The sequence below is a fragment of the Arachis hypogaea genome, chromosome 16, assembly GCF_003086295.3.
Source record: "Arachis hypogaea cultivar Tifrunner chromosome 16, arahy.Tifrunner.gnm2.J5K5, whole genome shotgun sequence".
NCBI classification, from domain to species: Eukaryota; Viridiplantae; Streptophyta; class Magnoliopsida; order Fabales; family Fabaceae; genus Arachis; species Arachis hypogaea.
The window spans coordinates 13432707-13502921 of NC_092051.1; the positions used below are offsets into that span (position 1 = coordinate 13432707).

Consider the following 70215-nt stretch of genomic DNA (forward strand, 5'->3'; position numbering starts at 1 on the left):
TTTATAAATTTTTTGTTTTTGTTTTACATACACATCTGTATAATAATTAGGTACACACTCTCATTCAGATTGTAATTGTATAGAAAATACAGAATAAACGTAAAAGTAAAATCAAACATGTGGATCTATCCTATTATTTTTTTAAATAAAAAATAATTTCACTACCAAATATCTCAATACTATATACCCTATGTACGTATTTATGTATTCTGTATGTGAGTGGTACTCTAATAATTTTGCAAAAATGCATAAAATAATTAAATGTGGCTAATTGAATGTAAAATAATTATAAGTAATTTAAAAAGTGGTTAAATGAAATTATTTTTAACCATTTTTTAAATTATTTATAATTTAAAATTCTTCATATTTTAAAATACGTAATCAATTTTATTTTTATTCAATAAATTTGTCTTAATCATGATTTATTTAAATTATATATTTAAAATTCATTTCAAACACTAAACTACTAATAATTAAATATGTATAGACAAATATAAACATAATATTTTTTAAACTGAAAATTTAGTTATCACTTGAGAGAAGTTTTTTTCGATCCACCTAAATTATATATACCACTAAGTACTTATCTTCAGTTATTGGGTGTTCACACATTATTTACACAGACTATTACATTTTAAGACTCAAAATTAATAAAAAATATATATATATTTTTAAGAGATATTTTAATTCGCCAAAAATATCTCATCCTTCTAATATTATAGCCCAAACAGCCAATCTATAAGCCCAACAATTAGTCTAGGTTAATTATTTAAACCTAAACAAAATTAATAAATTCTTACCTAAACCCATCACGTGACAATCACCGAAGAAGAGTATTGTGCAGTGCCAAAAACTGTCTCTTACTAAGACACTTATTTCACAAGAACAGAATCTAACACATTTTTACTTGTATAGAACTATCTCCCATTCTATACTAAAGAATTTACCTTTATTTAATTGAACTTCAAACATAGTAATTTAGTTCATAATTCACCTCAGATCTCAATTTGTACAATTGATTCTAAGCGTGACATATATTATTAGATTTTCTTTTCTTTTCTTTGGTCAGTGTGCCGTCAGAATTTCAAACAATTTAATTTATTTTAAATAATATTTTTTATTCTTAAACAATACAGTCAGTCACACATTCTCACCCACTACTATATTCCACTTTCTGAGTTTAACCCAGAATTCGATTCCCATGCAATTTTTTATAGCTCTATTTAGAACAGACATAGAGTGGATACATGAAAATTGAAAGATAGAGATTAAAAAATAAATTTTAAATTAAAATTTTATATTATATTGGGTATAAAATATTTAAATCTTAGTACTATATTTAATTTAAGATAAATATAAAAATTAAAAAATTAAATAAATATATTTAAAAAATATTATTAAAATTTTAATTTTTATATCTAAAAATTTTAATATCTATATTTTTTTTTAAAAAATACAAAAAAATTTAAAAATTTAGTATCAATTTCTACTCATCAAATACAATATTCAGTATTATCTTTTAATCTTAATTACAAAAATCAAATGCACCCTATGAGACCTCTAATCCTACCACCTGATTCAAGCTTATGCTGCAAATTAAATAATGCTTTTTAATCCAGAAATGGCTGCTTTTTTTTTTTTCCCCTTTCTGTCAACAACCAGAAGTTACTTTAAGATTCATACTGGCCTCATAAAAATATTTGTATCGTACCTAATTAAATTAAGGCTAATTTTATATATAATGCTTATAAGTTATTGTCTAAATTTTGTCTAATTTATTTTTTATAATAAATTTTAATTTTATAAAAAATATTTATTTTTATATATTTTAAATTATTATTAATTTTAACCTTTTTAAGTAAATAAACACTACTTTTTAAATACTATCATTCACTTTAAATTAAAAAGGGGTAATTCACCTAAAAAAAATAAAATAAAAGGGGGTAAAAAGAGTGAAGAATTGAGAATAGAGAAAGATTGTTGGAATGACCTTAAAAAAAACAGAAATTAATTAATTAATGGAAGTAAAAATGTTGTTGTTCAATTATATTGTTGCATGGCGTGTAATTCACAAATGTGAATCTACAAAAGTTAGTAACCTGCAAAATGTAAGTTACATTTTGATTGCAATAGAATACGTAAAAACTACATGCAAGCTGAAAAACGCAGCTTGCGTTTGGCATTGGAGGAGCTTCAAGTCTCGAAATGTGTTCGTACCCTCTGCATACAGACAAGAATTGCTGTATTGACCGCCTGGGAACTCCCAAAACAGAAGTTGCATTTGGCTGTCAAAGGCAAAACGCAGGTTGTGTTTGGCAGGCTCGTTGGTTGCATGAACGCCATGTGTTGGAGGAGAGTGGTGATTGGGTCTTTAAAACGCAAAACAAACGTAAAACGCAGGAAGGAAGAGTTGAAATTAAAGGGTTGTAAAGAGAGAGTTTACGCCACGTGTTGGCTTCGAACTCCTCTTCACTGTCGTTGTTATCTTCTTTCCAATTTATATCTCCGAACTCATCAACATTGACCTCCTTGCCAACCGCGTTCAGCCCCGAATGCTGTTCAAACTCAACGAACAGCGCTCTATTATCAGCATGTGAAATTGGGTTTGTTGATAAATACGGAACATCTGTTGTATACTGGCGTCGTCAGTCATGGGCGTTATTTGAAATTGCATCTACCCACCAAATACTTGTTGTCCACAAATATGGATCTGCGTTGCTCAGTCACCTAAGAGCGTCACTGGCATTTACTGGGTTTCAACACGTTTCGCGAGTAGGCGAAATGAGAGGCCATTCTGCACTGCTGAGTGCATTGGTGGAATGGTAGAGGTCGGAAACTCACATGGCCAACAGCAACAGCAGTGGCCGGCATATGAGCAGCAGGCACCATACATACCGGAACCACAGCCACATCAGGCACCTGAGCCCTACATACCACAGCTAGTAATTCCAGCCGATGGTCAATTTAATCCGTTGGGTGGATTTGACACTCTCAACTTGTCTCAAATCCTGAGAGATACAGATTATTTATTTCCGACGCCACCGCAGGAAGGGCCTGCTCCTTCTCAGCAGTCTGGTGGTTGTCGCGCCACATCAGGTCATGCAGTTGACTTCAACTTTGATCGATTGATGGGTCATGTAGATCCTTCCGGTCCTTCCGCACTACCGCGTATCCAGTTGTTTGATTTGAATGAATACCCGCAGTAGAAAGAAGGAGATTTGGGACATGACTTGCAGCACTGGTATGATCTTGGTGGAGAGAGTGCTCCGGAAATGAGTGGTTCCGGTTTGTATGACACTGGTGGTGCGAGCATGCCAGATTTCGGTGGTTTTGACGTCGGTAGTGGTCTGGAAGCCGGTGTGTCTCAGGGTCATCCGTATAACTTACGGACACAGACTGCACCACCGGATAAATACACCCCATCCTTGTATTCGAAGAAGGCGCCGAGGAAGTAGTCTGTTGCAGTTGATCTTGTACTGCTTGAGTTTATTTGTTTTCAGTGTTGTATTCAGTGTTGTATCTTATATTTAGGTGATTATGTTTAGTATTATTGTTATTATATATTTATCTTTGTTCTCGTATAACTCTGTTTGAGATTATCATATTGCACTTTTGTAACGAAATATTTATCTATTATTCAGTGTTTACCGCATACATACATAAACTGCGCAATAACATAAAAAGTTACATAACGAGGTTAAAAACTTTATTTATTAAAAAGTGTTAACTTGTTTAAAATAGATGACGAGGTTACATAAAAAGTTACATATAATTGTGAAGTAGATCATAACAAAGTTACATTAAAAAGCTTAACCACTAATGACCTCCAGCGGAGCTTGGACATGCGCGCTGAGGACATCGGCTGCGGCTATGTCCCTCGCGTCCACATACAGTACACCGGCGAGGACCACGCATATCTCGCGAATCCATCTTATTCAAGTAGTGGGTTGACTTCGGTCTTTCTTTTGTCACGCGCCTTAATGTCCAGTTGGCGATCACCTTCGCTCCTTTATATCTATCTCACGTAGATGGGTCACCCATCGGAATAAACTCGCCTCTGTATACCTTGCAAATTTTAGACATCTTGTACACGTCGTGCACATATACTTGCCAATCAAGACGCTGGTTAGCGCAACATGCAAGAACGTTGCGATATGGGAGTCGCTCGACCTGGAAATGGCCACAGTCGCAGTGTCATTGCGCAAGGTTAACAGTGTAAATGGAAACATCTTGCATTTCGCGAACTTCAAACATCTCATTGCGCCTGTCGAACCGGTTGACCACACTGTTTCATGCATGTCGAAAGTTTTCTTCAACTCTCTTCGGTGCAAATTTTGAATACGTGAATTCGTTGCGGACACGCTCATGAGCCTCGGCGCTCTTCCGAGTAAACAATTTATTCATCCGATAGAAAGTAGACCTAACAATGGCAGTAACAGAAGGTTACTTGCACCCTTTAGGACAGAATTTATGCACTCTACCAAGTTTATCGTCATATGTCCCCAACGATGACCCCATCGAATGCCAACACCCACATCTGAACACCGATGTCATCGCACCATTGAGTATATGCCACACCCTTCTCTTTAAGTCTTTGGTAGTTTTTGTTGTACTCCTGTTCCGTCCTAGAATAGCCTGTTGAACAAACCATTTAATCATAATAAGCAGATGCCATAAAATTACTATGAATAGAACCATAACAGCGAAATGAAATACCTGTGTTCACCATGGGTTTATGCAAATACGAAGCCTTGAACCTCTTTAAGAAGTTGGACCCGATGTGCCTGATGCAGTACATGTGCCACGCTCTTGGTGGTGACTATGCACCGTTACTGCGAGCTATTGCAGCATCGATGGAGGTATGGCGGTCAGAAATAATACCCACACCATCAACGGTAACAACATATCTACGCAAATTGGTTAGGAAAAATTCCCATGCGTCTGCCGTCTCGCCCTCGACTATCGCAAATGCAATATGCACAATGTTTTGGTTCCCATGTTGTGCAACCGCAACCAAAAGTGCACCTTTATATTTTTCATACAGGTGCGTGCCACCGACCTGCACCAGTGGCTTGCAGTGTCTGAATGCTACAATACACGGATAGAAGTTCCAAAAAATGCGGTGCATTACTCTTATACCTTTAACTTCCTCACTCTCACGATAAACGGGGAGCGTTTTATTTGAACACGGGACATTGGTATCTTCGCAGTCATTGCTTTCAACCATACTGGCAGAGTCTGGTAAGAAACTTTCCAATCACCAAAAACTTTTGCAACAGATTTCTGCTTTGCCAGCCAAGTATTGCGGTAACTTACATTGTAGTTGAACCTAGATTGAACGTCTGCAATAATAGACTTCATCTTTATCGACGAGTTTGCTTCTGCAAACAAGTGCAGTAAAAAAGAAGTCAACTGTTTGGGTGTAGCATTATCCGATGTATAAATATTATAATATTATAGATACATACATGTATATCATTAATTGTTGGATCTATAATTAGTCACTAAATCAATTAATATTTTTGTATAAATATTATAATAATTAATAAAAAGAAAGAGTATAGATACCAGTGAGGAACAACCACTAGCGTAAAGACGGAGAGATACACATATAAGTAATAATCAAGACATAGTGGGAATCTCAATCTTCCCCATTCTATATAGAATAAAAGAGAAAGATTAACACAACATAGTTTTTGAAAAGTAAAAAAAAAAAAAAAATCTAAATTATTTACACCATAAATTTATTATTTTTAAATAATTTTAATGTTAAAATTATTATATATACTATATTATATATAGTATATATAATATACTTAAAGTTATTGTCATTTTAGATAAAAAAATAATATATTTATGGTGTAAATAATTAATTTTTTTTTTACTTTTCAAAAATAATATATATCCGATGATGAAATATTATTGCATTTAAGTAATTAAAATTATGCATACAAATAAAAAATTTTAAACAATAATATGTGATCTCTTTCATTAATTTTTATGTTGCCATACGGAACTCTTATCGTGTATATTTTTCTCTTTTTTTTTAATATTCCCTCTCTCCTTGTGTATGAAAAAGGGAGAAAAGCAAAAATTTATAGGATACATCAATAATATAATTTATATGCCATGCCAATAGACTGCTTGTTCCTTTAGTATAATATGTGCTAATTATTATATATTAGCACATATTAATTTTAACATTAAACCTTTATATTATATTATTATAAGATAATAAATAAAAGAAATATAGCATTTGACTTTTATAGTCCACAAAATTAGCATCAACGACTTAATAGCTTCTGCAATTGTGTTTGAGTTTAACTTGGCATAATCTTGTGAAATCGTACCGATGGTGCATGTGTGTTTGTCATTGTATCTTCTGATTTTCCAACAACCCTTCTTTCGAATTAAACTCGTTCGGATAAGCCGATCACACCTTGCACCATAACCCTTGTATTTCGCATAGAATATTTGTGGCTCAGACTCATACACAGTGTAATCAACTCCTCTAGAGATAGTGTAAATTTTGACTGCAGATATCACCGACTCTGGAACTAAATTCTATTCCGATACTCAACTCGCCATCTTCCGCCGGAACATTGCCTCCACCTGCGACGAACGAACCATTGTTAGTACAATGTAAATAAATTTAATGGTAGTGGTAACTTTAATTAATAACCATAAAAATAACATACCGATATTCGCATACTCATAAAATTCTGGGGCATGCATGGCTTTGAGATTCAGAGTCCGCATAAAAGACAGAATGCTAAAGGGGTGCTAACTTGCAATCACATCTGCCTCATTTTGTACTGCTGGATTGTCTGCCAAGTCTCCGTCATCATTTTCGTCATCGACTTCATAGTTGGCTTCAAACTCTTCTTCACTGTCGTTGTTATCTTCTTCCCAATCTATATCCCTAAGTTCATCAACATTGACCTCCTCGCCAACCGTGCCCAACCCTGAATGCTGTTTGAACTCAACATACAACTCTATCATCGGCACGTGAAATCGAGTTTGTTGATAAATACATAACATCTGCTGCATACTGGCATCGTCAATGATGGGCATTATTTGAAACTGTATCAGCCCACCAAATACTTGTATAAGATTTCTGTATAAAATGTTGCTCACCCTTTTTGAAATGTGGCTTTGTATGTTATTACAAAGCCCATTTTGTAACTCTATAAAACTCATGGTACATGAAATAGCAAATGATAACGGACATTCACAAACAAAAGTTACTCCTTCATGTGTGTTTGGTATAATCTCACCGTTATAATACACTCACAAATTTATAATACTTTCCATAACTTCAACCTCACCTAAGCCGACTTTTTTGACACAACTAACTGCCAAAAAAATTTAGAACTATCACATATGTGTAAGAAAGAAGAATAGGAAGAGTAGAAGTGGAGTGAGCCATTTTGAAGAGTGTTGCTTCGTATTTATAGGCAAGACTCTCGAATAAAATATTTTTTTAACAAAATGCAACCTACGTTTTATGTTTTTCAAAAAAAATATTCTGACATTTGGAAAACAGAACCTGTATTTTGGGTCTTCCCAAAAAAAGGCTGACACAACCACAAAAACGCACCCTGCATTTTGTTATTTCAAAAAAGAATAAAAATATTGTCCATCACTAAACGCAGGCTGCATTTGGGCTTATACGAAATTAAAAAAAATTTAAAACCTTCCAAAAGACAAAACGCAGGCTGCGTTTGTCTAGTATGTTGAACAAATAAAAAAAAAAGTAAAACGCAGGTTGTATTTTGGGTTGATACCATAGCACTAAAAATTTTTTCCACGTATCTATTTCATTGCACTACACCAATGTGCTTTTCATAACCAAAAAAATAAACTCTTTTTGGAATTTCAAAAAAAAAAAAACTGACACAAAAAAGAAAAGACAAGCTACGTTTTGTTGTTTTAAAAAAATTTAAAGGAAAAACTACCATTTGTACCCATGAAGTTTACGAACGTTGATAAAAGTACCCATAGAAGACGGAAAGTAACTTTGTACCCATGAAAGGCTGGGTCTGTCTGTCGATAATACCCGGACGTTAATAACTCGTTTACTTCATTAACTTAAAGGCCAACATGGCACGTTAAGTGCTTACATGGCTTTTGATTTTTAATTTTTATTTTTTTGAGAACGTTCAAGGTGGATATAGGAAAGGGAGAGAGAGAAGTCAGAGGTTACTTTGCGGCATTCCATCTTCTTCCTCACCACTTTTCTGCATGCCCTAGCAAAGAGAGAGACGTGAATCATCTACTGGGCTCCAACAAAACTGATCTAAAGGTTGAAGGCGGCCACTCCAAAATCTACAATCGTGATCCTGGGGTGATCTTTTCGTGGTGTGGGTGTGTCAAGACGATTGGAAGACCGTCGTCACTCCCACAGTGAGGGGTAAGCCATCTTCCTATAGTTCTAGTGCCCAATTTCTCATTTTAGTTACCAATTTTTTCTTTCACTGAACTCGTACACCATAAAATTATTAACTAAAGTTAGGGTTTTTTCGTTTCACTGGTCGCATAGAGTTTGTCACTGTGGGGGTTGTGTTTCAGTTTAAAAAATTTGGAAAAATAATAGGTGTATTGTTATGGTTTATTCTTTTTTTTTTTATGTTTTATTCATGTCTTCTTAATTTTGAAAAAAATTGGGTGTTGGATAATGTTATACACTGATTATGTTTATTGATGGTTTATTCACTTTTTGATAATTTATTCATTTTGGTGTTGGGTAATATTAGAAGATATGATTATGTATTTTTTCTTTTGTTATTCACAGAAATGGCTACCATCACACATATCATGATAGTGATACACCATAGAGGTAGACTTCAAAGGGAGTTAGATGGCAAGTTGTGTTATAAACAAGGTGAAATTACTGAGGTGGAGAGAATTAACGTAGATACCCTAAATGGCTTCTTCATTAGTGACCTACTGAAAGATATTGGTTATCCAATTATCTCCGATTTCTACTGGCGACAGCCTGGAATGGAAATTGATGGTGGTTTGAAGCTTCTGCGACTTGACATAGATATTGTTAAGATGTATGAAGCTGCTGTGGAGAATGGGCATCGGATTGAATTATACACAGAGCACCCCATTAGCCAAGCAGATGTTATAGATACGAATGACAAAGGCGGTGTAGAAGTACCTGGTGAGGTTAATGTTACTCCATCAAGGAAGAGGAAGAAAATTTGTGTTAGGAGAACCCCAACTCCAAAGAAGGCAAAAGGTCCTGGAAGAACTCTTCAATTGGAAGGAGTACAAACTGAGGCCCAAAGTGCAGAGGAAACCCATGTTACAGATAAGGCCCAATCAGATGCTAGCTCAAATCCCTCAGCCTTAGCTACCATACCTGAACCTAACAAGCAGATTTTTGAGGACCTTATGAACAAACAACCACCACCAAATATCACCTCTCAACCGCTAGAAACACCTTTTCAACTCGCTGAACCAAATGTGCAACCCTCTACACAACTGGCTTACTATGGGAGCATACAACTTAGCATATCAGTGGACTGTTCAACCTGTTCCAAGCCAGAAATACTAGGAGAAGGGAAATCACTATCCATTGTTGCCTCCTGTGTATAGAAAATCTATTGGAAGACCTATTAAAAAGAGAGATACTCGTAGAGATGGTCCTAGAGAGAATCCTGATCCCCATAGAGCAAAGAGGAGATATGGCCCCATTAAATGTAAATATTGTCTGAAGGTATAACCTAACATTCCATGTCTCATTTTGTTTACTTTGTGCATATTGATTATCTGTTTAAAAAATTAAAATTGTAAAAATTGCTTATGTGTTCTCAGACTGGTCATAACAGCAGAAGATGTGACAAGAAGAAAGAAGCTATGGCTAACGGAGGAGCTGCAGCAGGTAGTGGTAGTCAGCATTAGGGTGCAGCAGCAACAACTGAAGGTATGGCTGTTGATGATCTCGATGACGATGCTGCTAGGGAGCAAGAGATGTATTGGGAAGAGACTTTGGAGGCTGCAGATGCTGAAGCATCAGCTTCAGATTCACCTAATGTCAGTTTTTTGTATTCACTCTCTTCTTCCACTTTTTAGCAATAAAATAAATTTATCTTGCACTAAACATTTGACTTAATGCAATTATTCTACATAGGTGAATGTCGATGTGTTGAACTCTGTGAATCCTTCTGAAGAACCTATGGCAGTAAGACCTCCACCTTCCAAGTCCTCTACTATATATGTGCCACTTAGACCTATCATGAAGCCAACCATATCCAACAGACCAATTAGGAGGAGAAACGTTAAGAGGCCACCACCATTACAACCTTCTCCCCTCAGACCTGTCCCACCACAACCTACTTCCATAACGCCTACCACACCACAACCTTCTGATGTTAGGCCTACACCACCTACTAACCAACCTCCTCCAAGAGTTACCAGACAAACAATACATTGTGCAAGTCGAGGAACCACTACAAGATTTATGCAATTCATGCCAACCCCACCATCCACAATTCAAACAGCAAGCAGATGGCCAGTACCTGGGTTTCGCCCACCAACAGGAGCATCTTCAAGTGGCAACCATAATGGGGTTCTAGTGGCAGCAGCAACTCCACACCCAACAAATAGAATTTTCTAGTGTGACTTTGTTTTTTGATCAAGGACTTACTGTAATGAGAGTTTTAAAACTCTGATACTATGATTTTTTTTTGTAAGTTATGCCTAGTGTTTATATTGCACTACTTGATGCTTTCATGTTCATGGTTTGTATTGATACTTTTAGGTAATTTGGATTTGCTATTTTCACATCAAACTCATAGACTTGTTTTGAGGCTTTTGTTGATAAATGCTTATGTTAAAATTATTTCAAGGTTTATTATAGCATATGGAATGAAAGTCTTTTATTTAGTTCTATTTCCAGGTTATATTTTCGTTATTTAGTATACCATACCAGGTTTCCGGCTAGATTTGTCAATTCACGACATTTATATGTCTTGTTTTGTCAAATTTGTGTTACATCCAATATCATAGATATCAAATACAGTAACAATCATGGGTGTTAATGTCATAACACAACTTGACTTTTTCATAACAAGTGAAGATATTAACAGAGTTTTTAAGTTCACCATCATTGAAACCAAATAGCTACAAAAAAAACCCCAAGACAACATACACTATACGCACAATTACATATTGGTTAATTGGAGTAGATTCAAGCCTACACAAATCAACAAACTAAAGAAAATTGTTATAATCCATGACCTAATGGTTCTAATTTCACCCTGGAGTTTTTCCATCTTTAACAAGATCTTCACACTATTCTCTTGAATCTCTCTTCTTTGCCCAATAACATTGACCTCATGGGTAGCACAACAGCTATCTTGATTTTTTCTAACAAGGGCTCTTGCCAATCCCTCCCAGCCTCCGTTAATCTCATCCACCCATAGAAAATACTTGCAATTCATCGTCTGTAGCATGAAAGGGAGGAATAAGGAATCTTTCACAATAAGTTAACCTAAACAGAAGCACAAAAACAAAAAGACTTACTTTCCATAGAGGACACCTAACGAACCATCTCTCAGGATTTGTTAAGGTTCCAGATTGTAGCAACACCACATCCTGTCCGCAAAAGCATCTCCCAGACAAAGTCTTCTCTTCACTCCTCTTGGAAGACGAAGTCCCTTCTCCGCTGATGCTTTCATTCGAAGAAAAATGGTTCCCTCTATTTCTCCTAGACATTCTAGGATTTTCAATTTTAAATTTGGGAAACAATTGAGGACAAACTAAGGAAATGAGTGATGTTATAACGGTAATAACATGCTTAGACACATGAGATTGCTGTCTCATAGCCATGTAAGCACTTAACATGCCATGTTGGCTTTAAGTTAACGGAACAAACGAGTTATTAACGTCCGGGTACTATCGACAAACGGACCCAGCCTTTCATGGGTACAAAGTCACTTTCCGTCATCTATGGGTACTTTTGTACAAAGTCACTTTCCGTCATCTATGGGTACTTTTGTCAGCATTCGTAAACTTTATGGATACAAATGGTAATTTTTTTAAATTTAAAATATTGCCCCCTCAATAAATGTAGGCTGCATTTGGCCTAAAACAAAGTAAAAAAAAATTTAAAACCTGCAAAAGAAACTAAAAAACGCAAATTGCGTTTATTTAATTTGATGGAAAAAAATAAAAAACAAACGAAAAAGGTAAAAATGCAAGTTGCATTTTGAACCGATATCATAACAGTAGTATAGAAAAATATTATTTGTACACTAAAATTAGCTACTAAAATCAACCACCAATGTATTTGTATATAAATACATGTGGTTTATTTTATTTTTAATGTGTATTTATATTTCAACATGTATTTTATATTGATGACTGACTTTAGTGGCTAATTTTAATATACACATAGCATAACCCTTTTTTATATACGCATCCATTTCATTGTACTACACTAACATTTTTTCGATAAGAAAAAAAAATAGCCAAAAAAAGGGGTTGGACCATAGATATCAAACCTGGACTGGACTGAACGATTCGACCGAAAAACTGATGAACCGAACCCTTAACCGGTCCGGATTAAATGTCTAACCGTTTCCGCAATTAACCCGTAAAAAACTGGTCTACCTGCACTGAACCAGACAAACCCGAGCATAACTGGTCAAGTTAGCCCGGTCGGGTCAATGTAACCCGCGCACCTCCACGTACACCATCAGTTCACGGGTTCACAGTAAAAAATAGCTTTTTGTAGTATTATTTCAAAAAGCACACTCTTGGATCCTTTCAATGTAATGCACCTGAGTCATCCACTAGGCTAGTGATTCTTTGGCAACTAAATATGCTAATAATTATATATATAATAAACCAATACCTTTTGTTTACCACACATTTATCAACTTAAAAAAATTAATAATTATATCATATTAAAATAATAAAATTTAAATAATATAAAATATTATTTTTATTCTTCAATAATAATATTATATTTATTTTTTTATAATTTAATTTTGATATATTGACATTATAAAATATTTTACACAGTTATCTTATTATATCCATTATTTTAAATAACTATTCATACAATTAAATATATAAGATAATTATTTTTACTGACGTAGCGTTATTAATATACTTGTAAAGAGTAAAGACATACATTTTAAATTTTAATTTTTAACTCTAATTTATTTTTATAATTTTATATTTTTATTTAATTATGACCAGGTCAACCGAATGAATCAGTGATCTATCGGTTGAACCAGTGACCCGGTGATCCAGTCGTATGACCGAATCAATTATCGGTTCGAGTATGATAACTATGGGTTGGACATTGGACTATTGGAGTCGGAAGGCACGTCTTCTTCCTCCGCTGAACATTATTAACCCAAGGTCTATGGAAGTTATTTTTGGCGGGAATTAGGGTTTTAATGGGTACAGAGAGAAACAGGATAGCGTGCTTGTTCGACGTGGTTGACGACGGCACCGCTAAGATGTCGGAATCCGGCGGTGGAGCCACCAACAACAACCACCTCATCAATCGGTGGACCGGGAGGCCTTTTTCGCAGAGGTACTTTGAGATTCTGGAGAAGAGGAAGAGTCTTCCCGTTTGGCACCAGAAACACCAGTTCTTGCGAACTCTCGCCCATAACCAGATTCTCATTCTCGTCGGTGAAACTGGCAGTGGCAAAACCACGCAGGTTTTTTTTTATAATGCTTAAATATCTTAAGCTTATTGTTCATCTTACTTCTTCGAGTTGTATGCTTTATTGTTTTCTAGGTTATAGTTTCGGAAACTATTTGCTAGTTGGTTGTGTGATTGATTTTATATGGTGTCGTTTCATTTGATCGATAGTCATTTTATCTAGTTGCTTTCACTTCTGTTGTTGAAGGAATAGTAAATTGGGAAAATAGCAAAATACAGAATGCATTTGAGGATTGTTGAACTGTGAGTCTGTGACAACTAAATTTGTTAGTTAATCACTTGCCTGCTTGTGTTGGACTCATTGGTGGTGTGCCCTGGCAATAGTTTCTCATCATAATGTTATAGCGTGATTTTTATTTATATATTTGTAATTAAATGGAACACTTTTTCTTCTGGTGTCATGTTTATAAACATAGAATTATTCTAGCGCTACATCTTGGTTCTGTGAGTCTGTGTCTTGAATTTGACAGTTGTTTAATTATTTGCTGTGTGGCAGATTCCTCAATTTGTTTTGAATGCTGTTGATTTAGAAACACCAGATAAATGCAGGAAGATGATGATTGCGTGCACTCAGCCTCGGAGAGTGGCTGCAATGTCTGTTTCCCGGCGTGTGGCTGAAGAGATGGATGTAACGATTGGAGAAGAGGTTGGTTATAGTATCAGATTTGAAGACTGCAGCAGTTCAAGGACAGTTTTGAAGTATGTCTAATTTTACCATAGAATTACTTTCTATAATTAAGGCAGAGCTGATGTCCTATGTAATATATATTGTTTTCTTTCAGCTCATTTCCCCTCTCTTGCATCTAGTCTCAAGTGGGATGTTTTGTCTGTAGGTATCTCACAGATGGTATGCTTTTAAGAGAAGCAATGACAGATCCACTCTTGGAACAATATAAAGTAATTATTCTCGATGAGGCACATGAAAGGACTTTGGCTACAGATGTGCTATTTGGCCTTATGAAGGAAGTTCTTAAAAATAGACATGACTTAAAGTTAGTCGTAATGAGTGCGACTCTAGAAGCTGAAAAGTTCCAGGGCTACTTTAGTGGTGCCCCTCTTATGAATGTTCCAGGAAGGCTGCATCCTGTTGAAATTTTTTATACTCAGGAACCTGAAAGAGATTACCTGGAGGCTGCTATTAGGACGGTGATGCAGATACACATGGGCGAACCTTCTGGGGATATACTTGTTTTTCTAACGGGAGAGGAAGAGATAGAAGATGCATGCCGCAAAATATCTAAAGAAATTTCAAATTTGGGAGATCAGGTGGGCCCTGTGAAAGTGGTATCCCTCTATTCCACTCTTCCCCCAGCTATGCAGCAGAAAATTTTTGAACCACCTCCACCTCCACTAAAGGAGGGTGGACCTCCTGGAAGGAAAATTATTGTGTCAACAAACATAGCTGAAACCTCCTTAACAATTGATGGCATTGTCTATGTTATTGACCCTGGTTTCTCTAAGCAGAAGGTTTATAACCCACGAGTTCGTGTTGAGTCTTTATTAGTGTCACCAATATCAAAAGCAAGTGCGCATCAGAGATCAGGACGTGCTGGAAGAACTCAACCAGGGAAATGTTTTAGACTTTATACTGAGAAAAGTTTCAATAACGATCTACAGCCTCAGACCTATCCCGAAATTTTGAGATCAAATCTTGCCAACTCTGTTCTTACCTTGAAGAAACTGGGTATAGATGATTTAGTGCATTTTGATTTCATGGACCCTCCTGCCCCTGAGACCTTGATGCGTGCATTGGAAGTGTTGAATTACTTGGGAGCACTGGACGATGATGGTACCTTAACAAAGTTGGGAGAGATTATGAGTGAATTTCCCTTGGATCCACAGATGTCAAAGATGCTTATTGTGAGTCCCGAATTCAACTGTTCAAATGAGATTCTGTCAATGTGTGCCATGCTTTCAGGTATTATTCCTTTTATTTTCTCGATTTTGTGTGATTGTGTCAGTTTGTTGTCAACTGTTATAATAAGGTAATGTTCTTCTGCTGGAATCCATTTATAAATGGATTCATTGCAATTGTGCATGTATCTGCACAGAGATAATTTTGTGTATATCTCAGGGGACATTTGACTGTTTATATGTGTACTTTGTTGCACAAGTGTGACCAGTGGAATGTCCTGTTAGGTTGCCATCAGCAACTATTCTCCTCTGGGTTCCATGCCACCGCCCACCGGCCTCCAGGTAGCATGAACCTCGGGGTTTATGACTAAGTGCTGATGTAGATAGTTTCTTCTCTCATGAAGCAAATGCTCTGGTCTCGCCTCTATGCATCTGCTGACCTACCGTGGCCTCCTCTGTGATAATCAATTTCTTTCTTTAGCCCCCAATTGCTTTGTCCGGCCTAGGGAAGCACAAAAAGCTGCTGATGAAGCTAAAGCTAGGTTTGGGCACATTGATGGGGATCATCTCACACTCTTGAATGTCTACCATGCATACAAGCAAAATAGTAAGTACTTTGCTTTGGTTTCTTCAAAAAGAAAAATTATTCTCAAATATTTGCTATTAACATGTTTTCAAATATCCAGTTTATTGATTATTTTCGAAATTGCTTTTCAGATGAGGATCCCTCTTGGTGCTACGATAACTTTGTTAATCAAAGGGCACTGAAATCAGCTGATAATGTTAGACAACAGTTAGTGCGTATCATGGCCCGGTTTAGCCTCAAGTTATGCAGCACCGACTTCAATAGTCGTGACTACTACATCAACATAAGGAAAGCTATGTTAGCTGGATATTTCATGCAGGTAGCTCATCTGGAGCGAACAGGACATTACTTGACAGTGAAAGACAATCAGGTTTGTTAAGACGAGCTTCTTCTCTTCATCTTCTTTATTTGTATCACCAAAATATGTAGTGTGTCAGAATGTTAGGCATGTAGTATTATATTTATTTGGTTTCTAATGATGATCCTCTTTTGTAGGTGGTGCATTTGCATCCATCAACTTGTCTTGACCACAAACCTGAATGGGTTATCTATAATGAATATGTTCTTACTAGTCGAAATTTTATTCGCACTGTGACGGACATTCGTGGGGGGTGGTAAGATTTTTTCCTCTTTGCATGTGGATTTTGATGTTTTATTCCATCTTGCTGGTAAAGTTGTACGTGTTTTTCATGTATAACGTGTTAATACTTAATATCAACCCGAATTTCATGATGATATCATTGATACCTGACTCAGGTTGGTTGATATAGCACCACACTACTATGATTTGTCAAATTTTCCTCATTGCGAGGCCAAGGGTGTTCTTGAGAGACTCTACAAGAAGAAAAAGAAGGGAAAGGAGGAAGCCAGGAAGCACAAATGACATCCTTGCCATCAACATTTTTAGGTCTTTGGATTTGCATTGGCTGTTTCGTTTTCTTGCAGCTGAAGATATGATCCCTCCTGCAAGCCAGAGTTACCAAAGCTGAATTCTCAGTAATTTAAATAAACAATGGCGAAGTTCCTTGTAGCAATTTCTGGTGTATTTTATATCTAATCGTTCTCCATGTAACTTCGCATCTTGGTGTTTTCCCAAATATGAAGCTTAGTCACCACTTAGATTTTGATTTAATAACATAATATTTTTCGTTCAGTTAAAATTCTTCTCGGTAAACTGGTAGAGTGATCATTTAAGACAACTTTGCATAACTCTCCCCCTCTCCAGTTACACACAATGTCACAAAATATTGATGGTATGGAAGAAGACTTAACAATTACCCGGACATCACAATTTTTTTTTGAGTAATTTGGGCATTTTTATTTTAAAAATACAAGATTAACTACTTAGCAGTCATTTAGTTCTTCAAAAATATAACCGACACATGTTTACTCCCCTTAGTACTCATTTAACATTATATAATATAATGTGTATAATGAATTCAAGTGAAATTACCTTTAAGTCATTTCTTTTTTATATTATTTACAAGAGTATCCCTTTTTCATATTATTAGAAAAGAAGATTAATCTCTTTTAAATTTTGTCCAATTTAATCTCTAAACTCACATCATCTTATTTCTTACTGGTGAAGTCATTAAAATTTTTTGAAAGTATTCATTTGATTTTAAGTCATTTAAACTACTTATTTAATATAAAAAGTTAAAAACAATACTAACGTAGTAATGTTTATTATACAGTTTATATTAGCGGTGTCAAAAGTGAAAACTTAAACTTCATCTCATTCATATTGCGTTCTTACTTCTTGTTTTAATATATACACTGAAAATTCGGTTCCTTGTTCTCCACACATGCTTAGATATATTTATAGTACAACGTTAACAGGACTTTTCGATCGGGAACAATTGAACCTCGGCATGGATCCTCAAATTTTATGCTTTGCCTCCATTCAAATTTCTGTATACTTGGTCAATTGCCGCCTGTTAGAATTTCAACATTTTAAGATGGTTTGTGATATATTACAGCATTAACAAAACTTCAGAATGAGAAAGGAAGATGAGAAAGTGACATACGTACTAGGATTACCTGATAATACTTGAGCATATTGTTTCTTCTCTTTTTCATTGTTGCTGTCACCAAGTCTCTTTCCATATCAAATGGATGAGGCTCTAATATCACCCCTTTTACATTTTCAAAGCCCTTCAACTTGTTCATCGAGGAAAAAAAAAAAAAAAGAAAAATAGAAAGAAATTGAAATACTTAATAGTAGTCTGTTATATCCATATTCAATAAGAAGTTGAAATATTCTTACATACCCACAAGTTTAATATTTTATCTTTAGACACACTCTCAATATAATATAAGTTGACGTCGATTTTCTTATTCAAAATATCATTTATTTATTTATAAATTCTACCAACATTTATGTAAGTATATTTAAGAATTTACTAATTGAGTTATTTTATATCTCGAGGGTACATTTTAAAAATATAATAATGAAATTTTTTAAAGATTTTATCATGTAAAAGAATTTATTTTTTCAATGACTTTTAATAAAATATTTTTTTTATGGTATTCGTAGAGTATGCTTTTATGGTATTCTTAAGATCCTATATAAGAATTGATACCTTGTTTCTCTCGGCAGTGAGCTTGAGCTCTGATAGGACATGATTCATCAATTGGGGAAGGGAACATAGTTGAGAGAAAGGAGCCATGTGGCCATTTGAATAGGCCCATTTTTCAGTAATTTGTTGATTTGGAACTACCACAGCAACCAGTACTGACTTGAAGCTATTCCCATAAACCCACACCTTTACAAGATAAACAAGGCACCAGCAACATATAGTTAAGAATCCAAGAACTGAATACAAGTGTGCATAGTAATTATAAGATGCATACTTACATCTTCTATTATTGGAGTAACAGCATAGATATTTTCCAAATGCTCCAGTGCTATATACTCTCCTTGAGAGAGTTTGATGAGATTCTTCTTCCTATCAATGACCTTAAGAACACCATTAGGTAGCAATTCTCCTATGTCTCCAGTGTGAAACCATCCATCTTTTATGGCTTCTCTTGTTAACTCAGGGTTCTTGTAGTAGCTGGTGAAGACGGTTTTCCCTCTCAAACATATCTCACCACATGGAGGATTTCCAAGAGGGTTGTAACCCATCTCTGGAACCTCCTCAAGCTTCACTTCATTGTACACAGAAACAGGACCAACAGTTCCAACCATGCATATCTCGTCAGGAAAGGCCAGAGTAGTTGAACCACAAGTTTCAGTTAAACCTGGGTACAATCTTGTCATTATGAGTTATATTGTATGGGATACAAAAAAAGCAACATGAATTGTTATATCTCTAATACTGTCCCTCAAGCAAGAGCTTTTTTTTAGGTTTGTTTGATTTTTGCTTAGGTTTTATTTCTTCTTTTATTTGCTTTATGCTACTTCTCCACTTTTGGAGTTCATCAAGAATCGAACTCTAGACCTTTTGGACATAGAACTCTGATACCATGTCATGAAACAATTCATTCCAAAAGCTTAAGTTAATAGGAGGAGGCAACATGAATGGTTGTATCTCTAACAAACACCATCTTGGCTCGCATTTCAATTAGTCCAAATTCTATTCTGGATGACACCAAATATGTAGAGAGTTCCTTACCATAACCTTGACATACAAAGGAACAAGTAGTAACACGCAAGAACTCTTCAACCTCAGGGCTCAAGGGTGCACCACCAGATACTATTAGTCGAATACGCCCACCTAGCCGAGCTTTGACCTGACTCACAAAAGCACCAAGAAGGAGAAGGGTGAAGTTTCTAGAGAGAGTTTTCATCATTGCATGTAAAGAGGTGAAGGTTATGAATTAAGAAATTTGCAATATGCATACAATGAAGAACAATATTAGCATTGAATATAAAACCTTTCTAAAGGCTAATAGATCTGCTAGAGGTGATGCCTTTCTTTGTTTATATCCTTTGTTCATCCAACCGAGTTTGCTGTAAACGTGAGTTGACAAAGTTACATTAACTGAAAATCAATAACCAAAATTTATGCAATCAAGAAATGTAATCATATAATGCTAGCTTACTATTTGTAGAGGGTTTCAAAAACTTTTCTCCTCAGTGGACTGAGTTCTTCTACTGCTTTCTTAATGCCTGAAATAGATGATCTAATCTAATATGATTTACATTGACTGTGAACTTCAAATAAAAAGAATTAATGTCCTGCTGGTGCAAGACCTTGCCTTCATGGATCTTTTCGAAAACTCGAGGGACCCCAACAAACAATGTTGGCTTCAACTCCATTAAATCATCACTCAATGCTTTTACATCCTTCATTTAGTAATTAGGAGAATCAGTTAAGAGGATCAATAATTTCTCATAACAATGATCATTCATGTATGAACATACCCCATGGTAGTAACCAACAGAAGCACCCTTATGGAAAACGAACTCCTCAACCGTGCGATCAAGGCTATGAGCCAAAGGGAGGAAGGATAGATACACATCTTCCGCAGTCATCTAAAAAGAAATGTATCAGCAGAAATCATATCATTCTAAGCAATTGAATCATGTAAAAAATTCTATAAATATTACCTTTTCTTCAAATTGTTCCATGAAAAGATCTAGTCCTTTAACCAAAGCTGATATGTTTTCATGGGTTAAAACAACACCCTTAGGATCTCCACTGGTTCCACTTGTATACATTATTGTGCAGATTGTCTGAGCCTGAGGTGGCTCAATACTTGATGGTTTTTCTTTGCCCTGAAAGATCATAACTAATGAAACATTGATATACAGAGATATGATTAATATGCAGAGTTTAGTTTTATACACCAACCATGTTCAAGAACTCTTCCCATGAATATGGCTTGATTCCCATGCTGGTTGCCTTATGTTTCTCTTCCTCAGTTAATGAAGTGAAGCACACTATTGCTGTAACAACAACCAAACTCGGTTGAAAATTCCTTCAGTTAATTGCAGCATAGCAATGCTGAATTTCCAGTTACCTTTCAGCCGTTGAGCCGATTTACATTCAGGATTCAAAAGCTTCAACACAGCATGTGCAACTAATCAGAACCTATCTCTAAATTCTTGGATATGTGATCTATCTTAATATGTAACTCAATGATTCTTACTTCTTTAACCTTCTTGTCTTGGACAAAGGCAAAATCTACTTCTCCATGATCTATGATAAAATTTACAGCACCAGGCCCTGACACAAATTCGAACCACTCATGACGGTTCATTATAAAGTGACCAACAGAATAAAAGAGGCATAGCATATGCAAAATAAATTCATGGAAAAATTACCAAGTGTGTCATAGAAAGGCACACAAACCAAGCTGTGCGCACAACAAGCCTACATGAACATAAACATAAAGACAAACATGATCAAGAACTATGATAGTGAAAAAGTTTTAAGTTGAAGAAAACACAAACACAATGGACAGCAAACTGCAGAAGTAGTCCAAAACCTCCATTGCCACAATCCATTGAGGGCAATTAGATCCATAAACTCCAATTTTGGACCCCTATGTATGACAGGAACAGGATTACCACAATAGACATTGATATGATTTCATTCAAAAGTGAAATGATTAAACAAACCTACAGGTTCAGCACCATATGCTCTTAAAGCAGAACCAATATGCAGAACTTGATCATAAACTTCCTTGTATGTGTTCCAAACATATGGTCCTACCTATTACCATAACAAATTCATATCAATTAAAGATCTTTCTGACATGTAAATGAGTTGCCATAAAATAAAAATTACCTTTCCATCAACAAATTTTCGCCACCCCAGCATTCGATTCTGAGGGTACTTTCTGACAGACATGCTGCAATCATCATAGAAAAATTGAACTTCTGGTTGCTTTCAAAAACATTAAAGATATGATTGAACTTAAATTACCTGAAAATATCCCAAGCTGTGCACAAATCAGGATCAATTGGAGGGAATCCATTTTTGGAGAGGAGGCTGCGGTATACCGGACCAACACACGGCTTTCCGTTTATGCCTTCTCTTCCTTCCTCAACCTCAGCTGCAAAAATCTTCATTCTACAAAAAGTTCAGTTAATAACTTAATATCTGTGAAGTTGGAATCAATCAACTAATGATGATTAAGAAACAGTGCCTATGCCTTCTCTAATTGATATTCAGCAGAAAAGAAGTGACGAGGAATAAAGCATGACGTGAAAGATAGATAGATAGATGTGGCATTGCATATACGTGTTAAAAAACATGCTAAGTACTAGAGAGTAGAAAGTGGAAACCGGGTTCCTAGCACCCAGTAACATGCATTAAGGATAATATATAATTCAATGTTATGCTACGTTGGTTTAGCCAACTAATGATATAAATAAATAAAATGTCAGATACCATTCACAGGAGTTGATTCTCATTCTATCAAAGCTTAAATCCAACTTGAAGCCGCATTGAAAATCATAAAATTAAAGCCCATAGAAATCAAATGTTCTAAATTTTTTTTATTGGATATTTATTTTTCCAAATAAAGGAAACTAATTTATCTCATATTATGTTTGATCATTAAGATAGATAAACAAAACCATCCCTCTCGTGTGCATACGATAATGTCGAGTATCTTCAACAGTGATAAATGTGTATATGTCAACTTTGGAGGTTAAGACATGCAATATGAATGAAGGTTAAGACCTTGGCCAACCGTTTCTTTTATTTTTTTTTTGGAAATACGGCCAACCGTTTTAGTAACAAAAAAAAATACTAAAAAATCAAAAAAATTTATTATTTTTGTTGAGCATTGACTAATAACTAAAAATAATAATAAAAAATAATAAATCCTACTAACTCTCTAGCATTTCTTTTTTAATAAATAGGTCATTGAGTCATGACTATTATAATAAAGACTATAACACAATACTAGTATATCTTATAATTAATCTACTTTGTTATATTTATGTATAGTTTGCCTTTAAAAAGATCAATATATATTTATTAGAAAAAATTAATTTACTTTTTTTTAAAGTTAAAAATGAGACTCAAACAAAAATTTCTATGTAAAAATAGAGAAACTATGCCATTTAAACTATAATTCATTAGCGAAAAAAATTAATTTACTTAGTATATACATAAATTAAGTAGTTTATCTTTTTTATATTAATATTTAACTTGGTTAAAAAAAATAATATATAAAATTTAGAGTAGCTAATATCCTTTAATATTTTAGTTAATATTAATTCGTATCTTTTTATTAAATTATATTTTCAATTAGTAATTTTTAGAATACATTTTAACAAAATCTGCAAAAAAATAATACATAAATAAATTTATTGTTATATAAAAATAAAATCAACTACCGAAATTAATTTTCTTTATACATTATTTAGTGAACAGGGCTAAGCATGTAAACAAAGGTCCAAAGCCCAAAAATAGTGATAGTTGGGCTTACTGCAGGAACCACCACACGCGCCGCACGCTGTCTGTGTGGTGCGTATTGCATTGGTTCTCTCTCTCTCTCTCTCTCTCTGATTATGGCGGCAGTAACAGTTACAGGCACGGCGCTGCCGAAGACACCATCGGCGTCTTCAATCAGGAGTTTCAGTGGTGAAAGGTTTTCGGTTCTGATATTTTGGAAGAACAAGAGAAGAATCTCACTGACCTGTTCTGCATCCAACAACACAAGCTCTTCTTCATCTTCATCTTCTGGATTGTACTCTGCTCAGAAATATGAACTGACGGCAGCAAACGTGGACATGGTTCTAGAGGACGTTCGGCCTTACCTGATTTCTGACGGCGGCAACGTGGAAGTGGTTTCTGTGGAAGACGGCGTCATATCTCTCAGACTCCAAGGAGCATGCGAGTCTTGTCCCAGCTCAACCACCACCATGAAGATGGGAATCGAACGCGTCCTCAAAGAAAAATTCGGAGACTCCGTCAAAGAAATTCAGCAACTATACGATGCTGAACCCAAGGAAACCACCATTGAGGTCCTTCTTCTCTTCTCTTCTCTTCTCTTCTCTTCTCTTTTTGATTTGCTGATTTTGACTTTTTTTTTTTTTTTTTTTTTTGCAATTTAATTTTCAGGCGGTGAATAATCATCTTGAGATATTGAGACCTGCCATTAAGAACTACGGAGGAAGCGTGGAAGTGGTTTCCATTGAAGGCGGTGAGTGCGTTGTGAAGTATATTGGACCTGACTCCATTGCTTCTGGCATCAAAGCTGCCATCAAGGAGAGGTTCCCTGACATTCTCAATGTCACCTTCCAAGCCTGGGATTCCCATCAGTAAGGAATGAGGATTTATCCATTCACTTCACTGTGCCAATCATCATACTACATATACGTTGTATCATTATATTCTTGGTTTATGTGCTACATGTAGTCATGTACTGCTTGAATTTTTTTTATATATGTCTTTTTTTTTTTCTTTATTGTTCTATTAGTGACACTAAAAATGTTCATTCCTCTTGCATTAAGTTTGGTATCTATAGCATTGTAAACTTCCCTTAATTAGACTTGTTTTAATAATAGCATTCACAGTATGTTAGAACTCCATATATAGAGATTAGAGAGACCTGAAATAGTATAACCTGAGAGACTTTATGTCTTTATCAATAATTTCGCAACAAGGGAAGGCTTTTGCAGAAAGTAGTTACAATATATCTGGCACAAAGTTTCAGTTTAATACCAGAGTGAATGAATGCGAAACGAGCATTGATAATGGAAGTCAACATTATTACAATAACAATATCAATCTGGTAGAGACATACAGCTGTAAAATAAGAAAGCATGCCTCTGGAAAACTGGCAGTAATTGGTTACAGGCTTACAGCACTTGATTAATGAAGAGTACATTTAGTGTACAACCTTCTTCATATTGTGGGTTGTTTGCTTCAACCAGTGGCAAGGAAGAAATACTGGGTTCACAGTGGAAAGTAAAAGAAAGGAATGTACCCTACAACTATCCGGGTGCTTTGGAGGTATGGTATCATTTCAAGGAAAAAGAGGGGTTGGGGCGGGGGGATTAATTCAAGGCTTTGGCTTAGACATATGACAAGGCATTGAATTCTCCTATTACCAGAATTGGGAAGTAAGGCAAAAGTTACTTTCTGAGATATTAAAGAATTATTATTTGCTTGTATCCAAGTACTAAGCCACTAAGAATGTGTTAATAGTAATATTCTCTGCCTTCTTTATAAATATGCAAGGCAAGGGATGCTCTTTCCCATTTTATCTAGTTCCAGGTGCATCTAATATTTTATGCCTAAAGTTGGATATCAAGTAGAGAAGATGGATGGAAGTCCAATACCTGATGATGATAACGGACGACTTGTTACCATACTTAGCATTGATGGAGGAGGGGTACGTGGTGTTATCCCAGGGTATATTCTAGCCTTCCTTGAGGCCGAACTTCAGGTAGGATACTTAGCTTACTTTCTTGCCATCCTTCAAGGAAAGTAGGCACCAAAATGGTGTGAGGAATAAGTCGAATTTAATTTTGATATGTTGACATTATCATCTAATGAAAAATACATTCTTTTCTATAAATATTCAAGTGAAGTAAAGAATTACTATCCAAATGAATTAACATGAATAAGTTTTCTGTGCACGGTTGGATTTTAGCAAAGATCCAACCGAACATAATAGATGGATGAAAGCAATTAATTCAAGTTAAAGAGCACCTTCGTTAGAATATTGGGCAATCTAACAACATTAATATTAGTGCACAACTCCTAATTGAATGAATATGTGGGAGTCATCACTGTCACTACTTTCAGTATGGACTGGGTAACCTTGTTGTTCCCATTTTTCTCTGCAGAAACTTGATGGTGCAGATGCGCGGATAGTGGACTACTTTGATTATATTGCAGGGGCAAGCACTGGGGGGATCGTGACAGCAATGCTTACAAAGCCATCCACACAAGATGGCCAACCCTGTGCTGCAAAAGAAATCAATACATTTTATCGTGAAAAAGGCCCAAAAATATTTTCTGAAGAAGCAGAGAATTTGAATATCTCCAAACAATATGTCGAAAGGTATAATTATACTAATTTAGGCTCAGTGTGGCTAATTAAATCGTGAGGAGATAGTGTGGCTTAGCTTTGATTCTATGTTACCAAGTGCCATGCCTTCTCAGCATTAATGGCTGGTTTCCAATGGATTTTATTTATGACTTGCAGTTATGTCTCTCGTCTAGAAGAATCTGAATCAACGTGGTTTCGCAAGAAGATAAAGGGCTGTATATCACGGGCTATGAAAGTTGGGGCGTGGCTTGGGGCAAAGTCATTGGCTTCTCTATATAGCAGCGAGCCTCTTGAAGAAGCAATCACTGAGATTCTTGGAGATTTTCGCTTGGCTGATACTTTGACAAATGTTGTTATTCCTGCTTATGACGTGGCTCGCCTCCAGCCTGTCATATTCTCTACACAGCAGGTGGGTATGGTTATGGTCTTCCTAAGCTTGTATATATTGTTGAGTTCCATCCGTTGCTACATTGCCAAATGCCAAATCCATGCATGCAGGCTAAGAGGAAGAAATCTGCTGTAAAGTTGGCTGATGTGATCATGAGCACAACTGCTGCTCCTTATTATTTCCGTCCACATAAGTTCTCTGTTGGTGGTGAAAATTATACTCTAATTGATGGCGGAATAGCAGCCAACAATCCTGTAATACACTATAACCTATCCTCCTCTTTTTCATTCTACAATTCACCAATTAATGTGTGTGGGTTCGCACTCTTTTGTCTAAGTGTGATTCATCAAATATGATGTTATGGATCATTCAGACAATCTTTGCCATGAATGAAGTGTCAAGGATGAATGCACACAAGACAAGTACTGCAATTGAAGATCCAGATTACAGTAAATTCTTGGTTCTGTCTCTCGGGACGGGCAGTGGAAAGCTAGATGGTCATGAAGTTCTAGATGGAGGTTTACTAGGTTGGTTTAACCCGCTAACAGGATCGCCACCATTGGTTGACGTTCTCTTCAGAGCTTCTGATGCCATGGTAGACAGGTGCACGTCACTTATACTAGGGCGACACAACTGTCTGCACAATTTCCTCCGAGTTCAGGTATGTCGACCCCATAAAGTAAACTTAGCATTTCACATTTTCAATTATTGATATTGCAACTGCTTAATGAGGCAATGATGCATGGTTCCGCACCAGGATTCCACTTTGCCCGGCAACCAAACCAAGTTACATGATGCAAGCAAAGACAACATTGATGCCTTGGAGAGCATTGCCAAAGAGCTTCTGAATCAGTCCATTAAAGTGGTTAACCCAGCATCAGGATTGCACGAAACGCCTAATGGAAGCTTGTTTGTAAATGGAAGGGTGCCCACCAATCGCGAGGCAATTACTTGGTATAAACTTTTAGTTACCATTCGTACAATTTCATTCTTGTTGATCGTAGTTCAATTTTACCTCTGCTGACTCTCTCTCTCTCTCTCTCTCTCTCTCTCTCTCTCTCTCTCTCTCTCTCTCTCTAAACTCTAAACCCTATATATATATATATATGTGTGTGTGCTGTGTCCATACTTTGGCAGCTTTGCAAGAAGGTTGTCGGCAGAAAGAAGGCGCCGTGCGGAACAGTGATTTAAGTTGGAACTTTGAGCATTGCTTCATATATGGGAAGGACTAGGGAGTTAGCTCATCAATGATCAATCGTTTATTCCCGCCATTTATTTGGTTGCATGATTGTATCGCCTGCTTTTTCATTATTACACGTCTATAACAAATTTAAAATAAATATATATCATTCATTCCTTCAATTTGGAAAGATCATGTATTAATCAAGAACATTTGATGTTGCTTTGTTTTAAAAAATAAAAAAATAAAAAATAAGTGATATATTCCGTTTATTAGAGTAATAAATAATTAAATATTAGTTGAGAAGTATTTCGGTAGTAGTTAGATATTTTAATTAGTAGTTGTAATAGTGGTATTATAATATTTCTGTAAATAGCTAGGTGTATTTCTTGTATAATACACACTTGAGTACATATTATCATTTTTTTTAGTTTCTTCTCGAGTTCTATACAGTATCAGAGTCATAGTATCTTTTTTGAAAATGATAGGCATTTTTCGGTTCGATAAAATTACTATGTTTCCTTTCCACACAAATACTTCTACTTCTTGCTTTTTCCTTCTCTTTTGTCATTGTTTTAATGTTTTTCACTTTAACGATTAATCGATCCTTTCCATCCTATCTTTCCGAGTTTAACGAGCCAAAAATCATTGTCATTTACTGCCAAACACGCCTCCACACGATACTGAAAGTTCATTATCCACCTCTGTTATCGTACTTCTTTCAGTCACATTTTGAGCCAGTTTCAAATGTTTTTGTCTATCAACAACCATACCATTGTGTCTGTCGTGTCGTTCCAAGTTGAACGCACCCAATTCCGTTGCCATCCGCCTCTCCATCCATGCGCTGACTAAAGATGTCGCCATTAACCGCTAACTTCATCACCATTGGCGGCGTTTTTTACCCTTTTTGGTAATCTTTCTGATGTTTTTCTGCACAAATGACCACACCATCGTACTCGTCTCGACGTTACAAGTCTAATGGACCCAACCTCATCGCCAATAGACGTTGGAAGCATTGCCATGCTCCGGCCAAAGTTTCGCTGCCTCCATCATCTCCATCAGTTTTTCAGATTTGTTCTCAACTGTCAGAGCTTATTAGAAGATCAACGGTTCTGATTTCATGGCATCTAAGCCATCCGATCAGATGACTAAAGCAACGGTTTTGATTTTGTTGACTAGCGTTTACCCGCACTCTCAAGCGAATGGTTATTCAATATCTTCGCACTGCCAATTTCTTCCAAGGATCTTGTCTCTAACTTTCAGCTGCTATTAGTCTGCTATTTTTTATTTTTCATAATTTTTTCTATGATCTTTTAGACTTGATTTGCGACCCGATTCACCAACTTGGATATGACCTGAATTTTACCCCACTAGCTATACATCATCCTAGGGATGCATCAGCACAATGACGTGTCTTCTTCCTCCATCACGATGATGCCATGTGTCATAGCATGTTGATGTGGTAGTGTACTAGTGTTACATGGTTGATGATGTGGCACCTGTGTAAGATCCATTTTTAAGGTTTTTTGGTGTCCTCTTTTTGATTATTTCTTCCATTTTCACAATTTTCATCCCGATCTTGTTGTTTTTCATCTTTATGTGGGATATTTATCTATCCTCATGGAGAAACCAATTGCTTTTCAACCATATGTTTTTACCATCGTTTTGACAGTTCGCCATCTCTTCGGCAGTTTTTCAGCGGTTTGTCATCTCTTCGACAGTTTGCTTCCTATTTGGCAGTTTTCTGGTAATTCGCCATTTTTCTGACAATTCGTCATCTTTTCAGCAGTTCGACACTCTTTCGGCAATTTTATCTGTGCTTTCTTCTGGTAGTTCTGTCTGCGTTCCATTTTGGCAGTTTCATTTGCACTCCTTTGATAGTTTCATCTATGCTCCTTTAGCAATTCTGTCTATACTTTTTCGACAGTTTCATCTGCATTTCTGTACCAACAATTTCGTATGCGCTTTATTCCATTAATTTATGCTATTTTAAATAAGTTTTGAACTCAAGTTATCATTTGAATTTGAGAAGAGATATTAGAGTAGTTGAGAAGTAGTTTAGTAATAGTTAAATGTTTATGTTAGTAGTTATAATAAGGTGAATTCTACCCAATCCTCCTTAAAATAACATGTAAATTACCTCCTATGATGTGTCACATCTTAATTGGATATTTGCTTTTAATTTGAGTTATTATATTAACCATAGTTAGATTATATTGTAATTAAATTTTTAAAAGGGGAAAATGTATAATTTATTAAAAGATTAGAAACTGATTTTTTTAATTTTCTAAATCACGTTAACGGTGGCCCGAATCCAAAATTCTTCTTCCTCGTTCTCTCTCAATGCCACTCAGCAACTCTTCCTCACCAGTCAGCCTCCCCTGAAGTCTCGAACGGCCAAACTCCAGAGTCCAGAAGTCACGATCGCCAGCTTCTCTGATTCGTCTTGCTAGCTCCGGTGCGTTTCTAATACTGTGCCGTCGCGTTTGTGGCTCCCCTACTCTACGTCGTCGCGTCTCCTTGCTCCGGTGCGTCTCTCGTCGTCGCGTCCTCGTCCGTCGCTACTGTCACCCCTGGCCAGGGTCTACTTCGTCGTGTTTAGACAGGTTGGTTTTCTCTCTTCTCTGCATTCTTGAAACTCCCTATCAGTTCTTTTTAGTTATCCAGTTGGCTTATAATTTGATTACAATCAACGAGACGGTGCTGCTTGGGAGGTGCGACGAGGATGAAGGAATAAAGGAAGAGCGAAAGGCCGAAAGCCATTACAGAGGGTTAGGATACATCTTCTAGAAATGATTTGGGAAACAAGTCATGTTTCAATTTTTAATACTTTAAAAAATTACATAATTACCTATTTTAAAAACTAATTTAATTATAAAGAATTTGGATTCTCTAAATTTTGTATTTCTACTTTAAAGAGTAAAGTATGATCTTTCATCATTGAATAGTTTCTCTCTCATATATTTTCTTGGTCCCACCTATAAAATAAATGGTGAAAGATCATACTTTATCCTCTAAAGTGAAACTTAAAATTTAGAGGATCAAAATCCAATTATAAAATAGTCTAACCATGGTTAACCTAATAACCAATTAAAAAGTGACACACCACATAGGTAAGTTATATGTTACTTTACAAAAGGTATGGTAAAATTCACCTTATAATAATAATAATATAATATTTCTATAAATAAATACCTTTATTTCTTGAATGATACACACTTAAATACATATTATTTTTTTAAGGAATAAAGTCTCAACTAACCCACTTCCTGTCCATTTTCTTGAAGGGAATAGCGATCTTTGTCTAAAAAAATGGTACTTCCGGTCCTTGCCCTTGCTTGCCGTAAGACATGGCGGTTCTTCCGTCATCTCCAGCGTCAGAACCTAACGAAATTTGCGTATGTGGCAGTTAACATTGATGATGTGTCAAGGATTTGTTTGTTTAGTGCCATGATGACAAGTAAAATTTGGGCAGGAATCGATTTGTCCTTATTTTTTTACTGAAACGTTGTCGTTTTATAGATGGAGAAAACAGCTTGTTGAGTGTGCATATTGGCTTTCTATATAATTCCTAATCCCTCACCCCTAATTACAGAAAACTCTAGAATCTTTTCCTCTTCTCCCTCCAAAAGTCGACTCTAGGATGGTGCACGTGGTGATGTTCCTGAGTGGACTTTTGACTGTGCTGCTGACAAGATGCGAGGAAAGGGATCTGACGACGTCAATGACGGACTCGTTGACGACGTCGACAGAAGTTGAAGGTGGAAGCTGTAGAGGTAAACAATAGGGTTAGGGTATTAAAAAATTTGGTGAATTTGAACTGTTGTGCTTGTTTTTCCGATGTTACAAACATGGAAGTTGTCTAATTTTTTTTTTTCATTTAGGAAAGCTGCATTTTGTATCTGTTCATTTTGTTTTTAGTTAATGCAAAGAGTTTTGCATAAGATTAGGGTGAACTGAAGGGTTGGCAGGAATTTTTTTTTATTGTTCTCTATTGTTGCATCATTAAACTAAGCTGAACTCTGCATGACTGAATGGAACTCTTAATAATTGTGCTGTTTTGACTAAAATGGTTGTGATAATTAGGTTTTTTCACATATCTTTTTTTGTTATAATTAATCTTAATGTAGATGGATGATGATATGGTAGTTCCTATATTTAATTATGGAGGTTCTTTTAAAAGGAACGCAGAGAGGGTACTAAATTATGTTAATAAAAAGGTGCATAGATATCCACCCATGGATTTAGATTTCATTAACTTCGTTGATTTGGATACTTTATTTAAGGAGTTGAGATATAGAGAGTATAAAAGCTGTATTGACTTGACATGACTGCACATGACATGAAAATTGGGTTGCATCTTCTCAAAGGTGATGCTGAGATAAATCAAATGAGGGATAACATCAACAAATAGATTATGGTGTCAACCCAACCAAGAACTGACCAAGTTTCACTGCTAACTTATTATAGGGTTCGATAAGTATTAAACAAAATGTTTAGGGGTTTAACTGTTCTAGCTCATTATGGTCAAGGGTTTATATGTCTATTTTAAAAATTGTTAAGAATAGATTTATTTATATTCAAACTTATTAACGTTGCTAACTTAATATTTAATTGAGTTGTGATGATTAGCAGGCACCCCAAGACACAGATAACAGTTCAAATGCTCCTCAGGGTAAAATTCGGGTAGATGCTATGCTGAGTATAACATATTTTGTGGCATGGATCCAATATATAACTATATAATGGTGATGCTAGCCTGGCTAACATGTAAATTTGTGTCGAGTGATACAGCCTAAGGCCAAGAAGAACAAGAAAAAACTCCCCAAAACCACATCGAAAGAAGGGCAAGTTGGCACATACCAAAGTGAGGAAATTCCTCTATCACAATCTACACCCAATGTGGAGGAGGTAAACTATTCATCCGTAAATACATTTACATGTTAACCCAAATCCGCTAATACATTCACTATAATTTTTTATAATGTTAAATTTTGTTACTTTTTGGACCAGCCTGTGATAGATAACACGCAGATGAATCCAATGCCATCTGTGTGAGAAAAACAACAGATTTTTAGACCCACATATATGTCCACACCAACACAGGGACCACCACCGTTCACATCCATGGCTCCAACACTTCCAACCCAAGGGTTTAGACTCCCTTGTCCCAAGAATACCACTGCCAACAATACTGTTTTCGCAGAGACAATTTCGCAGCAAATTTGGGGACTGCCTCAAGGATCTTGAAGTTCATCCCCATTCCAGGAATGAGGCCACCTAAGGAGAATTGAAATAATGACTTTGAAATAGTTGTTTGTGTTTTGTTGACTTAGCTAGGAACTTTATAAATTTGTTTTGTTTTTAGTTTACTTGGATATGCATATTTTGGAAGTTACTATTGTGGCTTTTTGGAGCTTTGAAGAAACTTGACTTCATCTTTAGTATTTTGTTGGGATCATTTTCCATGCCTGCTATTGTTATAGTTGTTCTCTTTGGCAAAATTGTGGCCTTTTGGAACTATCAATATCGACTTTGTATCATTATATTAGGTTGCAACAACAGGAATGATACATCATCTCTTATAAATATGTGCCAAGAACGGACTACTTTAATATATATATATATATATATATATATATATTTCTCTTGTTGTTTCATATTTTGAATTTCTCTTGTTGCTTCATATTACCATTTTATAGTTTGGTCATTGTCTATACTAATTATACCAAGTCTAGCAACTGCATATTTAAATATTTAAACACAGCCATGTTTTAAACTATAAATTTTCATCAACCATGATCACATTTCTACAAAATAAAATAACCAAAATTCTACTCCTTCCTAACCAAAAGTTCTCAGGAACTTTGCAATTACAACTCCTGCAACAAATGCCATAACAATAATCCAACATCATTGCATTACTTTGAATCAAATCCACTTTAGATTTGTATAACTCAATTTCTAATCCAGCCAATCTTTCATTAAACTCCTTCACTTTGTCATGAATAACATGATTATGGCCTTCAAAATGAGCTTCATTTTGCATCAGCCCACCAAAACAAAAATTCTTGCTAGCATCCTCATTAAACGACGAAACATACTCGTCAAGCCATGCAAAATACTTGCAATGAGGTGCTGAAGTCTGCAACATGGGAAGAAGATTGTTACCCTAGGGAGATATTGTAACCCTTCGATCGAAATCTAAATAAATGGAAAAAAAAAAAATAAACTACCTTGAAGTATGGGCAGCCAAAGAATAGCCTGCTCGAGTTTAATTCCGTTCCAGACATGAAGAGAATGGCATGAGTCCCGCAGTTACATTCTGGGGCAACCCACTTCCTCTTCTTCTTTTCTCCCAAAGTCGCGCCAGAATTTCGACTCTAACTTTCGGAGTCAGATGCATCTCTTCCAGTTCACCGATTTGAGAGTGACAAATGCTCACCGCTCTCCAACATTATTTTTTAGGGTTCATAGAAGGGATGTACGGAGAAGAGAGTGAGAGAGTTTAGGTGATGAGAATCATTTCATACAACCCTATATGTTTAGCAAAACGGCAACGATTTGGCCACCTAAAAAAAAGACAAATTGATTCCTGTCTAACCTCCAATTAGCCAGCACAGCATCTAACGACCACATCATCAACGTTAATTGCCACATACGCAAATTTCGTTAGGTTTTGATGCTGGAAATAACGGAAAGACCGTTATGTCTCACAGCAAATAAGGACAAGGACCGAAAAATACCATTTTTTGACAAAAATCGCTATGTCCTTCAAAAAAATAGATAGAGACCGGATTAAAACTTTACTCTTTTTTTTTAGTCTTTTCTCTTGAGTTCTAACATCATTAAAGATGTTGAACATATCTTTAATAGTTCTATGCCTGTTTATTTATATTAAATCACCTATGTTCAGATTTTATTATGGATTTACGCCTTCTCGAAAGAACTCAACTTACTCCATCGAACCCCACTGATAGCATTTGATCATTCGTGACGGGTAAAAATATTCAAGGGAAGAATTTTTATTTCTATCTTTTATTGTGAAAAAAAACATAATAAAATAAATTATAACTTGTTCATACTCTGGCCCACTTTTAGAAGGAAAATCTCAACAACCCTAAGATAAAGGGACGGTTATCCACTATTAGAAGTAGAATTACTCCAACGGTGGTTATTGATATATCACCTATAAATACACTGACACCTCTCAGGTATCTTTAAGTTCCAATATACTTAAAACTGCTTAACCCCTTGCTGACTTAGGTATCGAAGTGTCTTGTAGGTACCATCCCCACCCTTTCAAACACACAACTCAGAACGTAGGACAAGTCAGAGGCCACTCCATTGAACGTTTGGGCCTCATAAGCAAGCCCAATCCACATCCAGTTTTAGGAAACTCCCAGAACATAACTCATGAGGGGTTTAAATGAATTCTTATTCAAAAATATTTATTCATTTTGGTTCTGGGATTGTACGAGCCTAAATTTAGTGATAAAAATATATAATATTTTTTAGGTAATGACCAAATCAGTACCCGAAAGATTCAAACGCTGACATTTTGGTACCTGACTATTGTTATTGACAAAATGGTACCTGAATGTTTTAAAAATTTGCCAAGCGTGTCCTCGTGCTTGCCGGACCATGGCTCCGGTGAGTAAGATGCTTACGTGTTCACCGGTTTTTGCTGACAAGAGAAGTTTATTTTGAGTTGGAATTTGTAATTAAAAATAGTATTCCAAACCCTAATCCCTCCCCCTCCCCCATCGTAGCCCCCTTTCCCTTTCCCTCCCCATCACAGCCCCCTTCCCTCTCCCTCCCTCTCATATCATCTCATCTCATCTCATCTCATTTCTGCAATAAAAAAGAACAACAATCTAATATCTCAAAATTTCATCATTTCAAAGTAACTACAAACCAAAACTTTTGATTCTCTCTCTCAAATAAGAGAAGAACAGAACGAGAATCTGAGAAGAAGAAGAAGAAGAAGGAATAATGGATCTAGCACTAGAGGAGCTACAATTCCTGAACATCTCAGAAATCTGTTACCTTTTCTTCCTCTTCGCCTTCTCTCTCCTCTCCACCGCCATCTTTACCGTCGCGTTCTCTACACCAACAAAGTTGTCTCCTTTTCCTCCACCATCTCTGCAATCCCCAAAATCTTCAAGCGTTTGTTCATCACTTACCTCTGGGTCACGCTTGTGGGTGTGTTGGTCATTGTGAATTTGGTGGGATTGTTGGTGTAGAATATTTTTTACTATTTGCAAGAGTTACCATCACCAAGGGATTGATAATAGTGCTGCACATGATCATCTTGGTAAGAAATTTGGAGGTTTTGTAGGTGGATTTTTTCTTTTTCTTCTTTTTTTTTTTAATGTAATTGATGGAATAGTGTAATACATTTGGAAAGAAACACAAATGGTATTAGTAGATTGTAATTTAAATTGTGATATTGTGTTCTGTTGTGCATGCTTCTATCTGTGCCTTTATATGATCTACGATGGGAGGGAGAGGGAAGGGGGCAACGATGGAAAGGAAAAGGGAAAGGGAAAGGGAAGGGGGCTGCGATGGGGAGAGAAAGGGAAGGGGGAGTGTGTTGGGGGCTGCCATGGGATGGAGGGGGAGGGGAGGGGGGCTGCGTTGGGTAGGGGAGGGCTGCGATGGGAAGGGAGATGGAGGGGGAATCTGCGTTGGGGAGGGAGGGCTTAGGGTTTCGGGGGGTGATTTGCCATGTCATCAAAATATGGTGGTCATGTCAGCATTGTGTTTGCCGAAGATTTGCTCCGGCGAGTTCGAAGACACGCTTGACAAATTTTTAAAACATTCAGATACCATTTTGTCAATAACAATAGTCAGATACCAAAATGTCAGCATTTAAATCTTTCGGGTATTGATTTGGTCATTACCTCTAATATTTTTTGTCCCTTTTAAATTTTGAGTTCTATTTAATAAGTATTACAAAACATAGAATTTTTTTTTATATAAATAAATTAAATATTATATTTACCAATATATATAATTTAAAAGGTATTTACCAATTTACATAACATTATTTATCTTATTTACAGTGCAAACGAGATAGTTATAAAACGAGATAAGTGATATTTTTATTTGCTTTATCTCGTTTACAAAGAGATATGTGGAGTTTTAGAACATATCTATAAACCAGATATATTTTTAATTATCTCGTTTATACTGTAAATAAGATATGTGTATAATTATAAAAAAAAATTACGATTTAAATGATATTAATTTAATTTTTATTTTTAAATTAATTTAATTTTTTAACAATTACTAATATCTTAGATACGGTTATCTAATATCTTAAAACGGTTACACTATGTATTTAATACAATTTAATTTTACACCCAAAAGAGTACCATTCGTCCAATGTACTCTCTTAAAAATTAATTGAGATATTAATTCAAGAAACACTTAATTTTGGATTATGTACCATTTTGAGTATCCGCGACCTTTAAATGAGACGGTGAGTATAGGAAGACTATGTCATTTGAGTTATAATTCGTTGGCAACCGTATCAAGATATTAGTAATTGCTAAAAAAATTAAATTAATATCATTTAAATCGTAATTTTTTATAATAATATACATCTCATTTCCAGTATAAACGAGATAATTATAAATGTATCTCGTTTACACTTTTCGTTTGTAAACGAGATAAAGCCAGATAAAAGCGTCACTTATCTCGTTTACAAATATGGAAAAGTCTAGGAGGCCAACAAGTTTGTTAAATTCCGGCCAGTATGTAACCAGCAAATAAAAGTGAACCATTGGATGAAATCTCACACCATTAAAATCATCATTGATGGCTATTTGATGACTATAAATCACAAAAATTGCGGACCCCTAGCACTCCTCATATAATATTATATAAATTGATAAATACCTCCTAAATTATATATATTGATAAATAAAATATTTAATTTATTTATATAAAATTTTTTTCCCAAAACATACCAATATCCACATCCCAAATTCCTAATATGGGCTTATACCAAGATAAACCAAGACATCTAGAACTAGAATGCCCATATCTAAACTTATTTACTCACAGCGCATTCTTATAAGGAACTCCTTCCCTCAAACACCAGGTTACCTTAACAAAGCTTTACAATTTTTTTTTTTTTTAATTCAGCTTCTTCGTAAGGCCAAACATGGTGTAGATGTGACATTCCACTCATCAGAGGGATTTCAATGTTCCACTTTGCACTGAATTCCAAATGGAATAAAACTCTAGCGATCAGAATTTGCAGGCGCTTAGAGTTCAATGCAGCTTTCTGCAAGGTTCATAATTAAAGGAGTTCTGCATACTGAATCAACCTTTTCCCTGTTGCCACCTGATGTAGCACCCAAAACACCGCTTAATAAATAAGTATACCAAAAGGTGGTTCAAAGAATTGAAGGCAGTAGAAGAAAACAAGGATAAGATACTGAATTATAAAATCATGAGTCCATGGCACTTAATCATTTGTATTATCTGAGCAAAATTCAAGGGCTTACTAGTTACAAGTGAAACTAAAACTCCGAGGCCTTTTTTCTAGGTCTTTTATGAGCTGATGACGATGGATGTCCATGTCCCTGAGAAAAAAAGAAAAAAAAAAAATCCAAACATAAAATAATATTCATCACTAAATTGGTTAGGCGAAAATGACCAATCAAGGAGAGAATGCTTAGCAAAAGACTATGCATTGTACCTTGCGCTTTTGGTCCTTTTTGCTAACCCTTTCACCTGAAACCAGTAACATGAATAATAGAGTTAATAACAAATAGATCAAATTCTGATAACTTGCCGATAATTATGTAACAGGTGCAAACCAAAAATTACCTCCGAAATTCATTGTGTCTGGAATAAACGTCCAGTCCTGATACACAACGTGATGCAAGTGTTGTCAGTAGCTTCCGAATCACAACTTAGTTTGAATAAAAAACTGAATGCTTGGACCATTACAAGCTGAAAATATTAATAAAAGAGGCGGGCAAAGAACCAATAATAAAACCAGATTTATAACCTTTGGTGTGCCTGGTGCTTCATTGTATGACCCATCACGAAAAGGCGAACCTTCAGCCTCTTTGTATTGCACCTGGAAAAAAATCTTAACAACTGATTACCCAGAAGAAAATGATATTTGGAAAAAGCAAACCAATTTTGGTGTTATCATAAAACCTGTTACAAAATTGAAAAAGCACACGTTGAAAGGCATATTACAAACTACATTTTAATTAATGACCTCATATTTCTGCTCATACTAGAATATTAATAATCACTTTTGCCGAAATTATGCCTCTTAACTCTCATTCACCTGTTTCTGAAGATTCAGCAAAGTTAACATTTCTTTTCTTAGTTCAAGATGCTCAGCACATACAGCTTTAGTTGGAACCCTTGGTTTCAAATTGACCTGTAATCACGTTCAAACTATAAATTAAAGGGATATCCATTAGGAAGAGAATTTGAAATTTACTAGTAACATTGGGCTTTGCACATATATTCAAATATATGATCAAGCTCAACTCAATAAACATTTCAGCTGAGATTTAACATGGATAGATTTTTATTTTGTTTGAAAATGGAAAGCTTCAGCTAGAAAGCTAATTTCAAGCTTAAATGAGCTCAAGGAAAATTTTATGCTTATATATAATAGTTTGTATTTCATTTGGGTAAAAATTGTTTTATAATATCCCAAGTCATAATTGAACTATTTCACGGAGACAAGCCAATACAGCTATGCAAGCTGAGCCTATATAGCTTTGAAACACACACATTAGAGCCTTGAGCTCATGCTCAAAACCAAACATCAGATTAATCAGATTAATAGTTTAATGCCATTAAAAATATAAATAAGTCCTAACTAAATGAAGTATGGGCTTTATACATTGCAAATGCAGAGCAGTGACATTATCACAGGACTGTGACTGGAGGAAAATAATAAAATAAAATATCTAAATTGCATTATAAGTTCAATGAGTTTTGACAAACCCCAAGATCTAGCAAAGTTTGTTCAATCCGTTTGACAGTCCGCGGCCCAGCAGATGAGCTTGTAGCTTGCACCATTTGGTCAAGTGCATACGTCCTCAAATATACACGAAGCTGAAATATTTCTCACTATGAGATTGTGTTTGAAATATACTGTATAAGCATTATAAAATTATTGAATTGCGTTGCATGAAAAAGTAGTCATTTGCATTTTGGAATATGGTAATCAATGCAAGATCAAATTCTAATACACTTCAACAACAAAATTTCTTTTTCTTCTTCTTTGTCAATGGCTCACTGCCTTGGGGATGGAGCATGGGGCAGGAGGTGGGTGGGTTTTGGAAGGTATTGAGAACAGAATTGTCAATAGAAAACATCAGAAAAAAGAAGACGATCTATGACAGAAACATTCTATATACTTACTATGCGAAGAGAAGCTAGAGTAGATGCATTATCAGGAAACGTGATTGATGGAAGTTGTGCATTTGATGGAGTCGCAGTTTCACCAGGGACAGCCCTCCCTGTAACTTCTGCACCAGCATTTGAAGGAGCCAACTGGGATTCTTCGACAGCCTAAAACATATAAATTCAAACACATGAATAATGATAGTTACAACTTACAAGTGACTGCACAACTTAAGGGAACAAATTTTATATATTCCAAATATTGTGTTGCCTGAATTTGATCATTACTTATTATGAACTGGGAAGAATTGATGCACTGACACTCTTCAACACATAGTTTATAGTCAGTAAAAACTAAATGAAGTTGCAATTTCACAGCCCTAACATCACAGTGCAAATTAAAAAGTACATGCATTCTATTAACACAGCAATCAGATACAATCCTCAATATTTTAAGTTGTGGTTATGAATCCAGAAATATGATTAATCAAGAATCAGAACCCATCAACCCTATAATCCAAAACTAACTTTGACATTTAACACACAACAGTGCCATATAAAAAAAAAAAGAAGATAAAACTCTTTGAAATGTTACCTTAGCAGGCATACGTAACTCAGCTATCCGTTTTGCTTCAACAAGAACCTGCAGAAAATTAAAAATAAATAAATCAGAAGGTGGACAGCCTGAATGAAAGGTATGCTGATAGCAGAATTAACTAATTTTTGCTAAAGAGAAAAAAAATTAAAACCTCCTCATCTCTTCGCTCTTGTTGCCTTGTTTGAGAGAGGACCATGGATAGTGCTCGTTTTCGTTCGATCTCTTGTGAAACATTATATGGTTCCTACATTGAGGAGGAAAGGCTATTTATTATGATCACATGGTAATGGCCTAAGCTAGATACAAGTTTGTTTTTAACCAAAAATTATATGATTACAAACACTGATGCCCAAACAAACAAAAGAAGTAACTTGAAAGCCACATACAATGGTGTTGTTAAAAAGGTATACTGCACCTTAACAAGTGGATGTGTTGCAACATCCCCAGTAGATGAAGCTCTAGCAATCAATATAGCCCGGGATACTGCAACGGGGACATCATTAAAAATCAAGTTTAAGTATCACATTCTCCAAATTATCAACTTGAAGGATGATGGAAAAGTGGAACAGCTAATACTTCAGTAAGCAAATAAGACATACCGCTATAATATCGATCCTTTAATTCCTCTACAGTACGAGAAGATGGGAACCTATCAGCTATTATAATAAATCGCAGATCAAACCTCTCACACAACTCAAACAGTTGATTTGTCTCCTCCTTGGTCCACATCTAGATAGATCAAACATAATTGAAGAGAGTGCGAATGAAATTAACACTAGATAAAAGAAATAGGTGTGAGAGTACTAATAATATGTCTCAACTTTCAATTTTGAAAAGATCATGGAATTGTGCAGTTCAAGCAAACTCAAACACAATGTCTAATTAAACACAATACGTACAGGATCTGTCAAATACTTGTCATACTCTTCGTCCGTGTATTTAACAACATCAACAGACTGCACCATACCATGTAAACTAAATATTCAATCATGTGAACTATAAGAATAAAAGCAATGCAGAAGATGCGTTTAGAGAAAGATCACAGTTGAATTTAATGACCTTGTTATACTTGGCAAAAGAATAGTCCCCTGTAGGTGGAACACCGTTGACCACTCGAACCTGCAACACGGTCACATAATAAACACACAACTTCCACAGTGGCATGTGAGTGCGTTAGGGAAGAAGAAATTACCCAATGATAAAGTTGAAGATTGTCTTTACGGGCTGAGTTCGTGAAAGGAAGCCATTGCCAAGTGATCTGAACCAAATAAATTACTGAATGAGCATTGAGCATAACAATGGGAGAAAAGAAACGAAAATGCATAGAGAAAAGGAACCTTTTCGTGAGAGGGAGGTTTTTTCTTCAATTGAGAAGAATCAAGTGAAGGCATAAGAGGTGGCACTCCACCAGTGAGAGCATAAACCTCGCGGGAAATTCCATCGGGTTTTCTGTGAGATTCTTTGTGAGGACGAGATTTCTTCTCCAAAGCTGGGAATGAGTTCTTGGGCAATCCCAGTATATCCTTCGCATCCATTCAATGGATTTCTCAACTCACGCAAATTCTCACTTCGATTAATCAATTAGGGTTTGTTCAACTTTCTATCACTCCAAATCGCTATCTGCTTTTGCATTTGGAACGGTTTAATGAATCTTTTTCTGTGTTTTCCTCCCTCACTTCCTCAACTGCCAACTGCTGCTCGATCGCACCAACGGAAAGTCGGAAACCACGTTCTTTTTTTTTTTTTTTCCCATTTCTGTTGGATTCACAGTTCATGATACTTTTTTTATTGACACAGGTCTAACCGTCTAAGGCCAAAGCCCAAAATCCAAACTACTTTTAAGAGTTCTACGCAGGCCGAGAGGCCCAATATTATTACATTATTGGACCTCATACTCATACCAAAAGAAAAAGACAAAACCAAAAGTGGTGTTACTGTCCAAAAAAAAAGGTGGTGTTAACTGTGTTGTTTATTTATTTATTAGGCTACATTTAATTTAATTCTAAAACCAAGACCAAACAAAACATTGAGAATAAAACACAAAACACAAAAATTAATATTTTTATATTTTATTTAATAATAAATTAAAATAAATTATAAAAGTCTAATTTATTTTTATTTTTTTTCATTCAAAAAATATGGAAAAGAAAATATAATAATAAAAAATTAATAAAAAATATAATGAAAGAAAAAATAAAAAATAAGCAGTATTAATTGTTGGTGTCTCTGTATTTTTTCTGTCATGATTGACACAAAATATACTAATTCAGTATCTCTGGACATACTGTCTCTGTACATATTTCATCTGTCAAACACAATTTTATATCTTTGTGTTATTGTCTCTTGTCCTGTGCCAATAAACAAATGCAGTCTTATTTATTCAATTTTTAAAGTTTCCATATATTCAATTCATTAAAATATAAAAAATTGTATTTTAATAACTTTTAATAAAAAAATTTATAATATTTTTAAAAAACAATGTTACATGACCAGTAACTATTATCATTTTTTACCAATACTTGGCCAGCAATAATTTGTACCCATATTTATAGAGATAGATTTTACACACAAAAAACATATAATTTGCACATATATTTACCAGAGTTTGCACATATAAATCAATACAGTTTGTATTCATAATTTTTAGAGTCTGTACACATAAATTAGTCAAATTTATTTGTTAAAAATAATTAAATATTTGTGCTGGTCAAATAGTAGTAAAAAATACTAAAAATTATTAGTCCCAAAAGAGTTTTTCCATTTTTAAAATGTATATTTTAGCAAGACTTAAACCTCAAGTGTAGGCATAGATTCCCAAACTAAACCTTTTTAATTAATAGCATCATTATTATAATTAAATTGGGTTAGTCTAATGGTTAACTCACTAATTTATTTAAGCAACTTAAATGGAGCTTAGTACCACGACCAATTAGTTCTGGGCCGTCCAAATTATTGGAAGATATTGTGAAAAACCAAACATAGTATCATTATTATAGCTAGAGAAATAACACTAAGAGTATATCATAATTTTTTTTTGGTGTACAAGAATAGAACTTTTTATTTTTAATATTGGAGTAGTAATGGTGTTTTTTTAAAATGTTGATTGTTGGAGTGTTATTTTTAAATGTGGAGCCGGTTTATTAGAGAAATAGAAATCAGACCGTTCGATTTATTAGAGGTACACAAATCGGACCGTTCAATTTGTGTTAAAAAAAATAAAAAAATTTGAGATACAGAAATCGGACCATCCAATTCGTGTACTTTTCACATTTTTAAAAAACACAAAAAATTACAATGTTAAGATATATCACTACTATTACTTTCATAACAAAAAAAAATAGCCACAAGAATATATCATAAACTTTAATATATATATATATATATATATATATATATATATATATATATTTCATTTAGGAATGATTTAATTTAGAGTTTTAGCTAATACTAAGTTACGATTACTAAATAAGAGGGAACAGCAAACCCCCGACACTATCCATCAACCTTTTTTCCATTTATGGAATTATTTTTATTAAAAAAATGTTAAAAACTTCTCTTTTGATAATGTGACAAACTATATTTGACCCATGTGGTTTTTCCTTTTGATGAACAGTATCACGTATAAGGTAACTAGTCAATTCTGTGTCAACAATCACTTTTCTACATATATATTATTGATCATAAGCAGCTACACTTGTAAGTTTGCATATCGGTAAGTGTTCTTTGCATAAATAAATTTATGGTATCATATTATGAACATTTTTTCCCTTCCTCGGGCCGGCGGTAAATAAAGTTGAATCATTAATATTGGTTATCTTTCAGAGTTTTTTGATAAAGTAATAAGTCGGCAGTAGGGCAGGGCAAACGATACGATATGATATGATGGAAACATTTAAATTTAATTTTTGTGAACATTAAAAAATGAATTGGGTTCGTCATACTTTTGTGTCTGCTCTTAACTATAAGTCTATAACTTGGCCTTCGCTGAAGCATATGCACGAGTATTTCATTCATTCACTGATGATGGAGATTCCAATAACATTGTCACGATATTGCAAGGACACACTATATGATTGATCTTTAGTTTTTATTTGTACTCATTATTGCTTTTCTGAAAGTCATGATGAGTGGGGATCGTCTACGAAAAACGATCAACTTGCATTTGCGCCCCCCACCCCTCTCCTCTTCTTTTATCCGCATGCGCATTTTAAAATTTAAAGTGAAGAAAAAATTTTATCCGAATGTTATAATTCAACTGTAACCGATTATAATTCAAACAATAGTAGTACATACCTCACTTTTTAAAAAAAAATATTGTTAATAATAAATACATTTGTATTGACTTTAGTATCGAAATATCTATTGCAAACAATACATTATTAATAGTATTATGTCAACATTGAGCATCACATACATATATATACTACTACTTCATGAAGCCCTAGCTAGGTAGAATCGGCATCTTCACTTATTATGAATTATTACGGCTTTAATTTTCATTTATATATACTCAACTTGAAATAAACTAAACAATTCTGAATTCTCCCTCATTTAATATATTAAACTTGATTTAACTCTGTCTCTATTAACTAATTGATCAATACGGAAAAGCTAACAATAATAATAAGGAAAAGTCTAGGGGCCAGCAACTTTGTTAAATTCTGACCAGCATGTAACCAGCAAAAAAAAGTGAGCCATTAGATGAAATTCCAAACCAATCTCACACCATTAAAATCATTATTGATGGCTATTTGATAGCTACAAATCACAAAAGTTGCTGGTCCTAGCATTCCTCTGATAATAATCCTGAGCAGGAGCAACACTTGACTTTTTTTTTTCTTGGTCTTAACACAATACATACTTACTCACTTTCACATACTATTATAAGTTCTATATTCCACTTCCTGAATTTAATCCAAGATTCAAGCCCAGTGCAGCTTTCAGCAAGCAACACTTGACTAAACTACCTTTAATTATTATGTCCCTATATATGGCCGCAGTTTCATATGTCAAATGACGATTATAGAGTAAAGAATATTTTTTTCTCTGATTGAATGAAATTAAAGAATATAATCATATAGCTAAGTAGTGATAATGATACCAATATATGTATTTATTAAATAAGGGAGAGAGAGGGGATGATAGAAGTGACATTATTCGATCAATACTATTCTTTTCAAACACATTATTTTTTAGAGACATAATTGGATCATAAGATACTTAGTTTGAATCATGTCTTGTAAAAATTTCGCCAAATCAGTATAAATATGGCAATTATTTTTCTAAAATATATTTAGATATATACATTATAAATACAAGGTAAAATATCTACCTTTAAAGTATGGTTATTTTTTTCTAATTATTATACTTTTTAGATGATAATAACTAATTTGAATATCGGAATCTTATAGATATTAATGTTAATTACTGTTGAACAACTACTATTCAAACAAATATATAAATGCAACAAAATGAAAGTGATGGACAAGTTGTACTTCGACACCACCACGAATAAAAAAGAAGATGATGAATTGATTAAAGAGTTTCTCATAATGGGAATCAGAGGGGCATCTCTTTCCATAGGGTGTGACACATCTCAAACATAAACCCACCTGCTCTATGATTGGTGAGGGGTGGTTTCATAAACATTATTTTATGGTGTACTATTTTGGATTTATTTTGAGATAGACACAAACATTATTTTATGTTATTATGAGGTTCCAAATTCTTCTTGTTTCTTTCTCCCTAGGCCGGCCCTCTCTTCATCAAGACATGGGTCCTCCCAATGAGAAATTAAAGTAAAACCCTAAAATATATGATACGACTACTACATGATTAATCTTATGTGTAATTAGTGATGAGATTCTCTCCTCGATAAACTAGTACCATCATGAAAATTACCCTCTTCTTTTTCTTTGGTTTTTTTAAGGAATAATGTTTTAAATCCAGGATGGTCCTCATCATCTCCAGCTTTTTAATTACCTCTGTTTTGGTCAACAATGCAATCAATTCTAATAATCATTCATTTAATTTTTCGTCTGTCTTCATTCCATGCATTTTGTAGATTATTTAACTCATTTGTCGTTATTTTCATGGTAAATTTTATAATTTAAAATTATTAAATGAATATTTAGTTAAATTTATTAAATTATTGGATCGTTTCTAATTATTAATTTTATATAAAAATAATTGTATGTAAATTTTTAGGAATGTTGGAGTAACAATATTTAAAAAAAAAATAAAAAATTAGTTAATATTCACTTAAATACAAAATAAGTAATAAACATAAAGAAAGTTAGTTACATAATATTTTTATATATAAACTAACATAAAAAAAGAATAATAAAAAAGCTGTTTAAATATCCACTAAATAATCTATATAAATTTAACTAATTAAATAAAATTAATTATTCTTTATTTTGCATCTCTCATGTTCATATCAAAAAGAAAAGTCTAGATTTGAGTTTACATATCGAGATAGAAGATGTAGACATTATCAATAAGAAGATTATTTTAGAAAGATAAATTTTTTTATACTAAAGAGAAAAAAATAACTTAAATACTTCAGCAAATATTGTTGAAATTAAGACAGTGAAAATGCTCTCTAGATATCAACCAAATTGATTGATTATTCATGGAGATTTTATTTTGATATTTCGTATTAATTAGATTTAAATGTTAATATTTTATTTTAAATAAAATCTTTGAAGATATTATCAAAATTGATTTTGATTAAATGTAGATTTATAAAAGAGTCAAAATCAATTTGAATGGTTAAAGAATATATTAGAAGAATTATGAAACCTAGTTGCAAATGTCCAGCTACATGTGTCATATTGTGATATAGTTAAAAATGTTGACTAATTTAGTAATTCTTATGACTATGATTATGCCCAGCAATATGTAATTTGTCTACAAATTAGAAAAGAATTATAGAAACACAGAAGAATCAAGAACAAAAGAGATGCATAGCTGGATGTTTTCTTGTCGCCACAAGAATAATAAATAAGTGGTTTGACTTTCAAGTTTAATTAGGTATGTCATTTTAATTAAGAGTTATGGGTGATAGTTAAAGTTGTTGATAGTAAAATTTTATTTTGATTGTTATGATTTTATATTACTTTGTTTACTAAGTTATTAACCATTCTTTTAATTAGAAAATTTGTCTTGTATTTTTTAGTATCTTCTTTTTATATTTGAGTTGAATATTTATACGATTTAATTTAATATTTATAGGTGTTGTGAGTATATTTAAAATTTAGTTTTAGATAAAATATCATAAATTATCACTTTATATTACTATGTCAAAATTTGGTTTGGATAGAATAATTATTCATTTAGAAACTCTCTAGAAGAAGATATTTGATTAAGATAGAGTAGTAATTATCTAATTTTATAACCATCTTATATTATATATTTTTTATTAATTAAAATATTTAATGTTTTTTTATGTTAATTGTGTAATCTTTTGTGTTTCAACTCACACGCTCTATTTTCTAACACACGCGAGGAATTAGTTGGAAATTCAAACGGATACTTAGAAAAAAATCGATTATAAAACGAATATTAATTTTGAATAAACTACGAGTTGCACTTTAATACCGAAAGAAAAAGTATAGGTAGACAATAAAAATATTAAATAATGTGAATAATGGATATATCGGATGTTCAATTTATTAGGTGTACGAATGGTTATCTTAATATTAAGATTTAGGTGTAATTTGGGGGGTGTATGATAGGGTGATAGATGATCTCAAAAAAAAAAAAAAAAAACAGTGAAGTGGTATGTATATTGAATAGAGGAATTAAGCCAGAAACACAAGTTTAGAGTTCAGAACTAAGAACAATCAGAAAGGAATCAAGCTCATCAGTGACTTGAGCTCTAATAAAAGAAACAGAATAGAGTTCTTGAATGTAATAGTAAGTGCGACAGAATTGAAAGAAATAGAGAGATCAGAATTTGTAGAATCAGATTGCAGCAGTAGGAAGAATCCATAACCTGAGAAAGATGGAATTGGAATCCGCAAGGTGGCAGAGAAGATAATAGAATAGAAGAATAGAAATGAATATTCTACGTAGCAGCAGGATGAGAGTGACAGAAAAGAAAGAGAGTTGAGAGAGAGAAGAAGGAAGAAAAATACCACAATACACTTAGTGCCAGAATTTCCTCAACAGCATGCTATTTGATCTCTCTCTCACACTTCTTCTGAGGCCCTAAATTTGTGGATCGGCTGCCATCTGTCCCAAGTTAATTGTAACCTCTTTTGCTAATGTTGCATGCCTCTCACTTCCTTCCTTGCATTTAGCTATACTCGTATCATTACTCTCCCCATCAAAACCAACCTTGTCCTCAAGGTTGAATTCAGGAAATAACTTGATGAATTGGGCAGCATCCTCCCAAGAGTTATCTGTCAAACCATCATGGCCCCATTGTACCAAGCTTTGAGACACTACTTGATAACCCCTTTTAATTGAACGAGTCTGCAGTATTTTACAAGGTTCTAAAACTAGCCCCGCATCTGTAGTAGTTAATGGTAGAGGAAAATATTGCGAGGTTCTTTCACCTCGAAATGGTTTTAAGGCAGAGATATGAAATACATTATAAATACGTGCTTCCGGTGGCAACTCCAAATGGTATGCCACATCGCTCAACTTCTTCACTATAGGGAATGGTCCAAAATACCGCAATCCAATCTTCTGATGCTTTCTCAAAGCCACTGAGTGTTGGTGATAGGGCTACAGCTTAACAAGCACTAAATCTCCTTCATTGAATTCATAGTGTCTTCTATGCTTGTCAGCAACCTGCTTCATATACTGTTGTGATATTTCCAAGTTAAATTTTAACGTGTCCAGCAGTTGATCACGGTCCTCCAACAGTTCTTGTAGGGAGGAATCATCTTGAGCTGAAAACTCATATTAAGCCAAAGTAGGAGGTTCTCAATCATACAATGCCTTAAATGGAGTCATTTTGATGCTGCTATGCCAAGAAGTGTTATACCAATTTCTGCCCACGAAAGAAGAGTAACCAAACACTTTGGATTATCAGAACAAATGCAACGTAGATACATCTCCAATGTCCTATTACATACCTCACTCTGACCATAAGTTTGTGGATGATAAGTGGAACTCATTGCTAATGTAGTTTCTTGACTTCGAGACAGGTGCTGCCAGAATTTGTTGATGAAAACCCGGTCTCTATCAGAGACAATAGAACTTGGAAAACCACGAAGCTTAACCACATTGTTGATGAACATATCTGCCACCGATTTGCTATTGAAATCATGCTTTAAAGGGATGAAATGAGCATATTTGATTAGTCTATCAACTACCATCATAATCACTAAATTCCCTGCTGCCAGTGGTAATGCTACGATAAAGTCCATTGCAATGTCTTCCTAAAGCTGTGAAGGAACTGGTAATGGTTTGAGTAACCCTGTCGGGGCCTTGGTGTCCACTTTATTTTGTTGACATACACAACAGTTTAGAACATAACACCTAATGTCTCGCTGCATGTTGGGCCAATAGAAGATTGCACAAATTCACTCTACGGTCTTTGCTATGCCAGCATGACCTCCAATAAAACTATCATAGTACTCATGCGAATTTTAGGTATCAAAGAGCTGTTTGTAGGTATCACCAATCTGTTCCTCCATAGAAGAAGGTAATTATGGACAGAGTAATTTAAATCCCACAAAGTATGATTATTACACTTTTCTATTATTACTTGAAGATCATGATTTTGAGCTAAATTCTCCTTCAATTGCCTCAGCCAATCAGCTCGTGGTGCAGACCAAGCACCAAGAAAACTCCTCGAAAGGGCATCTGTAGCCATGTTCTTAGCACCAGATTTGTAGTGAATCTCGAAGCCATATCCCAATAGCTTATGCAGTCGTTTGTGTTGCTCTGGAGTGTATAGATCCTGCTCAAACGGCGCCTTAAGGCTCTGATGATTTGTACGCAATAAAAATTTCTTTCCCATTAAGTAATGTTGAAATTTCGCCAACGCTTAAGTGATAGCATAAAATTTCCGAACATAAGCTGATTGTTTCTGTAGAGTTGGGGGAAGCTTCTTGGAAAGAAGGCTATTGGATGTTTTTGCTGCAATAGAACTGCACCTAGTCCAGAACCCGAAGCATCAGTTTCAACCTCAAATGGTAGATCAAAATCGGGCAATTGTAACACAGGTTTTGGATATATAGCTTGTTGAAGTTGACTGAAAGCCTTAGAAGCTTCTGTACTCCATACAAAAGCATCCTTCTTTTGCAGATCCGTTAAAGGGGAAGCCAAGGAAGCGTAGCCTTTAATGAATCTTCTGTAGTATCCAGTAAAGCCAAGGAACCCTCTAAGCTGTTTAACATTGGTGGGCTGGGGCCAATCCATAACAACTTGCACTTTAGCCAACTCCATATGTACTCTTCCTTCCATTATCGTATGTCCTAAGTAATCCACTTCGGTTGAGCCAAAAATACACTTGGATAGTTTGGCAAAGAGAGACTCCCGTTGCAACAGCTTTAAGACCACTTCCAAATGCTCAAGATGTTTAGTAAAGTCATTATTATAGATTAGTATATCATTAAAGAATACAAGCACGAATTTTCGAAGATAAGGCTTAAACACCTTATTCATTAAGCTCTGAAATGTAGCAGGAGCATTGGTGAGGCCAAATGGCATAACCAACCATTATATAATCCTTGATGAGTCCAAAAGCAGTCTTGAATCTGTCATCAGGGTTGACTAGTATTTGGTGATAGCCAGAATGCAAATCTAATTTGGAGAAGATATTAGCCCCAAATAATTCATCTAAGAGTTCATCTACAATAGGAATTGGAAATCCATCATTAACAGTGATGGCATTTAAAGCTCTATAGTCTGGGCAAAATCTCCACGTGCCATCCTTTTTCTTAACCAAGAGAATTGGTGAAGAGAAATGACTCTTACTAGGCTGTATTATACCCTCCTGCAACATCTCATTCACCATTGATTCTATCCGAGACTTCAAATGACGGGGATAACGGCAAGAGCGAGCCTTCACTGGTTCAGCACCACTAATTAGTGGAATTGCATGATCTTATGACCTTTGAGGGGGTAAACCCGAAGGAACATTGAATACACCCGTATATTGCTGAAGTAATTTGCCCAAAGCTGGGTCAAGTGAATCGGATAATTGCAATGGTTTAGTTATAGGCACCGTCGAATGCTGAACCTCCAAGGTAAACATCTCAGCTAGTGCATCAGTAGTGAGCATTCGCCTAATATGATGGAATTGAGCCTGTAACGAAGGAACTTATTTGTATCCTTGAATTGTGACAAATTTTTCATCATGCATAAACCTCAGAAAAGAAGAATCATAGTCAGCAAGGTGAGCTCTAAGAGATTCTATCCAATTGGATCCAATGACCAACTCACCCCCTGCAACATGAAGAACAAAGACCTCAGGTATGCTGATAGTATTGCCCGATATAATGATATCCAAACTGCGAATCACTCCTTCCACTGGAAGAATTTGAAAATTACCAACCATGACCTTAATGCCAGGAACAAGTTCAATTGGTAAGTTTAGAAACTTGGCAATTTGGGGTTGGATAAAGCAGTCCGAGCTCCCCCCCCCCCCCCAATCCAATAACGTGTCCACCTCATGGCCATTAATAACAGCAATGAATATGATCATAGCAGGTCACCTAGTTCCCTGCATGCCATTATAAGAGAGATGATAGGCAGCAACCTCCTGTTCTAGTGCCTCCAAAGTAAGATCAACATCAGTGTCATCTGTAGTTCCTAGGTCAGCATCAATAGAATCATCCAATTCAAGGTGAAGTTGCAGGTATTGTTTATTGGCGCAGCGATGAGTAGCTGAAAATTTCTCATCACACCAATAACATAAACCCTTATCCCTCTTGTTCTGCATCTCGGTAGGGGAAAGCCTCCAGACCGTAGTCTTCGATGGTGGTAAAGCGGAGGGCGAGGCACAGGAGTAGGAAGAAGAGGTGGAAGAGGACTCTTCAGGAGACTGTGATTCTGCTAAGAACTCGAGTAAGAAGGATTCACCGAGTGAGGTTGGGACGTATTATAGGTGGTTCTTGGAGTCGAAGCAAACTTCTCCTCCTGCATTCTAGCCAAAGTCAAAGCGCGCATCAACGAAAGAGGGCACTGAGCCTCACTTTCCTGTGAATATCAGCTCGTAAACCACCAATAAAGCAATCCTTCAACGCCCTAGGAGGTTCAATATGAGATCGATTAGGCAAGGCAACAAAAGTAGCGTAATATTCACCTATAGTACCTTGCTGCTGCAATTTGAAAAGGAGTTCTCTAGGTGATTTGAAAAGAGAAGGGCCAAACTCCAATTCAATTACTCTCTTCAACTGTGTCCAAGAACGAAATTGAGCCAATCGTTGAGACATTTGAAACCATAGAATCGTAGGCCCAACCATATGGATTACAGCGATGCCAATTTGTTCATCTTCAGGCACTTTGAAAAACTAAAAGTATTGATCCATGGAGAATATCCACCCAAGAGCATCCGAGCCATCAAACTTGGACAAATCAAACTTCACTCGGCTATGCTGAGCCAATCGATTCATAGTATCCACCCCGTTACCAGAGTTCAAACCATGGGAAAAACCCATTTATGGAGAGCGAGATTGAGATTGTTCCTGCATGATTTGCATCAACGAGGATTGAATGGCATCAAACTTCAAGCTCGTAGCCTTTGTGGCTCTCACGCGTTCAGCGCGAGTCTCATCCGAGACCTCCTCGATGCGCTGACCCAAGCGTTTCAGCTCTGCCTCCAAGGTTTTGAGCCTCGTATTTTCTGCCAAGGCACGATGAAAGCACCAAATGATAGGGTGATAGATGATCTAAAAAAACAGTAAAGTGGTATGTATATTGAATAGAGGAATTACGCCAGAAACACAAGTTTAGAGTTCAGAACTAAGAACAATAAAAAAGGAATCAAGCTCATCAGTGACTTGAGCTCTAATAAAAGAAACAAAATAGAGTTCTTCAATGTAACACTAAATGCGACAGAATTGAAAGAAATAGGGAGATCAGAATCTGTAGAATCAGATTGCAGCAGTGGAAAGAATCCATAACCTGAGAAAGATGGAATTGGAATCAGCAAGGTGGCAGAGAAGATAACAGAATAGAAGAATAGAAAGGAATATTCTACGTAGCAGCAGAATGAGAATGACAAAAAAGAAAGAGAGTTGAGAGAGAGAAGAAGGAAGAAAAATACCACAATACACTTAGTGCCAGAATTTCCTCAGCAACCTGCTATTTGACCTCTCTCTCACGCTTCTTCTGAGGCCCTGAATTTGTGGATCGGCTGCCATCTGTCCCAAGCTAGTTGCAACCTCTTTTGCTAATGTTGCATGCCTCTCACTTCTTTCCTTGCATTCAGCTATACTCGTATCACTGTAGTATGTTTTTACTTTATTGGACCAATTTTAGAGTCTATTGTTCACATTGTTCACAAAAATCATTATCTACCTAACAAAGTCCATAATAAAAACATACAATAATGATAAGCAACATCTCTGTAAAAATACATAAATAATAAAAAAGAGAGAGAGAACGATTCTAACTCCTTCTTATTAACATTGCTATTTCTGTAAAAATACATAAATAATAAAAAAGAGAGAGAGAACGATTCTAACTCCTTCTTATTAACATTGCCATGAACGATATTTTAAATTTGAACATATATTTACTTGAGTATCGAAGTATTTTTTATAAATAAATATTTTAAGATAAAAACTTATAAAAAATTATTCAGCAATAACAACTTATGAGATATATTTCAGACAAATTTAGAGATACAAAATAGTTTTTTTAAGTGATAATCAAATGAGATTATTTCTATTGAGTTTACTGTTTGAGAATCTTCTATTACGATTAGGGGTGTATATGAATCAGGTGAAATTAGGTTTCTAAATAATGACCAGATCTATTTTTTGAACTCTTACTCGATCCTAGATCTGATAAAATCTTACTACTTTCGGGTCACACTAAAACCGAGTTTAAACTGGTGAAGTCCAGATCTTGATAAATTTTATGTCAAAAAATTATGGTGCACTTATTTATAAAGAAGAAAAAAAACATATTTGTTACCGAGAAGTTGATATCCATATTTGAACTTGAATTTGTCCATAAATTCTAATTTCATGCTTTTTTGCTTTATTTTTTAATTCAACAAATGTGATTAAAAACAAAACGATAAGCTTATAATTAATATAATATAATATTAGAATTAATTTAAAACATATATGTTTTTTCTAATCCCCTTAAAGTGCATATAGGCCGGGTAAAGTCGATTCGCTTGATCCAGATCTTACTCTAAATAATGATCGGGTCTATTTTTGACATCCTTACCTAATCCTAGATCAGATAAAATCATGCCAAATTAGTCCCTAAAATATTCAGAACCGGGCCAAATCTTCGAATCCGGATGAACCATGTACACTCCTAATTACGATTAGGGATAAAAGTGGGCATAAAGAAGACAAATCTGCTTCAGTTGCAAAACTAAAAATATAATTGCAGCCATTATATACCGAACTACACTTCATATTACAACCGAGTTTATTACTCATGAATCAATATCAATAGGTGATGTATAAAAGTTAATTAAAAAAGGTACACAAAGTTTTTTAAACCAAAATAGAGATTTGAAAGTGAAAATGTAGCATTGAATGATTAATGTACTCGATCGTTGATCGGTCTCTTGGTCTCTATGAGATGAACATTCATAGTTGAAGCTTCGTCAACTAAAAAGTTTTTATATATTAAAACGAAGCATCACTAGAAATGTACGTGGTAACAAGAACCTCATGAGAGGAGGGAAAGATATCCGACAAAGTCATATTCTTATGTTTGTAAGTTGTTGAACACCACCCACCAGCATCGTCCATGCTTTGTCCTTTAGTAAGAGTGTTTATGCTCACCTTCAATTCTAGCTAGATAGACTAGATAGATATAAATTCAACTCTAAAGAAGATAACAAGAATGATGATATGATATGTTTGAGCTGTCTAAAAAAAGAAAGGTACATATTCTAATAAAAATTCTATAATTATTTTTATATGAAAATAATTTTTTTTATTTTTAAATAATAGATGATAAAATTTGATTTTAATATGTTATAAAAATATTATTTTTATTTAAAATATAATTAAATAAGTAAGTCATATTTTTTAAATAAAATATATTTATAAAAAAATGTTTTATTTAAATAAGTGACAAAAAAACATTATACGAATATTTTTTACAAAAATTATATATTTTTATGAGACATAAAATTAAATGATTGTTAAAAAATACTTATAACTATATATCTAATTTTTGAGAATTGATGACCTGTAATCTACCCCTAAAATTATCATAAACCCTAAACCATACAATCGTACTCTTAAGGGCCCAACTAACTATTAAGAGAAACTCTTGTCTATTTTTGGTAGGTTGTTGAATTAGATGCACCCAAGTATATCGTAACACCCAAATTTCTCATTTTTCCTTTGCTTTTTATTTTTTCCATTTTAAGTGGCTTTCTTGTTTTATCTTTTTGCTAGTCTCTCTTGGAGAGAGTTGGGTGACGCATCAAGATAAGGCGTATAAAATATAAATCACTGTTAATTATATATATATATATATATTAAATTAAGTTATTATTATTTATATATTTTTAATATATATTTTACATTTTAATATATATTTTATAAATTATTAATTAGTAGCTAATTATATATGTAACCTATGGTTGGTTGATATATACTTAAATTCATTGTATTAAATTTTAATGAATGACAACCACTGAAGTTTGAGTATTTAAGCGATAAATGATAAAAGCATAAAATGGAACAAGAACAAGCTAAGTGCACAAGATTGAAGACGTTTAGTTTCATTGGACTTAGATAAAAAATTTTGTCAAGAACACAAATTAATATCTTTCTCACATACACTAAAATGATTTTTAAAGTTGTAATTTGCAAAGTTTTTAAACATATAGCCAAAATGTGAGGTATCAGACTCCAAAGGTTGACGAATAAAAAAAACAGAATGAATCAGAGAAAATTAAAGAGAAGAAGTGCAAGAAAATCCATGAGAGAAGTACTGTTATTGTATATTAAACTGAAAAACTAAACTGGTACAGTGTACAACTGGTTATATATAGAAAGAGATGGGAGGTTCTAGAGAAAAGAGAGGAGAAGTTCTAGTAGATCATCTAATTGTAATTAACTCATCACTTAACACTGTAACTGACTGAACTAATTGGACAACAAGTAACTAACTTTGTCTGGGTGTATGTGTTCTGTTATGAGCTCTCTCAATCCTTTTAAATTTGGTTCTCCCTTGTTTTACCAAGCATTGCTCTCTGAATTATCAACATCAACTCTACTGCCTAAGCCTTGGATGATGTTGCCACAGCAGCTTCTGTCTGCTACTCTCAGCTTCACCTTAAATTTGAGAAAGGCGGGACTTGACAGAGGTTTGGTTAGGCAATTGACAATCCGATCTTAGGATAGAATGTGTATTACATTGACTCTCTTTTGAATGACATAATCTCTGTCAAAGTGTAAGTTGAGCTCAAAGTGCTTGTTTTTGTTGTGAAGAATTGGGTTGGCAGCAAGTAACACTGCACTTTGACTATCACAGTACAGATTGGGTTTAGTGGTGCAAGGTATTCTAATTTTATGGAGCAAATTTTGTATCCAAACGACTTCAGTGAGCCCAGCAGCTTTCTCTCTGTACTCAACTTTAGTGGTGCTTCTTGACACGACATGTTGCTTTCTACTAGACCACAAGACTAGATTGGGTCCATAAAATACACAAAATCCACTTGTAGATTTTCTGTCATCCACATCACTTCCCCAGTCAAAGTCAGTGAATGCATAAATTCTACTCTTATTGGACTTTTGAAATTTCAGACCATGTTGGGATGTCCCTACCAAGTACCTCTCAATATCTGTTTTATGGCTTTTCAGTGACTTTATAAGGATTGGTGCATAAACTGCGACACTTTGTTGACTGCATAGGAGATTTTTGGTCGGGTGATAATTGCATATTGGAGTCCTCCTACTACTGATCTATAGAGAGCTGAGTTTTGAAATCTCTCCCCATTGTAAGCTGAGAGTTTTAGGTCTGATGCCATTGATGTGGGGATTGCCTTTGCATCTTGCATTCCTGCCTTAGTCAACAGTTCTTTTATGAACTTTGTGTCACATTGTCACTGTTTTTCATTGCTTTAATGCAAAGAAAGTAATTCACTTTCCCTAAGTCTTTGAGGGAGAACACTGAGTGCAACTGATTGATTAGGGTCATAATTTCTGTTTGAGAACTCCCTATTACTGGGATGTCATCTACATATATAAGGACATAAGTAGCCGAAGTTGGTGTGAACTTTGTAAAGAGAGATGTGTTTGACCGTGTGTTGTCGAAGCCGAATTTGTTAAGGGCGAGCTTTAGCTTGGTGAACCGTGCTCTGGGGCTTGCTTAAGCCCATAGATGGATCGTTGAAGCTTGCAAACATGGTGAGGAATAGCGGATGAGACGAAGCCTTCAGGTTGCATCATAAACACTATTTCTTCGAGATTGCTATTCAAGAAGACATTGTTGAAATCGAATTGGCATATCTTCCATTCCTTAGCGAGTACCACACTCAACATCACTCTGACAGTGGGAGTTCGAATTACAAGGTTGAACACTTGATCAAAGTTGATGCCCTCTTTTTGGTGGAACCCCTTGGTCACCAAGCATGCTTTATATTTTTGGAACATACCATTTGGGTGCTTTTTTATTCTAAAGACCCACTTGTTGCCGATTACAGGGGCTGTGCCAGAAAGGGGCTTTGGCACTAGCTCCCAAGTTTGGTTCTTAGGTCATTCACAATTCATTATAATAATGGTAATAAGTTGGAGTTTGACAATTAAACCATACTCTAAAGGTTAATCGAGAGTTGGAAAGATAGAATGAATTATACTTTATTCTTCTGATATTCTTAGTAAAAATATATTACTTCATACTATCGAGTCGTTGAGGATTGTTGCTAGACGCCAACCTTGATTAGTAAATTTAGTATGACTAATTTACTACCCGCTTAGTATTGAACCTATGGGACCACACACTAACGAGTGTTCTAATCTTTGTTGTAGATTAATTATTATTTTGATTTGATCAAATAAATAATTTATTAATTCAAATGGAATATTATTGTATTCTTTGCTAGCACTAAGAATATAATAATAATATGATAATTGAGAATATTAAATGAGATTTGAGAATAATTAGTTATTCTATTTCTGAATTTGAATTATAAATTTGGATGAGATCCAAATCGATTATGTTTTAAATTGTTACGATATGATTCATAAAATTTGAAGGATTCAGATTTGGAATTTCAATATATGATTTAAATTTGAATTGAGAATCAAAATTTAAAATCAGTAACAAATCTCATACTATATATATATATATATGCCAAGAGTAGAGGAAAGGTGAGAGAATAACAAGGGTTTTTATTCCTTTACTTCTACACACATAAATGTATGTGAGCCTAATTCTTAGAGAAGAATTTTATGGTGTGCAAAAGGTTGCAAAGAGGTTCTCAATTTAGATCAGATATCCATTGGTCAAAAAGTTAACAGCAAAGGTTGATCTCGGTGTGGATACGCATAGCGCCTTCGTACCATCGAAGGAGAAAAAAATTATTTACTAACGTACTCAGATATTTAGATTTGATCTACTATATATTTATTATTGGAATAAAATTTAAGTACAAAATAGATCTTTAGAATTTTTTTCTTTTCTTCCGCTGCGTGTTATAAACACATGGTAATCCTTCAAGGATGAGATGTGTTTTATACATAATTATTAATCAAATTATGTATAAATGATTTAGAATAGAGTATTATTATACTATACCTTTTTTCTATTACCCCTTTATCCACATACATCTTGGCTAAAAAAACAAATATTAATAAACTCAAAATTAATAGTAATGTTAGAAGTACTTTTACTAATATAGTAGCCTTAATTAATTAATATACAACTTAATATTTATGAAGACTACATTAATTTCTTGAAGAAAAATAATAAATTCATCATCAAGATAAATTTTAGATTATTATGGTCAACTTCATTTTATTGCATGGTGAAGTAGTTATATGGGAGAGATAAAATACTGATATATTTTCAAATGACAATATTTGGAGCCATATTTTTTATGCATTCAGTTTTTAGTTTTGTATTCCTAAATTACTGTTAAAAACTTAAAATAAATAAATAATTTTAAATATAATAAATATATAATTATAAATATTAAATAAAATAAAATAATTTTATGCTATTAATTATCTCCCTAGCATTATTCTTTTTAAAATAGTTGGATATACTGTTGCGACTTTAAAATTTCAATACATTCATGATAAAAATTAGCTATAAATTTTGTACAAAACGATCGTGAACCCATTTATATTAAAAAAAATTAAATTATTGTTAGATAAATATTTATAAATGATTATATTATATATTATAAAATTACTTTTTTTTTTAAATTTAAACTGATGAAAAAACACACATAAATAATTATATTTCGAACACATTTTTTATATAAAAGTTTCTTTTTAAATTTATGTAATTTTTTTATAAAAATTTGAAATGATATTATGAAATTAATTATCCTAAAAATTTAAGCATAAAAGTATATAAATGATCATATTATAAAAAAAATTAAGAATAATTCAAAATAGTTTAGAAAAAAAAGGATAACTTGTCAAAGTGGATTGACATATAATAAATAATGTTCCCCCAATTTGCAATTCTCTTTTCATAATTAGTAAGTGGCTAGCTATTACGTTGTGCTACACTTCTTTTCATAGTCAATCGCTTATGGAGGTTAAAAATCGAAGATTCCTTCCCCTCTACTATCAATTCATACACACAGATTACAATTTTTTTTATATATTCCTTCCTTCTTCTCTGAGGTCCATTATATATTATTATATATTTTTTTTCACCGTCTTGGCCTGTCACTCTTGTCTTCCAAAGTCCACGCCTCTTTACATTAGAATAAAACCGAATTCTATTGCTATATTATTTTTAATTAATCACCATACCCCATCTAAAGATATCTTGGTAATCCTTTCATATAATAATAATAATAATAATAATTAAGAGAAAATTTAAGAGACCAGTACTTTTATTAAAATTTAGCTAACACTTAATCAATAAAAAAAAAAATAATTTTATATCATTAAATATAATTTTACACTATTAAAAATACTAATAATAATTAATTAATAATTACAAATCACAAAATCTATTAGCCTTAACACTCTTCAATAATTAATCATAACAAGACTCTAGTTATTTCTCCTCATCCCTTTAACACCTCTTCCCTACTTAGCTAACTAGCTAGCTTCTATATATATATACATCTATGATATATGATGCTACCTTTCTTCAACCAAAACGTTACTATATATATACCACTCCAACGTTAATTAGTTGCTTCATAATTATTTCTTCCGTTATATTAATTAATAATTATAATAACTTTTATATTGATCTATATATATATAGCAATATGATAGTGCCATCTCTAAACACAGACACTAGTATGAATTCGAAGGCTACAAGAACAAAGAGGAAAACAAAGGAAGAAACAACAATGGCAATTCCAAGAATTGACCTATCGATGGAAAATAGGTCAGAGTTGTCGGAACAAGTGGTGAAGGCGTGTGAGGAATTCGGAATCTTTAAGGTTGTGAATCACAAAGTTCCAAGAGAAGTGATTTTGAGAATGGAAGAGGAAGGTGCTGAGTTCTTTGCCAAAACCAGCTCGGAGAAGCAACAAGCTAGCCTACCAAACCCTTTTGGCTATGGATGCAACAACATTGGTAACAATGGCGATGTCGGTGACCTTGAGTATCTCCTTCTTCACACCAATCCTCTCTTCATCTCTCAATCTTCCAAATCCATCTCCAATCACCCAAACAAGTTCAGGTATTTATGTCCTCACCTCCTTTTAAAATTAGGTCAAAATCTTATATGCATCGTATTTATAAGTATGTCTAATTTTGATGTACAGACAATTACACAGTCGTATTATTATCGCATCTGTATTTATTATTCACACGATTAATATAAAAAATAGTTATTTTTATTGATGTAACATTATATAATTAAATGTAGTGACTTTATATTATATTTTTTATTTTTTATTTTTAGTATTAGAAGTGATTGATAAAAAATTCATATCATACAAAAATTATACAAATATGGTTTCTCTAACGCAAAATATACATATATAGATGTGGTATATGATATATATAAATATTTTTAGTTACATTAAATTTTTTTAAATAGAGTAAAAACAAGTCATATAATATGTGTAAGACTGAAATTTAGTATTTTATCTTATTATTGTCTTGTCGTCCCTGATCAACACAAATATATAATTTGAGTCAAATATTTTTGTTTATATATCATCACTTCATAGTTTAGATTCATTATATAGCTAGGATAGGGGGACTTTGCTCTGACTACTGTTACGACTTTGACATGCACTTGATTTAATTTCCTTAATTTTCTCTTATTTGTTGGCATCTTCAAGTTTTGATTTCTTTTTTCTTATTATTCCTCACGTGAGACGTAACATTTGAAAGACTACTCAAACATAATAATAATAATAATAATAATAATAATAATAATAATAATAATAATAATAATAATAATAATAATAATAAGAAAAAGGAAGGAAGATCAGAAGGAAAACCCAGTAATTAATATTTTGGAAGAATTACAGTGGGCTATGCCTCTTAATGGCCATATCTTATCATAGATATATTTAGATAATGTACGGATCGGAGTAGAAGTTTTAAATAAAACAAGGTATGGTGAAGTCAACTTATCAATAAATATATATATTAGCATTCACGAATCAATATATAGTGTATTACGTAGTTATTTTCACACATATATATATATATATAGACACACACACACATACGTGATAAAGACTGTTACACGTTGGAATTAGTTAATAGGTAGCGTTTGGTGGAGAGATAGAGACCGAAAGACTAAGACTGAGAGACAGAGACTAAGAGACAGAGATTGAAATAAATCTCAGTATTCTGTTTGGTGCAAAATGAGAGACAGGAATTGAAACAAGAATGAAACTCTAATTTAATTTGCACAAAGGGTAAAATTAGAATTAATTAATTAAAATGAAAGTATTTTAGGTATAAAATGTTATTAAAGTTTCAGTCTCCATCTCTAAAAATTTCAGTCCCTGTGTCTCTACTTTTTGGAGGTACTGAAATACTGAAATTTTAGAGACAGTGACAGAAATTTTAGTACCAGTCTCTGAACTAACAAACACGATACTGAATCTCAGTCCTCAATCTCTGTCTCAGTACCTCAAAACAAACGCTAACTAAGAGCCACTCTGATTGATCAATGTTTTTCACTTTCGATCCACACATAGTGTAATGTTGACCTTATATATATATATATATATATATATATATATATATAACCAGTTAATAAATCAATTATTTGTATAAAATACATACATATATTAAAAATAATTAAATTATATATATTTTTATACATAAATATATAATAATTAATTTATATATAATATTTTTGTAACCCTATTTATAAGTTTATTATAATTATTCTTTAAAAAACAATTTTAATTTTTTCCAGCAATTTAATTAACCTACTGAAGGTGTTATAGTACTTCTATAGCTTACTAATTAAATAATGAGTTATTCTCCGACTTTTTTTCTTAATTTAATTTATATTTTAATTTCTACATTATTAAATTGATGGGTCAATCGATTATGCGCGAGAGTGATGTGATTCTTTTAAAACAAACTATATTTGACAGAAAGTAGCATATAATCATGAAATTAGAACCTTATCTTTAAGTTATATTGTATCTTAAATTGGCAAAATATGTGAGATAATTGATTTGTTAATATGTAACCTACTTCCTAAAAAAGGTGAAATATACATCAAAATAAATTAAAGTATATATTATATGAACTGCAATCACGTTACCTATAAGGTTTACCATAAGCCATTAAACCTAGCTATACATATAGCCTGCCTTTTGGGTTAAGAAAATGCTTTTCAATTCAACATTTAAGCTATAAAAAATACTTTACCAACATATGCTTTATCACTTATGTATTTTGATGTGATGTCCATTATTTATGAGGAATGATATTTCTATTAAGTGGCAACTTTGTTAACAAACAAAGGCTTAGCAAACTTGCCAATGAGTAATAGTTTCCATACTCAATTAAGAGGTTACGAGTTTGAGTCTCATATCTTTAGTAAAAAAAAAAGGTTAGCAAACTTTCTTTTCAATCGCACATTTATACTCTTTTTACTACAATAATACAATATGCAATAAATAATTTCTTTTGCTTGATAAAATTTTAGATTTATACAGATATCATTACCCATTATTTAATATAATACATGAAAAATTGAAAATACTATGAAATCAACACTTTTAATGTAAAAAAATAGAAAATAAACTAATATTAATCCAAATATAAAAATAAAAATATTAATCACCTAATATTTCCCTTATCTATAACACAATTTATTTAAGGTTTAAATGATATTTTTTTTTGGATATATGACTTATTACGGATCCACTCCCCTGACCTATATCAATCTAAAGTACTTAAAATCAAATTCAAAATTAAACCTAATTTCTAGAAGAAAGACATGGACAATTAACTAGACAGGCATAACTTTTGGCTTTATATCTGAAATTGACTGTTACCCCTTAGGGATGGCAAAACGGGCTGGTCCGCCCCAACCTATCCCGTTCTGCCTAGGCCCGCCCTATAAACGGGGTGAGTCGGCCTGCCCCGCCAACTAAAATGGGTTTAAAATGCTAGCCCACCCTCCTTTATGGCGGATTGGTGGGTCGGCGGGCTAGCCCGCTTGATTTTTTTTTTAAAAAAATAAAATTCATTAAAATTAACTAAAAAATAATAATTAAAAAATCAAATACAAATAAAAAATAGTCAAATTATAATATAATTTTTTATTATTTTTTTATTATTTTTTAACTTTAATAAAATTGTTCAAAATAATATTTGTCAATAAAACTATCTTTATTTTAAAAAAACAAGTCACATAATTCGAACAAATATACGAAATTGTAAAATAAAATAAATAAAGTTAATAACTAAAAAAAGAATAAAAATAAAAACAAAAAAGTGTTCGAAAATTCTATAATTATTAATTTTATAATAGTAATCACTCTTTTATTTAATAAAAAAATATTCGGCCCGGCGGACCGGCCCGCCCCGCCCGCCAAAACCCGCCAATTTGGTGGTGCGAGTTTGGTGGGTTCAAATCCTAGCCCGACCCGCCTTTTTAGCGGATTTAGTGGGTCGGCCCGACGGGTTCAACCCGTTTTGCTACCTCTGTCCCCACTAAACGGGTATTTTTTGTACTAGATAGAATAAAAAATGTTTGGTAACAAAAATATATTCAAAAAAATTATTAAAATTTATTTTTTTATTTTATTTAATATACTTTATAATAAATAAATTTAAATTATTTGGATGGATTGTTTTTTATTTTCCTAGCCTTATGTCGGAGTAGAATTATGCCTTCATTTATAAGCAGAATTATATACCCAGCTGAAAAGTGATGAAAAGGCAACCGTTTATATCCATTATTTGTCATATTTCATGAAACTATGTTACGTATATTTTATTCCTTAGAAAAGACAGGGACCTTACTATGTTATTGGTGTACTCTATCATAATCATCATATCATATATGGTTCCATGTATACACAATTCCAATATCTCACACTCACATTTGCACTTACAAAAATAAAGAAATAAATAAATAATACTAAGATACGATGTAGCCTTATATTGTTAGATTTCACTAATAACATAACCTAGATATTTTAAACTAATTTAGGTTGATCAAATAGTGAATGATTAACTGATTCATTTTTTTAAGTAAGTATTAAACATTTAAATTTTATCTTAGGTATATAATAATCTATTGTTCAGTGGCACATATATAATTTTTTTTGTCAGACAAAAAAAGAAAGAAAAAACTCAAGATATTCCATACCCTATAATTACATAATCGGTTTCTCTTTGACTACCCTACATATATAATATTTTTTTTTTATTGCATGCTAGTACGGTATCAATGTTGATATCATCATTCTGCTTCCGAAAAAATAGAGCAAATGTAGGACTGGCAAAGTCAAGAAGAAATCAATTAATAAACGACACAACCCAAAAGCATAATATATATAGTATATATGCATAGAAAATATAGAAATTCAAAAAGGGGTTTATTCTGTGTCTCACGTTGTAATAAATAAAGTAACAAAGCAACAAAAATATAAAATACAAGGTAGCAAGATGAGCACTAAATTAAAGGTTGTGTGATACAATTTGGGGAAAAAGTCAAAGTTATTATTGGCTTAATGTGAAAATTGATTGATGAATTGCAGCGGTGCTGTGAATGATTACATAGAAGGAGCCAAAAGAGTAGCATGTGAGATTCTTGATCTTGTGGTAGAGGGTTTGGGGGTCCAAGACAAGTTTGCACTTAGCAAGCTAATCAAAGACGTGCAAAGTGACTCAGTGCTGAGGATCAATCACTACCCTCCCAACATGAACAAAATTAAACAAAGTACTTGGGATTGGGACATGGACCCATGTGCTACTTCAAGTTCAAAACTAGGTAACACCAACAATGCCATTGGCTTTGGGGAACACTCTGACCCTCAGATCCTCACCATCATGAGCTCCAACGACGTCGCCGGCCTCCAGGCCACCACCCACCACGGCATCTGGTTCACTGTCCCTCCTGACCCGCCTCACTTCTTCGTCATGGTCGGCGATGCCCTCCAGGTTTTGTTTCTTCTCACCTCAAATCTTATTTAATGGGGCAAATGTGTACCTTCCAAAAATAATCCTCTCAATTTTTTTTATTGACATTGTTATGTGTGATGTTTAATCATTTAATATTTTTTTTATTTTTTTGTCCTATTTAAAAAATATATGGTAAAAGACCACATCAATTAATTGAAAAAATAAAAATAGAGGGAATCAGTTTCGGTAATTTACTAGCTAGCATGTGTTGTTATTAGTAAACCAATATTTAAATAGGTGAAGGCTTACGTGTAATTATTTTTACGTAAAGTTGTTGATAATTGAAAATTATTAGATAATAATTTAATTATAAAATTTACATAAAGACAACAAATTACATTGTTAAATGAATATTCTTAAGTTGGCGTTTAGGTAAGGAAGCATAAAATAAAAACACTATTTTTCAACCTCCAAAATTTTTGTTTTTGCAATGAAAATTTCCTTTTCTTTCTAAGGATATTTCATAGTTAAATTCTATTTATATTAATTGGTGTAACTTGCATGAAAATATAGAGTGATAAGTTATTATGCCATTTATTTATGAATGACCAAGTATGGTTACATGAATGAAGGTTTTTACAAATGGAAGGTTTACAAGTGTGAGACACAGGGTGCTGACTAACACACTGAAGGCAAGGATGTCAATGATGTACTTCGGAGCACCGCCACTGAATTGGTGGATCACTCCGCTGCCGGAGATGGTTTCATCACCGCAAAACCCAAGTCGGTATAAGCCCTTCACATGGGGTCAGTACAAGAAAGCTGTATACTCTCTTAGACTTGGGGACTCTCGGCTTGACCAGTTTAAGGTTCACCATGACACCCCTTATTAGCTGCTTGCTTCTCCATCAAATTTTATATGTTGATTTCTTGATTTTTGTTTCTTTTTTTAAGTAATACTAGTTTGTTGTTCTTAGCATATAGTTTCTTCTATGGCTTTGAGAGATTTTGGTAGTGTTTAAGAAACTCGATTTAGGGATTATGATATACTTCGAGAAGACAAGATCATTTGATCGGCCATGCTTGTTAAAGATAAACAAGCATTTAAATCAAATTTTATTCAATATTGTTTACTATTATTTTGATATGATATAGTCTCTTAAATTTACTGATTATGACTTGAATGATGAACTCAGGATTGGTCACTTAATTCATGTTAAGAAAGTTAAAAATGTTTTGGTTGAATAGGACCTTTGCATGTTGTTTGTGCTTCAATTCAACTTCCCTGTTCCTACCTCTTCCCTCTTAATCTTGTTATTAATATTATTATTGATTTTACTTTTGGTAAGGAAGTGAAAAGTGAGAACAACTTTATGTCTATAATGAATTTTGAATACATTAAAATTTAAGTTAAAAACTTCATTTTCTATCAGACAGGCTTTTGCACTTTTTTTTTCCATTAATTAATATTGTAAGTGGCTTGGTGTCTTTGGCGCACATGTAGGGTCCAGTAATATTTATTAGCCCAAATGAGCTACGTTATTAGCCACAAAGCCCATTAAGCCTTGCAAAAGAAATGCTAGTGTGACATTAATCTCCACCGTTTTCAGTGGTTAGTTTGCAGTTGCAAGTATTACTACGAGGTTCAAAGATGATTTAAACTTCGAACTAATCGGCGAAGTTATCAACACTATTTCCCAATTTTACGAATCTCATTGATAATTATTCAATCAATTTTAGATGCAGAATTCAATCAAAATAAATAGCATAAATTGGATGGGTGGGTGATCCAATAAACCAATCAAAGAGAGTTTAATAATAATGCTGCAAAAAACGAGCAATAAAGATTTCAGAAGAGATAGCTTTGCGTCTTCATTGTCAAACTTCTTTTCCAATTTCAACCATTTCAAAATTACAAAAACAAACTGAAAGAATAGGCTTAAGAGATCAGTCAGGTTTGCAGGGTGATTGACACGCAAAGAAATCTTAAGAGAAAGAGAAAACACTACATTTCGCTGCTTCTAATTCAGATTCAGATGCTAGAATGAAATTCTCAATTTCTCATCCTCGTCAATCTTAGGTGCAGTTATCGGTTAAATCACTACTTTTATCTCCTCCCTCTAAACCATATTATAGATTTGCTAGATCAATATTAGTAGAGAAATTAAAAGTGAAATCGATTTTATGTACATAATGTACTTTGAACACTTTTAAAACTTGTAGTTAAAAAAAAAAACACAGTGATAACAGGAAAAATGAAAGAGCAGAAGAAGACAATAGAGCAGAAAACTTGTAAAAGAGGGGAAAGGAGATAACTCAGTGATGGCAAAGGTTTTTATGGTTCGATTCTGCCAGCAATGTTCCTCAACTAAAGATTTCAGAAGAGGGAGCTTTTATATCCTCATTGTCAAAACTCCTTCCCCCGTTTCAAAATGAAAAACAAAATTGAAAGAAAATGCTTAAAATAAAAGTAAAGAAAAGAGGACGAAGAAGCGTAAGAGATCACTCAGGTCAGCGGGGTGGTCGACACGCAAAGCAATCTCAAGAAAGAGAGAAAGCACTGCATTCCGGTCTGTTGAGCTTGAATTTCATGGAGTCATCACCGTGATCTCACAAACATCTTATATTAAAAAAAACGAAAGAGAAAATATGTTTTCAAAGATGAAAAAACACTAGAATCATGAATCGGTAATCAACAAGAAATTGTTGAAAGGAACCTGTGCCGAGTGCTATCACATGAGGACGGTGATGAGAGATGACAAGAGTCTGAATTTATAGGATGCAATTAGGGTTATTGTACACAGAATAGAGAATACTAAACGCCGTCGTTTCCTTGCCTCAAGTCAAGTGCTTAACTAGGTTTTCCGTTTTTCCCCTTTGACCCTTTCCCTTATAAATTAATGTTGGGACTTGGGAGTTTTGATTTTGTTCCTTGCTAAAAATATAGTTTTACTTTCTATATATATTTAATTGGTTTAATTATTCTGTTAGTTCATATAATTTTGTAAAATTTTTAATTAAATTTTTAAATTTTTTTTAATTAAATTTTTATACCAATTTTTTTTTAATTAAGTCTCTCTTAACAGTAATTGGTTTAATTATATAGAAATCCAATTAAAAAAAAGAATTGGTACAGAAATCCAATTAAAAAGAAAAAAAAAATATAAGGACTCAATTAAAAAAAATGGTACAAGAACTCAATTAAAAAAAAAAAGTATAGAGACTTAATTAAAAATTTTGCAAAACTATATGAACCAATAGAGTAATTAAACCTATTTAGTTTTGATATTTCGTTTCTAACTCAAATTAAGAGATAATATTAATTTAAAGATTAGCACAAATATATTATTTGAACAGGGGGATTAAAAATAAAACATGTAAAAATTTTGGAAATACTAAATTGTTCTCTTAATCTTTATTTATTTTTAAAGTTTAAGAAAATAAGTCATACATTTTAAAATAAAAAGAAAGTCATACTGATGTATATGATCAAATTCTTAAATATCAAAGTATACACTGAGCATGTACAGCAAATGCTTAAAAATTCTGAAGTAATTACATAGTTAAGTTCAATATCTTCTTGAAGAAACGAAATCAAATCCATATCCGTCTACTAATTAATACCGAAATGGAAAATTCAAAGAGTGAACATACACCACCATAAGCCCCCACTGCTA

At 33.9% G+C, this 70215-nt stretch overlaps 8 protein-coding genes and 2 non-coding genes across 20 annotated transcripts; 4 read left to right on the plus strand and 6 right to left on the minus strand.

Annotated features, from left to right (window-relative positions):
• Positions 1 to 4819: 4819 nt before the first annotated feature.
• LOC114925473 (uncharacterized) lies at positions 4820 to 5361 on the minus strand. Its single transcript, XM_029293793.1, has 2 exons — positions 5140 to 5361; positions 4820 to 5059 (listed from the first exon to the last, which is right to left on the minus strand). Exons 1-2 carry the CDS (start codon positions 5359 to 5361, stop codon positions 4820 to 4822), a joined length of 462 nt encoding a protein of 153 aa, XP_029149626.1.
• Positions 5362 to 13319: 7958 nt separating this feature from the next.
• LOC112756507 (probable pre-mRNA-splicing factor ATP-dependent RNA helicase DEAH2) lies at positions 13320 to 17289 on the plus strand. 4 transcript variants are annotated; one of them, XR_011873910.1, is made up of 7 exons: positions 13320 to 13691; positions 14193 to 14395; positions 14530 to 15614; positions 15836 to 16157; positions 16268 to 16506; positions 16632 to 16750; positions 16893 to 17289. XR_011873910.1 is itself a non-coding variant. In XM_025805112.3 (7 exons), the coding sequence occupies exons 1-7, from the start codon at positions 13422 to 13424 to the stop codon at positions 17017 to 17019; spliced, it is 2169 nt and encodes a 722-aa protein (XP_025660897.1). In that variant the 5' UTR covers positions 13320 to 13421; the 3' UTR covers positions 17020 to 17289. The 4 variants fall into 4 exon arrangements, 2 of the variants coding, with proteins under 2 accessions (XP_025660897.1, XP_025660898.1); XR_011873911.1 differs by having other exon boundaries at positions 15955 to 16157; XM_025805112.3 differs by having other exon boundaries at positions 16032 to 16157.
• Positions 17290 to 17852: 563 nt separating this feature from the next.
• On the minus strand, positions 17853 to 22389 carry LOC112758458 (long chain acyl-CoA synthetase 1). Of its 4 annotated transcripts, none has more exons than XM_025807139.3 (19): positions 22242 to 22389; positions 22013 to 22159; positions 21875 to 21938; positions 21710 to 21799; positions 21573 to 21629; positions 21409 to 21457; positions 21234 to 21310; positions 21105 to 21144; positions 20936 to 21030; positions 20692 to 20859; positions 20506 to 20616; positions 20340 to 20427; positions 20184 to 20250; positions 20016 to 20091; positions 19754 to 19871; positions 18994 to 19379; positions 18719 to 18901; positions 18177 to 18296; positions 17853 to 18070 (listed from the first exon to the last, which is right to left on the minus strand). In XM_025807139.3, the coding sequence occupies exons 2-19, from the start codon at positions 22156 to 22158 to the stop codon at positions 18023 to 18025; spliced, it is 1983 nt and encodes a 660-aa protein (XP_025662924.1). In that variant the 5' UTR covers position 22159; positions 22242 to 22389; the 3' UTR covers positions 17853 to 18022. The 4 variants fall into 4 exon arrangements, with proteins under 4 accessions (XP_025662924.1, XP_072075948.1, XP_072075947.1 ...); XM_072219847.1 differs by having other exon boundaries at positions 22013 to 22152; positions 22242 to 22370; XM_072219846.1 differs by having other exon boundaries at positions 22013 to 22298.
• Positions 22390 to 23443: 1054 nt separating this feature from the next.
• On the plus strand, positions 23444 to 24661 carry LOC112756510 (nifU-like protein 1, chloroplastic). The gene is made up of 2 exons (XM_025805120.2): positions 23444 to 24066; positions 24164 to 24661. The coding sequence occupies exons 1-2, from the start codon at positions 23611 to 23613 to the stop codon at positions 24365 to 24367; spliced, it is 660 nt and encodes a 219-aa protein (XP_025660905.1). The 5' UTR covers positions 23444 to 23610; the 3' UTR covers positions 24368 to 24661.
• A 437-nt stretch (positions 24662 to 25098) lies between these two features.
• On the plus strand, positions 25099 to 27942 carry LOC112756508 (patatin-like protein 2). 4 transcript variants are annotated; one of them, XM_025805118.3, is made up of 7 exons: positions 25099 to 25493; positions 25897 to 26114; positions 26259 to 26511; positions 26601 to 26744; positions 26828 to 27151; positions 27248 to 27444; positions 27628 to 27942. In XM_025805118.3, exons 1-7 carry the CDS (start codon positions 25338 to 25340, stop codon positions 27674 to 27676), a joined length of 1341 nt encoding a protein of 446 aa, XP_025660903.1. In that variant the 5' UTR covers positions 25099 to 25337; the 3' UTR covers positions 27677 to 27942. The 4 variants fall into 4 exon arrangements, with proteins under 4 accessions (XP_025660903.1, XP_072075950.1, XP_025660902.1 ...); XM_072219849.1 differs by having other exon boundaries at positions 26864 to 27151; XM_025805117.3 differs by lacking the exon at positions 27628 to 27942 and having other exon boundaries at positions 27248 to 27569.
• Positions 27943 to 37593: 9651 nt separating this feature from the next.
• On the minus strand, positions 37594 to 42421 carry LOC112758436 (SWR1-complex protein 4). Of its 2 annotated transcripts, XM_025807110.3 has the most exons (16): positions 42002 to 42421; positions 41857 to 41922; positions 41724 to 41783; positions 41564 to 41620; positions 41264 to 41393; positions 41080 to 41147; positions 40816 to 40908; positions 40662 to 40709; positions 40085 to 40234; positions 39665 to 39775; positions 38991 to 39086; positions 38700 to 38771; positions 38516 to 38552; positions 38385 to 38419; positions 38191 to 38268; positions 37594 to 38027 (listed from the first exon to the last, which is right to left on the minus strand). In XM_025807110.3, the coding sequence occupies exons 1-15, from the start codon at positions 42197 to 42199 to the stop codon at positions 38206 to 38208; spliced, it is 1284 nt and encodes a 427-aa protein (XP_025662895.1). In that variant the 5' UTR covers positions 42200 to 42421; the 3' UTR covers positions 37594 to 38027; positions 38191 to 38205. The 2 variants fall into 2 exon arrangements, with proteins under 2 accessions (XP_025662895.1, XP_029149936.1); XM_029294103.2 differs by lacking the exon at positions 41564 to 41620.
• An 8221-nt stretch (positions 42422 to 50642) lies between these two features.
• Positions 50643 to 51089, minus strand: LOC140179991 (uncharacterized mitochondrial protein AtMg00860-like). The gene has a single exon (XM_072220366.1). The coding sequence runs from the start codon at positions 51087 to 51089 to the stop codon at positions 50643 to 50645; it is 447 nt and encodes a 148-aa protein (XP_072076467.1).
• A 10165-nt stretch (positions 51090 to 61254) lies between these two features.
• On the plus strand, positions 61255 to 67704 carry LOC112758804 (gibberellin 2-beta-dioxygenase 2-like). Its single transcript, XM_072219850.1, has 3 exons — positions 61255 to 61658; positions 66175 to 66577; positions 67171 to 67704. The coding sequence occupies exons 1-3, from the start codon at positions 61273 to 61275 to the stop codon at positions 67429 to 67431; spliced, it is 1050 nt and encodes a 349-aa protein (XP_072075951.1). The 5' UTR covers positions 61255 to 61272; the 3' UTR covers positions 67432 to 67704.
• Positions 67705 to 68850: 1146 nt separating this feature from the next.
• LOC112759852 (small nucleolar RNA R30/Z108) lies at positions 68851 to 68953 on the minus strand. Its single transcript, XR_003180318.1, has one exon. It is a non-coding gene; the product is annotated as a small nucleolar RNA R30/Z108 (small nucleolar RNA).
• An 85-nt stretch (positions 68954 to 69038) lies between these two features.
• LOC112762061 (small nucleolar RNA Z107/R87) lies at positions 69039 to 69148 on the minus strand. Its single transcript, XR_003182420.1, has one exon. It is a non-coding gene; the product is annotated as a small nucleolar RNA Z107/R87 (small nucleolar RNA).
• Positions 69149 to 70215: the final 1067 nt, after the last annotated feature.

Bases quoted from the DNA above. Each gene is read 5' to 3' on its own strand.
- LOC112756510 (XM_025805120.2), top strand. From the start codon at position 23,611: ATGGCGGCAGTAACAGTTACAGGCACGGCGCTGCCGAAGACACCATCG. The intron at 24,067-24,163 runs GTCCTTCTTCTC...TTTAATTTTCAG, and splicing joins CCAAGGAAACCACCATTGAG to GCGGTGAATAATCATCTTGA.
- LOC112756508 (XM_025805117.3), top strand. From the start codon at position 25,338: ATGCCTAAAGTTGGATATCAAGTAGAGAAGATGGATGGAAGTCCAATA. The intron at 26,115-26,258 runs GTATAATTATAC...TATGACTTGCAG, and splicing joins TCCAAACAATATGTCGAAAG to TTATGTCTCTCGTCTAGAAG. The intron at 27,152-27,247 runs GTATGTCGACCC...GTTCCGCACCAG, and splicing joins ACAATTTCCTCCGAGTTCAG to GATTCCACTTTGCCCGGCAA.
- LOC140179991 (XM_072220366.1), bottom strand. From the start codon at position 51,089: ATGGAAGGAAGAGTACATATGGAGTTGGCTAAAGTGCAAGTTGTTATG.
- LOC114925473 (XM_029293793.1), bottom strand. From the start codon at position 5,361: ATGAAGTCTATTATTGCAGACGTTCAATCTAGGTTCAACTACAATGTA. The intron at 5,060-5,139 runs GTATAAGAGTAA...CCACTGGTGCAG, and splicing joins TGAGAGTGAGGAAGTTAAAG to GTCGGTGGCACGCACCTGTA.
- LOC112758458 (XM_025807139.3), bottom strand. From the start codon at position 22,158: ATGAAGATTTTTGCAGCTGAGGTTGAGGAAGGAAGAGAAGGCATAAAC. The intron at 21,630-21,709 runs GTAGGTTTGTTT...TGTCATACATAG, and splicing joins GAGCATATGGTGCTGAACCT to GGGTCCAAAATTGGAGTTTA. The intron at 20,617-20,691 runs GTAATATTTATA...ATTTCTTTTTAG, and splicing joins TGGAACAATTTGAAGAAAAG to ATGACTGCGGAAGATGTGTA.
- LOC112758436 (XM_025807110.3), bottom strand. From the start codon at position 42,199: ATGGATGCGAAGGATATACTGGGATTGCCCAAGAACTCATTCCCAGCT. The intron at 41,784-41,856 runs GTAATTTCTTCT...ACCGTGTTGCAG, and splicing joins ATCTTCAACTTTATCATTGG to GTTCGAGTGGTCAACGGTGT. The intron at 38,269-38,384 runs GTACAATGCATA...TTTTTTTCTCAG, and splicing joins AAAAGGACCAAAAGCGCAAG to GGACATGGACATCCATCGTC.
- LOC112756507 (XM_025805112.3), top strand. From the start codon at position 13,422: ATGGGTACAGAGAGAAACAGGATAGCGTGCTTGTTCGACGTGGTTGAC. The intron at 15,615-16,031 runs GTATTATTCCTT...TTCTTTCTTTAG, and splicing joins AATGTGTGCCATGCTTTCAG to CCCCCAATTGCTTTGTCCGG. The intron at 16,751-16,892 runs GTAAGATTTTTT...TACCTGACTCAG, and splicing joins ACGGACATTCGTGGGGGGTG to GTTGGTTGATATAGCACCAC.
- LOC112758804 (XM_072219850.1), top strand. From the start codon at position 61,273: ATGAATTCGAAGGCTACAAGAACAAAGAGGAAAACAAAGGAAGAAACA. The intron at 61,659-66,174 runs GTATTTATGTCC...GATGAATTGCAG, and splicing joins AATCACCCAAACAAGTTCAG to CGGTGCTGTGAATGATTACA. The intron at 66,578-67,170 runs GTTTTGTTTCTT...ACATGAATGAAG, and splicing joins TGGTCGGCGATGCCCTCCAG to GTTTTTACAAATGGAAGGTT.